The 72089-nt window shown below is 43.1% G+C and overlaps 2 protein-coding genes across 2 annotated transcripts in view; both read left to right on the top strand.

Moving 5' to 3' along the window:
- The window catches only part of spen (spen family transcriptional repressor), a 32264-nt gene extending 26557 nt beyond the window's left edge, over window positions 1-5707 (top strand). The window contains exons 11-15 of the mRNA XM_084069616.1: window positions 1-1485; window positions 1677-2033; window positions 2147-2341; window positions 2486-2644; window positions 3433-5707. The exon at window positions 1-1485 is cut by the window's left edge and continues 6355 nt beyond it. Coding sequence (XP_083925742.1) covers window positions 1-1485; window positions 1677-2033; window positions 2147-2341; window positions 2486-2644; window positions 3433-3564 — 2328 coding nt within the window. The 3' untranslated portion in view covers window positions 3565-5707. The remainder of the gene's footprint in view (window positions 1486-1676; window positions 2034-2146; window positions 2342-2485; window positions 2645-3432) is intronic.
- Window positions 5708-30607: 24900 nt separating this feature from the next.
- On the top strand, window positions 30608-60045 carry epha2b (eph receptor A2 b). The gene is made up of 17 exons (XM_084069547.1): window positions 30608-30824; window positions 31786-31868; window positions 33798-34455; window positions 47692-47847; window positions 48116-48469; window positions 49231-49364; window positions 50539-50692; window positions 50816-50915; window positions 51629-51684; window positions 51793-51918; window positions 52576-52761; window positions 52995-53056; window positions 53461-53670; window positions 54318-54467; window positions 55079-55272; window positions 55697-55852; window positions 57334-60045. Exons 1-17 carry the CDS (start codon window positions 30743-30745, stop codon window positions 57440-57442), a joined length of 2970 nt encoding a protein of 989 aa, XP_083925673.1. The 5' UTR covers window positions 30608-30742; the 3' UTR covers window positions 57443-60045.
- Window positions 60046-72089: the final 12044 nt, after the last annotated feature.

Genomic DNA, 72089 nt, shown 5'->3' on the forward strand with positions numbered 1-72089 from the left:
GTTCTCAGTTACTCAGGTCAGAAAACTGAAGGACCACAGAGGATGAGAGCCAAAATTAGTCAGATTCCCCAAGCAAGTGCTGGCGACATAGAGTTTCAGCAGTCTGTGTCCAAATCTCAGATTAAGCAAGAGCCAATCACTCCATCATCCCTACTGCCAACCACGAAAGGACCGCAAACACCCACAGCTTATGGGCACACAGGGGTACTCTTAACTGGCCAGTCCTACAACTCCCAGCCTGTTATTTCTAGTATTAAGCATGAGAGTCCTGTATCTGATAAAACTGAAGTTGTGTATCACACAGGATCCCAGGGTGGGGTGGTTAAGCTCTTCCAACAGCCAGTCAACAGCTCTCAAGTCTTGATGTACAACCAAGCTGTGATACAGCAGCAGCATGGAAAAAGAGGACATGGAGTTGAACCTGTACCAAGAAAGATGGACATAGGCAAGCCAGTTCAACAGTCAAATCTAAGTCCAGTCATGAGTCCACATCACCCCTCACTGGCTGGAGCCTGCATGAGCCCCAGTCACGGCATCCCAACTGAACGATCAGCTCCACACCTAAAGCAAGAACCCCAGTCGCCACGAAGAACTGTTCACTCCCCTTCACCCTTTGCCAAAACTTGTCCCCCAAGCAGTTCTCCCATTGGCACTTCCGTTGTTCTGGGTCCTGGCATACCTCAGTACCATTCTAATATGCATCACCCACACCCGGAGCAGTCGTCTGTCATAATGCAACCTCATAATGCCACTCAGTCAATGGCACATGAGGTCAGGATGAACACCCCATCAATGTCGGCAATTAACTACGGAAGACGATCCGATTCTCTGCCGCCTCCTCGCCCAGGGCCTCCGCAGCGCTCAAACACGCCTCAGCCTAATATAATAAGAGATATGGTGCTGCAGTCCCACCCAGGGCCCCAGTCAGTGACATCAAGTGGTGGAGGCAGCAGAACTGAAGAGGACCCGAGGCACTTTCATCAAGCACTGAGCCGGCCTGCAGCACCTCAACTCCAGCCAGACGTAATGATCATGCAGAGCGACCACCGGGGGCTCCACACAGGTTTGCGCTTGGACCAGTATAGAGACATCCACCAGCGCATCCTCATGCACCAACATCAGCTGGGAGAGCAGGCCTCAGAAGTACGTCAGTCTCGCACTCCAGAGGCTGGAACAACCCCCTCCAGCAACATCGCTGTGCCATCCAAGAATCCCTTACTAGGCAAGAGCATAGGACCAACAGGGAAAGAGATGCCTAAACCATTGGAGGGGAAGATGTCACACCCACCCCATTCCGAAAGTAGGATCATGGGAGTCCATCCGGCTGGTTCTGTCATGGTGTCTCCTCAAGGGGTGCAGCTGATGCACCCAGGAAACTCTGGCTCCTTCCCGGTATACCGGGACATGCAGGGTTTCCCTTCTCAGTTTACAGGACATACTTCAATGGGACTAAATCTGGCTCAGCGAGGCATCACACCATCACAGGTTAGGGAATAAACTCATATTTCACATTCAGCATTTTGATCCATATTTTTGTGGAATTCCTAAAGTTGTCATGTGCATCACATATTGGTGTTCCATCCACTTGCAGTAATGAATCCATCTTGTTTGACTGAGTATGTATATTTGTATTAATCCATCTTGTTTGACTGAGTATGTATATTTGTATTAATCAGGTCCCTACAGATGCTGAGCTGGCTCACCGAGGCAAATTATCTCAGTCACTCTCAGCCAGATCACTCGGGGGAGGAGACTCCAAGTCTGAGAGTACCCACCTTCGCCATTCTACCTCCATGGAACTTTCACACCTGTCCCGATTTCAGAGGGATGCAGTGTCACCATCATACCAATCCCCTATGTCATCTCCCATGGCTTTTTCCCATAAGCCAGATCTATCTGTCCAGAAGGGCCCACCAACCTTCCTGCAAACTCCTCCAGCAGCAGCACTCACTTCAACTTCATCGCAGATGAGACCTGATTCTAAGCTTGAGCATTCTGGACACCGTTCCATCGACATGGTGCAGCTTATGACGGTATGGAGTCTGAGCGAAGAACAGCATTTGAAAGAACCTTGCTCATGATATTTCTGTTCAAGTCTACAAGAAACAAAATGTAACTTCCTTCTTGTGATTTCTTTTTTTTACAGAAATACCCAATTGTATGGCAAGGTCTATTGGCACTAAAGAATGACCAGGCTGCTGTCCAACTGCACTTTGTTTCTGGCAACACCATATTGGCACAGCGCTCCCTGCCACCCCCTGATGGAGGTCCTCTGCTTCGCATCGCCCAGAGAATGAGATTAGAGGCCTCCCAGCTGGAAAGTGTGGCCCGCAGAATGACTGTAAGTGTTTTGATTTATGAAGTTAATTGAAAAAGTGATACTGGCTACAGATTTTACATCTCAAATGATGCAATTCCATATTTGTTATTAATGATATTATTTGTTATATTATTAAGACGTAATTGCGGTTGTCATCCATGACAGGTGGAGAATGACTACTGCTTGCTACTGGCCCTGCCCTGTGGTCGGGACCAGGAGGATGTCCACGGTCAGACACAAGCCCTTAATGCAGGCTTTATTACCTACCTGCAGGCTAAGCAGGCAGCTGGCATCATCAACGTCCCGAATCCTGGCTCCAACCAGGTATGTTTTGTATTAGTTCCCATAAGTTTGCACTCTGTCCGTCTGCCCAAGATCTTGTCTGGAACATATCTCCTATACCTGATGATGCCTAGGGTTATCAAACTTTATCTATGGTTGCATGTAGAGTAAGGTGAATACCAGTGCCCACACATCAAATAGAGTAGTACCGCCTGAATACCAGCGCCCACACATCAAATAGAGTAGTACTGCCTGAATACCGGCGACCTAGGTGCTCGGGTGGCGCAGTGGTAAAGTCCCTGCCCACCACTGCGGAGGTTGTGGGTACGAATCCACCGTGTGCATCCAGCTTTGTCGAGTGTCTATGCGAACACAATTGGCCCATGTTCAGGGGAGATAAGCCGGGCGGGGAGGGTGATATTGATCATTGCACATACTCCTACGGGCTCCTATGGGCACCTGTCAGTGGGGAGTGTTGCGTGGGAGGAGTAGGACGAAGGCTCTACGTCCTCCCGGTGGGGGCTCCTCACTGGCAGGTGAGTCAGTAGGATACAGCAGCAGTGACAACACAGAAATGTGTGGGGGGAGGAATCAGTTGGCATAACGATTAAATTGGGGAGAAAAAGGGGGTAAAACATTATTGGCTACTCAAAAATAGAAAAACAGCACCCACTCGTCAAACAGAGTAATCACCGCTTACTTACACTGGGTGTGATTTTTGAATATTACCTGGGTTGATGATACAGTACAGCCTTGTCTGTCTTAAATATATGAATATTGCCACACTGAAGAAGCTATTTCATCATGTCGTCTCATCTTTCAATCCACAGCCAGCCTATGTGGTGCAGATCTTTCCACCGTGTGAGTTCTCGGAGAACCATCTATCCCACCTGGCCCCGGATCTCCTCAACAGCATCTCCAGCATCTCGCCCCACCTCATGATTGTCATCGCCTCTGTGTAAATTACCTCCATTCTTTCCAGAACCAAGCCAACACCAGCCTTTTTGGACTCATCCAGTTTTGAAAAGCTGGAAATGCCTCATTTTTTTTAAATGGGTTTGACCTTTTTTTTTATTGATTTAAACATGCACTCACTTTTACTTCTTCACGTCACCGAGTCCTTAAGTCATCCATCCACCTCTAATTCCTGAACTCTGTGCCTTTATTGAGAGCACATGGAAGGGTGGACTGTGGAGATTTTTGATTATCATTTTTGATTGCTCATTTCATTTGTGCATCATCAGAGGTGTTGCAGATTGCATCCTGAATTTCAAAACTTTCAAAAGGGGATGAAGCACCTGATCAAAAACCTCTGAAGGGATATTTTTGCTTTCTTGCTTTCCTCGAAATAATGATTGTGATTTCTTTTACTTTCTTTTATTGAGAACCGATCTGATCAGTCATTGCACTATGTTAAGAGAAAAAAAAATCAATTGTGAACTTTGTACAGATTTTGAGTATTAAATGATTCATGTTATGATATTGATACTCCAGTTGACCAGCCATGTTTGCGCAAGATAAAAGAAAATCTTTGCCAGGAACAATGATTGAGAATCATGTCAGCCTGATGAATCATCACACCGCTTTGCTCCTTCGCCAACAGCCAATGTTCTTCTACTTCATTTCCAGAGTCAACTCTGTTCCTCAAGTGTTCCTTCCCCGAGGAACTCATGAGGGGATGTTTAAGAGTTGTACAGTTTACACTCAATGCCTCAACAGGGGACTATATAAAGAATACATAATTTGTTTATTTTTCTTTGACTCTTCTTTAAGCTAAGGGTAATGTGGACAATTGTGAAACTGTAAATATAAATATTTAAAGACTGAAGAAATGTATGGAGACCAAGTGGATTATTTTACAAGACAGATCATCCAACTTCGATGTTTTATTTAGTTCTCTCGTGTTTTTGTAATTTTGTCTGTTTATTTGGTTGTGTTTTTTAGGGTGGGGTGGGGATTTGGGGCAGGGGGAGGTGAGGAATGGAGAAAGGATCCCTATAAGTCCCAATGTTCACACACATTTGTTTCTTAATTGATTCTGTGCCAAAATGTCTTTTTGAAATGCTAAAATCAAACATAATCATGAACTAAACAAATGAGGAAAAAAGAAAATCAGAACCTATTTTCATACTTGACTTTGTATTGCCAATCAGATGGCAGAACTGGTTTCCCTTTTCTTTTTGTCTTTCTTTCTTTTGTATTGGTCACCAACTCAGCTCTGTTACCGCAGTACTATTATATTCAGAAATTCTATCCTCATTCATGTCTATGAAGCAGTTGTATTAGAAGCTGAAGTGCAGCTTCCTGTTTGCCATACTGGTCTACATAGTCTGTATGTGATGTTTGTCCTTCACTGCCCCCTGCTGTTTGTCAGAGCATTGTCCTCCCAGATGTTTGTCCTCCACTGCCCCCTGCTGTCTGTCTGAGCATACCCCTCCCAGATACTAACAACTGTAGCCTGAGGTTTGTTAGTCAATGGCCTCACAGCAGTTGAGCATGCTTTATTTTGAAACTTAAAGGGTGAAGAAAAAAAAATATTTAAAAAATCATAAGGCAAAGAATGTGACTTGAACTGTAAATCATGCTGTCAATGGATGTTAGTTGTCTGTTTCCTATCTCCCCTGAGCTAGTGTCTCCTTGAGCCAAGCTGTAAATAATCATGTCCTAAATCTGTGCTCTTGTGAACTTTTTTGTTTTTGTTTTGTTTTGTTTTTGTCTCTCTTCAGGGTCCTCATTTATGTTTTGTGTGACAAAACAAAGCAGTCTGAAAGAGACAGAAGCTAGGTGCGCAAAAACCGATGCTGAAAGTAAACCATGTCAGTTTTGTGGTGTAAATATTTCTATGACTGCAGGCTGAATACTCTCATGGTTATGTTGAAGGCACTTATAATTTTTGATAAACAAATGAGAAGAAAATATGAAAAAAAAAACTTAAAGGAAAAGAAAAATGATTAATCTTAAAACTTTGTCTTTTGATCAATCTTCATTTTGAGTGTACTTTGCTGTTCCTCCATGAGGACATTTTAAACTGTAAAATAAATGGTTGTTTAACATACTTCTACAGATCATTAAATGGTCCATAACTCTTTCTTTGTGGTTGTGTCACTTGCCTCTAGGAACATAAAAGAGAGTGATGCATTGACATTTATGTTTTGGAAATGTATATTATATACACCATATACTTGAGGTTGGGATTTTTTTATGGGTCATTACCCCTAGTCGGCTCATAATCCCTGTCTAACGTTGGCTATGTAATCTGATATTGGGGATATTATTGCTCTAGACCAGTGATTCTCAACCTGCGGGTCGGGACCCCCAGGTGGGTACCCACATGTTTTTTGGGGGGGTCCCCAGGTGACAGTGAAGTGACAATCTAAGGACTTTTAAGACCTTTTTAAACATAAAAAGAAAAAAGCCCATTACTGCATCAAAAGTAATCAACAAACTATACTAGGCCTATAAAAACTGGTCAAACATTGGCCAAATTGTCAAATAATGGCAATCGCGTTGTGAGGAGTTGTGAGCTTGTAGATCTGCTATTTTATTTTTAATATTTATCTGGGTCCGAGTCAAACTAAATGTAATGCCTCAACTCCTACAATTCCAAGTGCTTGTCAGGGTGGGGGTGGGATCCACCAGTTCAAATTTGATTATTTTTGGGGTCACTGCCTGAAAAGGTGGAGAACCACTGCTCTCTAGACTAACCTGTCAGTGTATAATCCTTAAATTGCACCTTAGAAATCTGGAATACTTCCAATAATATTGAAAGTGTTCCACATTCTATAATATTCTGTATATTATACAATGTTACCAAATAGGTTATGTTTTAATTGTTTGTTTAGTTTTTGATGATATGTCTGTTATCTGTATAGGAATTAGGAATTAAAACCTGGGTGGGGGTGTGATGAAGCAACACAGGTACAGAGCACAGAATCGAACCCTCCAAGTCACAGTGTTGTGTTTTGATTGATTGAAAACTTTATTAACAGTTTACAAATAGTACAGTGGTACGATTATACATGCATGATTATGGTCCTGTGTATTCAATTCATCAAGTGTGACTGAGCCACCATTGCACATCAACTAGTGACCTTTTACAGGAAGTAGGCCTAGTTACAGCAGGGGTGGACAGCGACTAAGTGCATTCACTTTAGTACTGTACTTGAGTACATTTTTTAGCATTTGTACTTTACTTGAGTATTTGTGTTTTTGGATTCTTATGATTTTCACTCCACTACATTCCAAAGACAAATATTGTTTGGAAAATGTCTAGATGTCAATACAGCAATGGAAAGAAAATGAACTTTGTAATCTGTACTTTGGATACTTATATTATTATTATTATTATTATTATTATTATATTATTTCATTATTATTATTATTATTATTATTATTATTACCCTTATCATTATTATTATATTATTATTACCCTTATTATTATTATTATTATTATTATTATTATTATTATTATTATATATTACATTATATTAAATTATATTTGTACATTCTTCAAAGCATGTACTTTTGAATACTTAAATATTTTTAAAAGCAAATACTCCTGTACTTTAACAGTACACATTTGACAGAACAATTTTAATTTGTTGTTGAGTTCTATTTCACCATAATATCTATACTTTGACTCAAGTACTGGGGGCCTGGGGCTGAGTTCTTTGTCCACTATTTACAGTCAGGAACCACTCTTAGGTGTTCTTTTTCTCCACCAGGAATCAACACCTGTAGTAATCTAATGCTGCAGTTGTCTCACCAGTCAATAGGTGTCAGCATACACCCATACAGAACGTCTGTCCAACAACACACCCTACAAGCAAACTTTTACTTGCTCATTAAAACACTTGGTATCATGTGCAGGGACAATGTTTCATGCAGCAGTCAAGTCCTGTTGAGACCTTTTAAACTCCTAACTAGAGTTGTTTGTTTTTGTTTAGTTGTTGTTTTGTTTCCAACCAAGGACAGGACTGGGTTGAACTCTGGTCTGCCTACCACTGTGGTACCTCAAAGTAGCAGAGGGGTGACCTTGTAAGCCTAAATATAGGCCTGTCTCCCTTGTTCAGGAAAGATTCACTTATGGCTATTTGGGTTGGATTCCTGTGCAGGAGACCAAGGTTGTAATGCTTGAAGGTGCTGTAAAAATATATATATATTTGGGTAAAAACAAGAATGTTTTGTTTAAAGGTTAAAGCTCTATATTCTGATAGTAATCATTGCAATTTAGAGTTTTTGTTTAGTAGAGGTCTCTCCAGCTCTCCAGCTCTTTAGTAATTTTCAGTTCAGGATACCAATTTAATACCACATTTATTCAAGTACTGTACTTAAGTATACAATTCTGAGGTACTTTTACTTTACTTATTTTTTTTTTCTTTTATACATCTCAGAGCCAAATATTGTCTCCACCACAATTATTTGACTACTAAATATTTACTATTTTTTGAGTGGTGCCAACCACTCCTACATTTGACTTTGTCCGTGTGTCCGTCCGTCCCTATGTCCGTCCGTCCCTATGTCCATCCGTCCGTCCGTTTGTCCGTCCGTATGATTGGTCAAGCTTCACGTGACACGTGACAATATGTTGTCACGTGTCACGTGACAACATATTGTTGCTGATTGCAACACAAGGATGCAACCAGTTACACTTTCAAAGGCACCACTCTCTTCACCATGCACGTGCACACATAGACATCAAAGGGGGCTTGAGCCCCTGCCCTTTTGTCTGTCGGTAAAAAGTGCCCTCGTCTCCTCTGACTGTAAACTGTAGAAACCCCTGCGCCCGTTGGCCTCGCACCTGCAGTAAAGCTTACTTAATTGAGCCCCGTGCCATGCAGTGCTCGCGCAGAATTATAGTTGATTTACAAGCTCACAATGCGTCGCAACGCCAGGCATTGTGAGCTTGTAGATCGGCTATTTTTTTGGTGCGCGATACCGCCCGGCAAACGAAGTCTATTATACACAATCGAAACCTAAATGAGTGCACAACTGAACGCAGTGAATGCACGCAGAACACGGACCAATTGTTTGAGACAGATTAGGTATGTATGGACAAAAAAATATATATATATAGCTGTTAATTTGAAATTACTTGTCAAGCAGGAGCCTATATATATCTCTCTCTACCTCCCTCTCTCTCTCTCTCTCTCTCTGTGTCAGCACAGCAGCATTGGTGGGAAAAGTACTCAATTTCTTTACTTAAGTAAAAGTACTCATTATACAGAAGAATAAGTGGCGTCGTTAGGCGGGGGCTTCGGTGGCTATAGCCACCAATGTTTTATCCAAAGCCACCAAAAAACATTATTAGAAAAAGTTTTTTTTTTATTTTTTTATTATATATCTATAACCCTAACCTAACCCTACCCCTAACCCTAAAACCGAAATAAAGTAACAAAAAACGGGTAAAAAAGTACCCGAATCCGACGAATATCCGCAAAATTTTGCGCGCGCTTCGCGCGCGCAGGGGGACACATGCACGCGCGCTGCGCGCGCGTGCATTTGTCCGTGCATGTGCCCTTTTGAAATTCCAGCCCCTGCCTCTCCAAATCTCTCTGCACGTCTCTGCTCTTCACACTGGGTGTGATTTTTATTATTACTACAGATTTAGATTATACCACTTACGCTCTATTTCATACTTTAGCTATTTGAAAATAGCTGATCTAAAAGCTCACAATGTGTCGGGGTTATGGCTGTGATGCTATGTGTTGTGAGCTTGTAGATCTGCTATTTTCGAAAAAGTTGGACAATAAAATAATAGTACTTTTACTTTGGTACTGTAAGTAGGCTATATTTTGATGCCAATACCTTTGTTCTTTTACTCAAGTAAAACATTTAATAGAGGACTTGTTTGTGTTAGAGAGTATTTCTAAGTTAAAAAAACACCACTTCTTAAGAGATCACCTTTGACTTATAGGCCTACACTCCGTCCATCGTACAATGGTGTCACTCGCCGAAAATAACAGATCTACAAGCACACAAAATCAGGCTTTACCTGCTGGCACTGTTTAGATGCAGGATCAAGAGATGGGTTCCCTCTGCCTAAAAAAGTTAATTAACATCACTAGCTTACTTTGGCAGTGATAAAATATGTATTCTTAAAAAAGTATCATGTGTTCCTTTCTCCATTTGAGAAAACAACATATCAGCCACAGCAACTTCTAAAATGAGAATGAGAGCCAAAAACAGACAAAGTTGCTGTTTCACTGTGAACCCTGAGGCAAACTGCTCCAAATCTTGGGGAATTTTAAGACTCTGGCCTGAACGTTCGGGTTTCCGGCTGCTCCCGTCAAATTCAAGAGCACACTGGCCTACGGATTCCTCAGAAGGATGCCTTTGGGGAGTTAGTGGCAATTGGAATTCCATTTGGGAATGTTTGGTGGTCGAGGCTGCAGGGTCTCTCATTATATTTGAGAGTGCTCTTTAGAGTGAAATGAATGTGCTTGATGGCGTACACATACTGTAGCCTACTCAGAGGGGACTCCAGCAGTATTGCATTTGTTTTTGTACCGCTCAAGGTCATCAGAAGATGATGCAGATATTAAAACAAAATGCCAGCCTCTTCCTTGAGGGGCTAATAAACTGTTGTATTGCCAGCTGTGGTCCCACAAGCCTGATGAAAAAGTTTTTGTGTAAGTCTACTTGTAAACATGAAACTGAGTGGGGCTGCAATATAAGTGTGCCACTGGATATCTAAAGGAGGATAAAGCCTTGCCTAAATCCTCACATGCTTTACTCCTCTCTCTTATTATTACAGCAGAAAAGAGGGAGTGTGACCACACTGAGGAGGTGAAGCATAAGCGATTTATAGTGCCTTGACAGGCCAAGACTAGGAATGTTAATTGACACTGTAGTCGCAGCGTGAGAAGAAGCAGATCGTGGTGGGACACAGCAGTGAAAGGGAAGACGATCGCAACTTAAGGAGAAACTCAAGATGGTTCCCCTCACAATGTTCCTCCTCCTATTCTAGACTGCCAGGGCTTCTAAGATTACAGGCTCTGCCTCTGAGCACTGAAGCAAAGCTGAGGACTTATGTCCTTGTGCTTAATTCAGACCTTGTCCATATATTCCTGCTCAGCTCTCCCTTGGATTCTTTGCCACCAAGTTGACATTCCGAAAACACAGATTTAGCAATGTAAAGAATGTAGAAAATTCCAAGGTTGGTTTTTGGGACATTGATAAGTGCTAGTCTTCGTGTTTTGGTCCCTTTGGCATCGATATTCCTACATTCCATGCTAATGTTGAACTATTTCTTCCTTGGACATATGACAAAGAAGAAATTGTTACTTTGATCACTTCACCACAGCTCTGAAAGTGTGATGGTGAAACATATCATCTTAAACTGTTTATCAACCTGCAGGATGTAACTGGACAGTCATTTTGGGCTTGATCATGCAGCCCTCCACAGAAATGAGCAGATTCAGCACACATAGCCCACTGTAGATGTGCCAATTTCGTGGTAAATCATGCATCGAGCAGGGTGCAGAAAATAGCAGATCTACAAGCTCACAACATATCGCAACTCAATGCATTGTGAGCTTGTAGATCTGCAATGTTTTGCAAAGATATTTATTGCAGAGCAAAAACAGGAGGGTCCCTACTAGTATAGAGCCCTGGGGTACTCAGGTCAACTAAGTATAGGGTTTAATAACCCATCACCATTGAATAAAAGGGACAGGGTCAGAGGTTCTATTGCTTCTCAGGGGACATCTCAGGGTTTCTTTTTTAAAGGTGTGAGGTAGGAGTGTCTGTCGGCTGATCTGCTGTGTTGTTAACCATTCTTTGGAGAATGTTTCCCATCCAGCTCTTGCTCTAGGCATGGCTAATCTTAACCACCGATTTCCAACCTGTTGTTTCTCCACAAAAACGATCTGATTACACAGCACTGAAACTACTCTAGTAAAAATTGTACAAATCAGAATCAACTGCGATATAAAAAAAAACGTTAGTATTTATTCTAATTATACGTTTATTTGGGAGGGACAGCACAGGATTGAGCAAGAATGCAAATTTCCATTCGTAGTCCCCATACAGAAAACAAGCAACATGACAAAAAGAGCACATATAAACATTACTAAAAGGGTACAAACAGAAGAGAAAAAAGCAACAGTAAAAAAAAAGGCCTAGTTTTTACCTAAAATACCAGAGACTCATAGATTATTCCAAATTGCGCTTCCTTGAACTTAAAGTGATGGTACCAGTGATGGTACCTATGTGTTTTTTTTTATCAAATACCTTCATGGCTCTGTTACGTAGCTGTTCTACGGGCTTGAGTGTCGTCACACCTGTGCAAGACCAATTTGTGAAACTCGATGTGAGAGAAGATCATACAGTGCAAGTACGTCCTGGCAGCTCCAACTGTTAGAAAAGGCCTAATTTGAAATTTTGCAAGTTAAAGTTGACAGTGTTGGAGACCTTCTTGATGTGTCTTTTAAAGGTTACATACATTTAGACCTAATTGTTGCTTTTGACCACATCATTCGTATTGATAGGTTGAAGCAGTGGACATGCCTCTCAAGAATAGGACTAAACTGATTTAAATCCTACTAACAGATCAAGACTTGAAAGGAATCTCAATCCAGAATTTCTCATCAGAAAAATGTAATGTTCCATGCGGCATGCCATAAAGCTAAATTCTGGGTACACTCTTCAGTATATATGTATATTCTACCACTAGGGGCCATCATCTGGAAGCACAACACAGATTTTCATTATATGGTCTCTACCCAACATTACATCTTAGTCCCATTGAGAATCTTACAATTGTTATGGAGAAAAAATGTACTTACAATTAATTACACTGTTAATTACAACATAATATTAGGCTACACCTCAAGCAAAACATTTGGATGTTATCATTGACTCTGTACCCATTTTCCTTCAACATAAGGAAGATAACAAAAAGAAAGAAGCATATGAAGAATATTGCAAAGTTCAGACCTTCTCTTTCTCCCCCTGAGACATGTGCATTGTTAGCAGGCTGGGCTGCTGTATAGCTCCCAGGTCTTCCCGAAAAGACTATAAAACAATTACAACGTACAGAATGCTGCTGTCAGGGTTTTAACTGGAGCCAAGACAATTAGCTCACATCCCTCCTGTTCTAAAGTCCTTGGCTGTACTGACTTGCTACCTATAATTTTAGAATAGATTTTAAGATCACTGTATTGCTTATACTGTAGATATTATACTGTATGTACTTGCTCCTGGTTATTTTATAGATATGCTGACAAAATATGTCCCTGAGGGACTTGTCAGATCCACAGACAAAGCTGCCTTTTGCACTCATGGACCTAAACCCTGGGATTGTCTCCCTCTCTATTTAATGACAGATACATCACTTGAAGCTTTTAAGACCTACTTACAGTAAAACACACTGTTATTGCCTTGCTTTAACGTAGAGGCAGTTACGAGCCTACTATTTAGGACTGGAAATTCTGATGGAGTATCATGTTTGTTGAAGAAAGTAGCACACAGAAGTCACAAAGGGTTGGGGACCCAGTAATTACGTTCAGGAATGTATACATTGTCTGGGAACACTAGAAACTTCTGGTAAATACAGTCTGGGAACTCTAAAAACACTAATGGGATTAGGCTACTGTGATGTGCACATGCAAATGTGGAACAGAGACTTGGTATGCAATACTCCCAATGAAGAAGAGTCAGAACGCAGACGTTAAAGTGGAAGAAGAGTGGAATTTATACATAAGATTATTTATACCTATTTTGGAAAGGGGGGAATCTGGTTTTTCCAACAAACATTCTGCAACAAACAGTGACATTTGTAGCGTTTGTGGTGCCCCCTATGGGTCTAAGTGAAATCACTTTTGGCTCTGTGTTGTTTACAGGCAGACATGATCCAAAGCTCATCGCTGATTGGTCCAGTGCTTTGTCAGATTAGCCCAAGGACAGACAGACAGACAGACAGACAGACAGACAGACCCGGCCTTCTGGCCTGCATGGGGGAACAGCCTGACTCGCTCCTTCAACTTTCTTAGAAACAGACCTCATGCATTGGGGCCAGTAGTGTTGCCCTGCGGGGGTGAAGATGGGGCAATCATCTTCCATGTGATAGATGGAAAGAAACAGATGCATCGCTGACCTCTCTCTCCTTTTGAGCTGTGAGAGTGAAGCCGGCTGTGCCGTACACGATGATGTCGGCTCAAACCTAACTTGTACTCCATAGTATGATGGTGTCACTGCCAAAAAGCACATATTTAGAAGCTATAATGTTTTGCTGTTGTTGTTGTTGCTGTTTTTGGTGTTTTGCTGTGGTTTATCCAGAGTGTTTCGGGAATATTATGTAACTGTAGGGCCTCGTGAACTGGCTGTGCCTTGACGAGTCCATTATGCCTGTCATGGGGGCCTTCCAGTCAGGCCTGGGCTTTGAGGGTTCTTCTGATATCTTCCGCTAGCTGAACCACTGCTGCTGGGGCGACGCCAATCAAGCTCTGGGTGATATGAATTGTCATGTTTTCTCCAAATTAACCTCTAACCCTTAATTACGGTTTCAGTTCTTTTTAGGGCCTGACCGATATATCGGTTAGGTCATAATCATTTGCGAGTCAAATGTGTACAGTGTGTGTGTGTGTGTGTGTGTGTGTGTGTGTGTGTGTGTGTGTGTGTGTGTGTGTGTGTGTGTGTGTGTGTGTGTGTGTGTGCGCACATAGTGTTTCCATGCGTGCTGAGGGGTCAGTAAACAGCCCATATTTGCTACACTGTGATAGCGTGAGCATAGCTCCCACCACAGCCAGTCAGTCACCCAATCCATCCGCTGTGGACAATGACTAGTTCCTCTAGGCTGCATTTTGGCGTTAATTGCAGCTGTTATGTGTTGGGAAAGTAAATCAAGTTCAGCATATGTTTTGTTGATGACTTTACTTTCTTTGTGAATTCCTGCATCACGAGATGAGCTTTACATTCCTGAATTGTTTTTCTGTTTTATCCATCAATATCGCCTCCTAGGTTAGCCTCGCGTAGCTAGACTATATCACTGCGTGGATATGAGTCTGGTGCCTCTATGAGGACGGGGTTTTTTTAGTCCTTATTTTGGGCATTCCGGTTGTCCAGATCCACAGATCCAACTATGCCTATATATGGGCATAGTTGGATCATGTGCATATATGGGACCGACCGACTTCAAACTCGGCGCGCACAGCGGCAAGGACTTCAGGGAGTGTGGTGCCCGCCGTCGAGTAGTTTGGATATCCAGCTGTCCAGAACCACCGATCCAACCAATATGCCCATATATGGTCATTCCAATATATGGACATATACTGATGACATCAGGGATCTTCATAAATGGGCATAAAAGGGACACAGGTGGACAGACAGAAACAGACAGAAACAGACATCTCCATATATGGGCACAAAAGGGACACAGACAGACGGGTACAACGGGTACTCTGACAAACAACACTATGACTCAGACATATTGTCACGGTCCGCTCCTCGGGCCGTGGACTTTGATGTTATTATTTAGACCGCCATTGCCCTTATATGGTCGTGGACACTTTAGGTCTGTTCTGTAGGCCTGTCACGGTCCGCTCCTCGGGCCGCACACTCTGACTTTATTATTTAGACCTTCCTGCCCTTATAAGGTCTTGGACTTATTAGGCCTTTGTTCTGTTCTGTATGTAGTCTTGTTATTCTGTTACTCTGTTGTTGTAGCCCTGCTGATGTGCTGTACCTTATTTTGTAGTATTGTTTCCTGTTGTGCCTAGTTACTGTTACCTGTCTTGTCTCACCTCCCTGTTGATTAGTCATGTTGTCCTCCTGTGTCCTCTTAGTCCCTCAGCCTATCCCAGTGTTGATTGTCTGTTGAGTTCACCTGTGTCTTTTTATGTCCCTGTCTATTTAAGCCCTGTGTTTGCAACCTGTCCTTGCTTATTTGTTATATTATGTTGCGTGTGTTACATCGTGAGTTCAGTCGCTTGCCTGTATTATTACTTTTTGAGTTAATAAACCCGTTAAACCGACTAGTTCTGCCTCTGTCTCTCCTGCACTTGGGTCCTACACTCCGTCCTGACTCAAACCGTGACACATATTGGTCGGATCGGCAGTGCAACATAGGTGTGAGGGCCACATAGTACTCTAGGTACTAGAGTACTATGTCCTCTTGTTTCTCAAAATGTCCAAAATGTTCCAACATTTGCAAAAAGAAAAAGTTTTCCAAAATAGCGAAACTTCACAATCCGTTGTGATATAATGCGTTTTGAGCTTGTAGGTCAACAAAAATTCTTAAAGTATAACATTTATTGGTTAATGTGAACTCATAGCGCTCTATGGTCATTGGGGAACAAAGGTGGGAATAAGGAAACTAGTGCAGCATTTCTTAATGAAAGAACCACTCACACAGGCAGCCGACTTTGTTTGCATGTGAAGTCGATAAGGTAATGCATGCCATTTGTTTACTGTGCTAACATTACAGTTAGCAAATGGGTAGGAAAATATCAGTGGAATGTTAGGGAGAAAAAAGAAAACATAGCCTGGATCCTGATTGTAAACATCTCAAACCAAAAATGTTTGAACGCCCACTGTAGCGAGACGCGTAAAACAAGACAGATAAGAACCTATAATAATACAACCATGAATAGACGAATACTTAACTGTACATAGTTTATCAAGTAATTCATTAAAGTGCAATACCTATTCATACAAGGCATGCTTGCTTGGCAGTCTCCCTGTGGTTCAGGATTCTAGGATCTCAGTCATATTTCCCATGATGAAATTTGTTGTACATTTTCAATACATGATACAAAACTCCATGCGTTTCAGGTTTTGTCGTGCCAGGCAATTCTTCCTGTAGGTTTGCAAAAACAAAACAAAAAGAACGTCACACCTAAAACAACAATGCACATGATATGACGCATAGCGGACATGCAATATGCATCCACGAAAAGTGAGAGCACTTCTCCAGGCCACATGACAAAGGTCAGTGTCGTGCGATGCACAGAATATAATAGCATGATGTGGTTGTTCTACTTTTACAACAGCAATAGATACAATAGATCAAGTGACTGAGGTCATAGTACACTTTAGGTGTGGACAGGGAGAGGCCTCACCCAGGTGACTCAATCACCATAAACATGTGGTACCTTCCTATGACATAATTTCCTCATCTCCCGGCATGCAAACCGATATCTTGATTATGAAGAACAATCTTATATGACGTTTCGCACCGTCTCTTCCAACATTTGTATCTTCTCGTCTTGACTCATTTGACATTGTAAAACCTCTGTAAAGCTTTTTCGGAAGCTAAGTGTAATATCGAAAATATATATTAATCTGTCTTTCCTTAGCTACTATCAAGTTCATGCTATGGCAGGCGGGCGATGTCTGTCTCGGTATGTCTGTGGAGGCCGCACAGATATGCCTGGACATGTCTGACGTCAGTGCAAATCGGCAAATGATATGCCTATATATGGACACAAATTAAGTAGAGAGGGAGCCTATTTCACCTACGCACTAGCTCAGGCAATGCTGGGTACCGGAACCTGAACACTGATCAACGTGTTGCTTCACAACACGTTGTTGTCAGGGCAATAACCCTAGCAACGCCAAGCAAGCTGATAACGCGATGCAAAGTGACGCAGCTTCTGCTTGTTATGTAACTAGACCTGTTGGGCACCGGCCTACTCGGGAACGATGCAAGTTGGGATTCATGCAAGTTGGAAATGCATTCCCCATCTTTTTATGCAATATCTGTTGTACCCGCTGTACCCGTCTGTCAGTCTGTGTCCCTTTTATGCCCACATGGAGAACTCGATTCTGTCTTCCTATGTCCCTTTTATGCAGTGTGTTGGGCCATTGGTCAGATCGGCGATTCTGGATCTCCATATAGCTATTGCCTATATGGGTATGATAATGGGCACCGCAATCCCTTTAGTCCTCTGCAATGCATGCGCTGAGTTTGAAGTCGATCGGTCTGACGCTTCTCCAGATACGCAAAGGAAAGATACGCACGCACACAAAGATTTAGCAAATTCATAGAAGGATATTGCTGTCAGACAGAAACCTCTTTTGTTGGGGTGGGGGGTGGGGGGGGGGTGTTCCTCTAGATAATGACATGTCCAAAATAGGGACGCCAGATTGAAAGTGGTTATGTCTGTCCGTGTGTTTTATAAATGTTTAACAAACAAGAGCTTATGACTAAATAATAACTAAGTTTGGACATACAAGGTTTCTGCAGCAAGGATATTATATAAGCCTTATTTTCATTCATAATGTACCTGGAGGTTGAGACATACTCTATTTATTTATTGTATTTTTCATTATACAGTATATATTTGTTTTAGCTCTAGTGTCTCTCCTTCACCAGAGTGGGTGGTCTCAGGTCAGAACCTGGCTCGGGGGGACGTGAAGTTGATTTGCGGTGGTTTTCCTTTTCAGGGAAATAAAAAGATAGTCTTGTGGTTTTTAAATCCTTCTTCTATTCTGGCTTTCAACCACTCTGCTTAGAAATCCTATCTGTCAGCACTCAGCAAGGATGAATGAATGAAGAGTGTGTGACAGAGAATGGGATTCTGCTCTAATTGGGCACATTGGGTGACAAATCCAGACTGAGGTCACTTGGGGTTGATGTCTATTTGAACAGAGGGTGTGCGTGTGACTTACATACAGTAGGGAAATGGATTTATAGCGTTTAAGTGGATGAGTCAATAGGGTTATTACGACAATCAGCCTGTGCTGACTGTTGATGCCCAACTGTGGGCATGACAGGATGTTTCGTCCAGCGTATGCTCAAAGAAAAAATGAAGCAGGGCTGGAATTTTCTCAGGGTGAGAAAGAAAGAAAGTGGACGTGAGGAATAGACAAAAGACAAAATAAGGTATTTTACCAGGGGAATCAAAATTTCCCAATGGGTACTAGTGTTCTTTTCCATTGTTCAACATAAGCATGTGTGTGTGTGTGTGTGTGTGTGTGTGTGTGTGTGTGTGTGTGTGTGTGTGTGTGTGTGTGTGTGTGTGTGTGTGTGTGTGTGTGTGTGTGTGTGTGTGTGTGTGTGTGTGTGTGTGTGTGTGTGTGCGTGTGTGTGTGTGTGTGTGTGTGTGTGTGTGTGTGCGTGCGTAATAATAAGCTTTTCAACACAGCTTTTCAACACACACACACACACGCGCGCGCGCCCGCGCGCGCGCGCGTGTGTGTGTGTGTGTGTGTGTTGAAAAGCTTATTGTTCAGGCTCTGCAATTGCTGGCGTTTAGACTTACATTGCTGAGCATACAGTGTGTACACAAGCTTAGATGCTGTTTACAGGAATATCACAAACTGCTTCCCTCAAACCTCGACCATGTTATGATTGATGGCTGAACTGTGGTTCGACCAGGGATTTAGGCAATTAACAAAGTCTAGTTTCACATACAGTAGAACTCAGATTTATGCCTTTGTCGAAGAAGCCTTATGAGTTAGCATAGGCTACTTGCTCCAAAACACAATGTCCCAAATGGCTATAAAGATTTAGTACCGCTTGCTTCATCTGATGCTCATTCTTGCACAAAACTAGACAGGTCCCCTCAGAAGCAACATGTGTGGTCTTAAAGGGACACTATCGTGATTTCCAACATTATAATACATCCAACATTTGTTGTTGGGCTAATGTAATCTGAGCAATCTTCTCTGTGTCTCTGAAACGCCGCAGAAGCTGGGCTGAAGAATAGAATAGAATAGGCTTAGAATAGCCTCACTGAAGAGTGATGTCATTGGAATAAAATATGTGAATGGGAAAACTACAACCCTTACTTTCTGGTTTAAAAATTGTAATCTTGACCTCAGATAAAATGCAGGCTGAAACAGAAAGAAAGAGGCGTTTCCTCTGTCAATGTGGAGTGTATCGTAATTATGGTTATTTTGATGGACTATAATAACTATCAACAATTAACTGAAATGCTCATCAAAAGCATTATACTACTGTGCCAAGGTTGAGATCATCAAGGACACTCACCACCTGTCAACCATTAAGCTGTTGAATAAGCCCTGAGCCCTGATGACCTGATGAAGATATAGCAACGTTGAAACATAAAGTTATTTTGCCTGCACCCTGTCAATAAATGAATAGGCTTCAACTGTCCGAGATTCCTCTAGTGCCCTCTTTCTGTTCGCCTTATAAGTCCTGCTCCTGAGATGCACCGGACCAGCCTGAACCTGGCTTGAGGCGCAGTGGAACCTCCCATTGCCCTGTCAGTCTTGTAGACACACACCGTCACACAGGTATTATAACTTTATATGACTATCATGATTACACACCACTGCTGCTGCACTGGCTCTATCACTTATGTTACACTTACTTATGTTTGATATCTGCTGCTAATGTCTCTCACCTACACAAGAGTCTGTTGTGATTCTATATCTGCTGCAATTAAATGTTTCTCTGCAGCTTGATTCTATTTCTATTTGGACCATGCACCTTATTTCCTATTGTATATTTGGCATTGTTCCGTATTGTTATTTGACTTTGTTTTCCTTGTGTCTTTCTCTATTCTTTACCCTTGTGACTATTTTCTTCAACTGCAAAACATTCAGAGCTTGTACAAAAAGCAATTTCACTGAGAATTTTACACCTGTAAACTTGAGATGTGACAATAAAGTTGAAGTTGATCAGTCATTTGCAGTGAATGACATGGGTATACAATTGTAAATTAAACCTTAAAATAGTTACACACAAAAATATAAATCATATATTCAGTCATATATCATATTCTCTCTCTCTCTCTCTCTCTCTCTCTCTCTCTCTCTCTGTCTCTCTCTCTCTCTCTCTCTCTCCTCCCATCATCTCACACCCACACGCACCCGTAAGCATAATCAGCCTAATCAACCTGCCTTGTCCAGGTGGAAAGAGAGCGGAGAAAGACAGGTTTCTTTCTGTGGAGTTCTGCATGTCTGAGTGTTGAAAGAGATCAAACAAGCAAGGACAGGCTCTTGCTGAAACAGGCCTGACAGACCAGCACTGATTTGAGCAGCTGTCATACGTATTGCTTTGTTCAACCACACCAGCACCGCCAGCAATGATCTCTATACCGATGACCTGTGACTCTCTAATATGGCAAGTAAGACATCTGTTTAATGGATACACTTGTGCTTGCAGGCACTAAAAGCGTGCACATATACACGGGTGCATGTGCATGGCTTCAGTGTGTAATAGACTGTCTGTTTGTCTCCCTTATTGCACTCACAAACAAACATGTGTGCGTGTTCGCACACACATGCCCACGGCCACGCATGCCCACGGCCACGCATGCCCACGGCCACGCACGCACGCACGCACGCACCACACATTCACTTTCACTTTCTTCACTCTCAGAGGTAGTGTATAGTGGTGCCATTCCAATGCTTAGCCTTAGACAGCCAACCTGCAGCTGTGACATCCATAGGAGCAAGTGTTGGAATGCTGTGTGTGTGTGTGTGTGTGTGTGTGTGTGTGTGTGTGTGTGTGTGTGTGTGTGTGTGTGTGTGTGTGTGTGTGTGTGTGTGTGTGTGTGTGTGTGTGTGTGTGTGCGTGTGTGCGTGTGCGTGCATGTGCGTGCATGTTTTGATCGGACTTTACCTTCTGGAAAAGTCATTTTAGGAGAGCTCGGGATGGCAAAGGGTTAAAGACTGGGTGAGGTTTTCCTCTTCTTCTGGCAGGGAGACAACAGTTCCATGGCTCCACCTGCATTCTTCTGTAAACAAGGAAGCAATGCCATCACACCATGGTGAGTTGCTATTACAGCTCTGCCCCCACACATACCACAGAACATCGCCTGATTTACAGCTAGAACTCCTCTTGGAGCAATAAATCCATTCTCATTATACCTGGGGTTATGTGTGGAGGAGGATACATGATTATGGGCTTATAGCTGAACTTCTCTACAACATTACAACATGCTATCGCTTAAGAATTTCTCTTCTTTTTCCCCCCAACCAATCTTTTATACGTAGGAGTGAACCAACTCTAATATCTAAACCTTGTAACCTTGTAAAACTGTTACTTTTCAGGAAATGGAAAAATGTACCTCTAGAGTTATTATTTAGGCACAAGCTCTAGTAGTTAATACTTTTCATTTGTTAAATCAAATCCACAGACATAAAGGTGAAATGTAGCCTAAGTGATATTTTGTTGTTAAAATAAGTGAAATAGCTCTATATTCCGCAATAATAATAATAATAAGTAATAACAGTTAGTCGCTAGTCGCAAGTCACGTCACCTCTGTAATTTAATTCATGAATCCCAGGACCATTATCCATTCTCTTTTGGACTTCAGGACATCTGACAGTAGCCTATCATGCCTACCTACACACTACAGTACTTAACAGGTCACACAATGGACCATTGATAAATGCACGACTCGCAGCTTTTGTAGCTTGGTAAAAGGTGCGAATGGGGCAGCCAATGTATGTATTGTTGTCGGAGGAGCAGATTTTTTTCTCGCCCCCGTCTTTCAACATGCTAGCCTGGGCAAGAGCTCCATTGACTGGGCCTAGGCCCGCCCAACAACGGACGCTATGCTTCTGATTGGAACACAGTAACTGAAGCTAATCTGTTCTCTCTCCTTCTTGGGTGAAATTGGTCCCGACCGAAGATTTATTTTCAGTTTACTGTAGAGCTTAACAGTCGGAGAGACCTCTATTTACTGAACAAAGATACAATGTAAGGATACCTTGAGGATTCTCACAGGGGCCCTCGTCCAAGGTCATTTCGACAATGCATGCTTCTCATGGTATCACAACACCACTAAGGCCTTAAAAACAAGGCTCCAGACATCCCAAAACAAACTGGTAAGGCTACTTCTTGGCCTCAAACATATAACCCATCTAACCCCTGCTCATTCCGCCTGGCTGACGGTGAGTGTGCAGACATGCAGACGTACGAGCACCCACGCACCTCAGCTGTCCCAACACTTTCATTGGTGTGACTGTTCTGCAGTACTTGGAGGTATAGGAACAAATGGTGTTTGGGGGGGGGGGGGTTCAGACATGCCTGACGTGCCTGCCTCAGCAAACCACAAACCACTACGGGGGCTTGAAGGGGCAGCAGACTCCAACACCCCACAGGACAGGTGCTATCGGTGGTGACATCACTGTTTAACAGGGCTATTGGAGGCCTCACTGCAAGGAAAACTCCACAGAGGCTCAGGGGCATTTACTGAAGCACAAGCACTACCTAAAAGCTCAGATATTCATAAATTGAGATGAAACATTTTAGTTGCAGAGCGCTGTGGAATAGAAACATGCATAAACAGTCTGAGGTTGATATGAGGTGAGGTTGATAAATAATAATTTGCACATTGTAGTTTGCACAGAAAGGAATGCAGTCATTTTATTGTTGATTACATTTAACTGAACATTTGAGTTGTGTCCTGTCCAGCTGAGCTGGCCACTCAGCTAACTAGTCCACCTATGGAGACAACATGTTTGGTGATATCTGGCAAGTGCAATTGGTGTAATATGAGTGCAATAGAGACTTAAGTGGAATGTGTGAGAGGTGCAATATGGGTAATGCTGAGTAATGATTGAAAGCTTAACATGTACCAAAGTGGGCTGTTCTGTTTGCCAGTGTAATTGGGCTGGACCAAGTCAGAAGGGCAGAGGGGGGTTATAATGTGTATTTGGAATTGTGAGGGATCTTGTGTAAAGTTGTAGTATGAGAATCATTAGTGGTGTAGTTCATGGAGTTTTAAGATATTTTATGAGTTAATGTTATATGTATTTCTGTATTTATATATTTCTGTATTTGTATATCTGTTTATCTACCCCTTGACATGGTGGAGTCTTAATTGCCTCAGCTGCTCCAGCTGAGTATAAAATGCTGCCAGTAACAAGCCTGTTTAGTTATAGGTAGAATGAAAGCCAGGCAACACCATGTCTGTCACCTGTATTGGAGCTCCTGTATTGTCTTGTTTGATGTCGGTGAATAAACACACCTTTTGGTTGCACTTTACAAACGCCTCTGTACTGCTTCCAGCCGCAAAAGGGCTCATTCTCACACCTGTCAAGGTTGCGTTTAATCCCGCCCCTTCCCCCGGAAGCCATGCCCCGGAGAAGGCTCCTAAAAACTCCTCATTGAAACCCCATGTTAAATGAAAAGTGCCCGAATCGCTCCCAAACTTTTTCTGCCCCCCCTAAGTGGCGGTCTACGAACAAATACTTCGGCCTCGGATTTTGGCTCCGCCCCCCGGAAGTGGGTGAAACAGGCACTTCAAACACTTTGTTGAATTGTTCAAAAACATTCAAAACACTTTTTTTGTGAATTTGTATTTTTCTAAGATGCTCCTTTTAACGCAGATTTTTTTGGTATTTCTTTTTTTTTTTTTTTTTTTACTTTAAAAAAAATATATATATATATTTTTTAAAAGCGTTCGCTTCCCGCGTTCGCGCGTCTTACTTGTAATAATAAACTTTATACAATTATTTTAAAAAGAGGGTTACAAAGTGCTTTACAATGTTGCCATAAGGAAGAAACAACTTTTGAGTAAAACAAAAAAAAAGACAACATTTGTTTTGTTGTTCATTGTCAGTGAGTTACACAGTAGAAAAGAATAGAATAGAAGTAGATCCAGACTCCAGATCCAGGCACACATAGAGTGCACACACACACGCACGCGCGCGCGCGCGCGCACACACACACACACACACACACACACACACACACACACACACACACACACACACACACCCACAAACGAACGCACCCTACACCCTCACATACATCTCTGTTTCCTCCCACTCTCCATCCCATCCGATATGACTTGGCCCGGTAGGGTCATTTGGAACTGAATCAACAGGTGGCTCAATGGATGTTCTCACTAACGCTGAGCCTCGGGGCTCCGGTCCTTCACTGCGGCCCCCACCAGGAATCCATCTCACTCATTCAGAGTGCTCTCCCTCTCGCTCTCTCCACCGTGCTTCCTTAAACGTCCACAATGGTATTTAAGCTGGTCGGTCACTTGATATGGAAGCAGGAGAGAGCCTTGAGGAGTAGGCCATTCTACTTGGGTGAGCAAACGGAACATCTGCGCCCAGCACCCCCCTCTTCTAGGTTGACCCATGTCTCCAATAAAAAAAAAACACGAAGGCGTCGTCTGCGAATATGAGCACGTTCCAGCTCAGGGCATTGGAATGTTGAGATAATGTTGTGATAACGAGCTGAATGAATAGCGAGGTGGATCCACTCTGCTTTTTCACCCTGCAGGGATGGATAGTCATTTACAAGGCCGATGCCCTTTATTGGCTAAGAGGGAGGCAGAGGAGGTTTCCTGAAATAATTGTGAGCTTGTGTCATGATTCTCATCCAAGGTTATAGGTGGTTTCTTGAATCAAAGATCTTTCCTGTTAAGTATGGGAGTTTAATCTAGAAGAGTTATGTTCAGTTCCTTTGAGCATATAAATAACGAATATCTCACAGATATGCAAAATAAAATAAAATAAATGAATTGACATTTACACACTGTAATTTCCTACTTGTAATGGAATCAAAGGGATATTTACAGCTACACACACACACACACACACACACACACACACACGCACACACGCACACACGCACACACACAAATCTGCATTTTCCAAGGATGGTGAGATCTATCATCACCAGACAGTGAAAACCAACAAGTAATGCTCATCAAACAAAACTGCAAAACTGATTTATGGGACTTACTCATGATAGCACTTGAGGACACATATGGTTGAGTGGCTGGAAAAGAGACATTATTTGTGATTTGTCAGCAAGTGTCTTTCTTAGTTCCGTTTCTTTGCTATGTTTGCATACAGTAGTTGTTGCTGATGAGTCAAAAACCTATAATACTGATAGTATCACATGCTCCAGTTTCATGCACGGTAATTATACATAATGTGGTGCAGATTCCAGTTCCTTCTTTCATTTCCCCGGCTGCTGAAGAATTGTCAAATTATTTGTGGCTTGTGTTTCCAATTTCCCTTTTATTCACAATCGCTTCACAGTTGTTGCTAATGATAGAAATATATTTAACATTTGACAGGAAGAAATACTGATTCTCTTGCCATTCTGCGTGGACATTTATGTCTTTTGTATCATAGCATCTCTTCCTGAACTAATTCTCAGTAAACTCATCTCATCTTTCTTTCTTTCTTTCTTTTTCCTTTATTTATTCAGGGAAACCCACTGAGAGCAAGCTCTCTTTTTCAAGGACGCCCTGATAACAAACATTTGAATCACATTACAATGTCACATCTCACAAAAATGAGTAGCCTAGTAAGCTAATGATGCATGTAACACGCCTGCGTCTACCCTGATTGGTGTTTCAAACCATAGACTGTAAGAAATATTGATGAAGGGAGCTGTCAAGTGAGTGACCCACTGGTTTGTACAGACCCGTTTTGAAGATACAATTCAAATCCACCATCTTGGAATTTCCGTTCCCGAAAAGCAACCGCAAACGAATGTTATCCTTTCCTGATCGTGTGTGTTCATGACAGTAAAATTAGGTATGGGCGTATCGGTTGGATCGGAAGCTCTGGACAACTGGATGTCCATATATGCCTATACAGTATACAGTATGGACATATCGGTCAGAGCGGTGGTTCTGGACAACAGTATATCCGAACAACTCGGTGGCGGGCACCGCACTCCCTCGAGTCCTTGCCGAGTTTGAAATATGTCGGTCCTGTATATGCACATGACCATATATGGGCATAGTGGTCGGATCTGTGGCTCTGGACAACCGGATCTCCATATATGCCTATATATGGGCGTATCCAGTTTGTTCATGGTTATGTCTGAGTCATAATGACGTTCGTGGTCCGCCCGCCCACCCGCTCTCCCATTAGCCAATTTTAAAATAGGATGAGGACTTAGTCCAGACTTACATTTTACTTTTATTTATTGATTTATTTGTATGCATTTTTAGACCCACTAGTGAGATTGTGTGGCTCTAACAAGGATGGCAATGTCAGTCGGTTCAAACCACTTTGGTATTTTTGGATGTAAGGAATATTACAGTCACTAGGGGCCACTATAGTGGGATTTTAAAACTCTTAGTTTTGTTCCTTTGAATTCACAAGTGCCTACGTGAAGAACGTGAAGAAGTGAAGAACTAAATAGACAGAGGAGGTAGTAGCTGCAGTAGCTATCATTTTAGTGTAGGCTATAGAGGGATGAGGAAGTAACTGACAAAGGACACACAATGCAAAGAAAGACTTGACAGTGAAAAGAATCCCGCCATGAATCTTAACAACTTCAGCAATTACTTTAAGCATCAGCTGCCACTGAACATTTCCTCTCAGTATTGGCCACTCAAGTGGCTTGAAACACAAATGACCGCACAGCCAAATCCAAACCAACCACACATGGATGGTTTACATTACAGCTCAACACATAGGCCTACATCACAGTTGCCTCCTAGCTCCCTGACCCCCCACCTACACACACGCACACACACACACACACACACACACACACACACACACACACACACACACACACACACACACACACACACACACACACACACACACACACACACACACACACACACACACACACACACACACACCAGGGCCCCACGACCACCAGCATTTGCTTATTGCTACACACAAACGCATATGCACATATCATATATACAACTTACACATGTCTCCATTGTATGTTGGTTGCTCATGCACATGCTTGTTGCACAGTTTACATGTTGACTGACGAGAGTGCTATGGTTGGTGTGAAGGCTATTTAAACAATGTACTGTATGTATATCCTTTTTACTGTCAAAGTACAGTTGGCCTCAAACGCACTTATATATTCTTTGCTACCTGGCAGGTGATTTGCTATTTACCTGACAACAACTGGGTGTGTAAGATATGGCTTACAGATATAGCAGTAAATCTGTCAAGGCACATGGAAGAACTTCCCCATGCCAGAACCACATTGCTGTGTAGATCAACAGGATCAGGTGTTGGGGATAATTTGAAGGGGATGGAAGCACCGGGCTTTATGGGTAATCAGACTAACAGATGAGCCTATATCCTGTTCTCACATATGGCCCAGGCCACACTTGTCGCTATGTGCATGCACGCACGCTGTGTGTGTGTGTGTGTGTGTGTGTGTGTGTGTGTGTGTGTGTGTGTGTGTGTGTGTGTGTGTGTGTGTGTGTGTGTGTGTGTGCGCGCGCGCTCGCTGACTGTGCTCCCATGTGTACTCGAGTGAGTGAAAGAGCGAGGGCCTTGTTGAGTTTGCATGTACATGTGCGTGTCAGTCTTTCTATGTACATGTGCAAGGCATGTGACAGTGTGTGTGCGCGTGTTAGGCGTGCGTGGGCATGCCTCTGCGCACACAAGTGCATGTGTGTTCGCATGCATTCATGCATGCACATGGGGTAGGATTTGAAACAATGGGCCTGCTGTTTGCCTCTCTCCACCGCTGCTGTAGTTGCCTTTACACCTGTGCTTGGCAGCCCTCCCAACCGAGCCCCCCCCCCTATACACACAGCCCCCCCATCCGCCCAGGTCTCAGTTTACATCCTGCATTAGCTTTTAGTACTGCACTACAAAGAACAATGCATATTCAACAAGGTTTTCCAGCTCAGATAATACACATACGACGACCCCGCAGGCATCCCTCATTTTAGAATCACAAAAAAAAAGAGTCCCATATTAAAGTTGCAATCCTTAAGTATTATTTCCTAGCTTGGATTCAAATCCAGGTCTCCCGCACGGGAGACCAAACACCTACCGCTCATCCAAGAAGGAATTTCCCAGGGAATTGGGCAGGGAAGATCTGAGGGGTTTCTGAGCTGGCAAGCAGAGCTAAGTCAACCAGTAAAGGAGCATGATTTACTCCAAAATCTAAAATGTTCAATGGAAGAATAGAGAGATCACCCCCCTACCATTGCATATGTACTAGTTATATTGTATTAATATAAATAAGAAAAAGAGGTTGCGCATCAACAATGGGTTTTCTCAGTGGAGTGCTAGACCCAAAGTCAGTATGTATTGTATTAATATACTCTACCATACAGATTGGTTCAAATAAAATCATATTCATTTGAATAAGTTCCGGACTGCAACTTTAAATTTGAGGAGGTAGCCCAAGATGGGCTCCCGTTGGGTGACGTCTCTTTCTGTCTCCCTCTATTATTGTCTTGAAACGCCTCCTTTCTTTCTTTTATCCTTTGTTTCTCTTGTTCCCGGCCTTTCCTTCTCTCCTTGTTCTCCCTCCCTCTGCCCTCTTTCTCACTCTTTTCAGTATTTTCCTGTCTCGTCAAACACTGGGTCCGTAAATGGGTGTCCCTGCGGTCCTCCTTGGACGTGGGGAGAGCCAGAGGCGCAAGAAGAGGGTGCAGGGTCTTGCGCATGAAGTGAGAGCACGGCTGGGGGGATTTAGGGGTTCAAAAGCCTGCTGAGACCCAAGGCATTTTCCCTGGTGTGAGGGGCTTTGTGAAACTAAAGCCTCAAGGCTATGAGAAGGCGTAGGGAGGGAGGGGGGATTGAGAGATTGAGGGAGGGAGGGCCGGGCAGGGAAGTGGGTGGAGGGGTTGGGACGAGGCATCTGACAGGAACAGGACAATCCCATTTTTCCCGCGGTGTCGGCATCACAGGTGTGTGAGCCTGTGTGTGTGTGTGTGTGTGTGTGTGTGCATATTTGTGTGTGTTGGTGAGGGTGAGGCCCATGCCAAATCAATGACACACTGTATTGTAATCGCCTATTGTGGCGACAAGGCTGGCGCTCAAAGGTAAACACTTACTCAGAAAAAAAAAACTCTTATAGTAAAGGACCAGGTACCGTACAACCCTCTGGCTGCAGCATTCAACTATTTACAAAGAATGGGGGGATTTATTTAGAGAGCAAGACATAAAATAAAGCTCCATTTATCGTTCTCACAGGCATTGCTCAAGGTTTTGCCATAGTTACAGAATTACAGTGGGCAACAAACAATGAGAGTAAGTCAGATAAAGCTTGACACCAGAATTCCACTGAGCACTAGTTGCTAGGTAAGGGACTTTTCGCAATTCCCCATATTCGTTCTAACTGAAGCATAGCTACCCTTCTCCCTCTCTCTCACACTCCCTAATGCCCCCTGAGAATAAAGACAAGATTAAACTTTTTTTTTTCTTTCACTGATAATTTGACCGCTTTTATCTAATGTCTTGGCGGGGAGCAACATTTTTGGAATGCTTTCTATAATTTCTGACAGGATATTTAGTAGGCCAGCTGTACTTTTTAATTCTGCTATTCAGAGCTGCTATTATGCTTATATGAATACATTTCTCTCTGCCTGTCATGTTGATTGTAACTCTGTATGTGGGGACTCTACAACAAAGGGGCATAATTTGAGGGGGGCTCCTGCCCCTGTTCCCCCCTCCTCAGCCCCATTCAAAACGGCAAACAATTCCAAATCAATATCTCCATGCAAGCAAGTCTAGTCTTTTTCTTGGCTGGCCTAGGCCTACTTCATAACTAGGTAAGTAACAGTAACAGTGGTTCTCAAGTGGGGTCTGGGGACCCCCAGGGGTTTGTGAGGGGGTTCAGGTTCCCAGCAAATCAGTTAATATAGCATCAAAATCGGTTTGACCATTTTAACCCTATACATTTGCTATTTGAAAATAGCCAAAGCTCACAATCTGCTTTTTTAAAATGTTATTTGCACAAAATGTGGAATATTTAAAAATGTTTTAACAACATAAATCTTGTAGGCTACAGTAGGCCTATGGGTGTCCCTGGCACAAAATATTTTCAGATGTGGGTCCGCGGCCAAATAGGCTACAATTTGGGGGTCCTCCCCAATTACATTTGAGAACCTGGGCTATAAAGCCTAAACCTAATTTAGTCCAGTTCGACTGTGTCGCGATCCGACGCGTTGTTGCACTTGTGAGCAAGATCTGTTTGGCAACTTTTTTGGCAAGCGTGGATCGACGCCCCTGCGCGATGGAGTATAAAATTAAAGTTAATCTGTAACCACCACCGTATGTGCCACACCCCCCACCCTGGCCCGGCCCGGCCTGCATGGCCTCCACACACACACATTCCACCGGGCGGAGTCCGTGACGTCCCCCATCATTTGTGAATGAGCTTCCGATTCAGACGCACTCACTCACCGACCGTTCAGTTCAACGTCTCGACTCATGCAGCAGGGCCAGCGTCCCTGTCCCAGCACAGCCCAGTGCACCATCTAAAGTTAAAGGGGGAGAAAAAGAAAGTTGGACAATATGGATTTCTGTGGAGTCGGACGATTATTATTTTCATATGTATTTATTAACGGTATATTTATTACGTTGCAATCAACAGAAGGTGAGTGATCTTCACTTTTCCTCCAAAGTTGTGTTAACTTTTCCCAGTTTCCAAGTTAATGTGTGTGTGTGTGTGTGTGTGTGTGTGTGTGTGTGTGTGTTGCTCCTATCACGCGTGCCATGTGAGGATAACTAGAGGAAGTATTGTGTTAGCTACCTGGAATGTTCTGTCTACTTAGTTTCACTATTACATTTGTATTTCTTGTTTGTATACTTATGTATACATATTTACGTAACACTTTAGATTATTTGTCGAATAGGAATAATCAAATCCCGATTTGTACCTACCCGATCACAGAGCCCATGTATGCCCATATTCTCGGGTGTTTTATTGCTGATTTGATATTTTACATTACCCTAATCATAAGGTGTGTCAGTGAAATGTCACCTTAGTAACTTTAACACGGGCACGTGAACAGACTGAACACTCGTCTCGTTGAAAAACACGAGGAACTTTGGAGAAGTCAGGGAATGTTGTTGAAATGTAGGCTAGTTTGTGTTAATTAATGACCTCAGACCTATATTACTAACGTTGGAGAGAAGTCAAACCCTATCATATTGATTGTATAGACACTTAATTGTATATAAATCCACTAACCCGTCAGTCGGCCACTTAGCGTCCTTCATCCACCTCGTGGAATAACCTATTCCATTTTCACTTGTATAGTTAAGCAGGTGATACAACACGAATAGCTCCATTTTATATTCTGTTTGATAACATGTGCTATCTAGATCGCATATCGGACATGGGTTTCTTGATTAAAAAGAAGTAAAGGTTTTTCCACTTCAGTTTCCTTCGAGGAAAAGTGCGATGCATTGTAGCCTGCTTATCAAGTATATTTCAAACATTAAAACTGTCTTATAGCATAAAGGTTATATCGGGCTAGCACATCGATATTTGTCTTTCCGCACGGACGTTTTTATGTGTTATTGATAGAAATATACGTGCTTTTTATCTGCAGAGGTGTTGTTGGATATGAAGGCAGCAGGGAGTGAACTGGGCTGGTTAACATGGCCCTCCCTCGAACAGGGAGAGAAACAAGGGGTAAGTAGCCTACTGTATTAAATCCCAGTGGTTCTCAACCTTTTCAGACCGTGACCCCCCAATATAATCATATTTGAACTGGGGACCCCCCCCACCACCCTGACAAGCACTTTGAACTGTAGGAGTTGAGGCATTACATTTTGTTTGACTCAGTTCCACAGATAACTATTGTGAAAATAGCAGATTTACAAGCTCTTATGAGCTTGCCGATCGGCTATTTTACATTTATTTGCCTATTTCTTATATTATTTGACAATTTTGCCATTTTTAGGTATTAAACGTTATTCAATTGTCACCTCACTGTCATCTGGGGACCCCCCAAAATCATGTGGGGACTCCCCTGGGGGGTCCCGACCCACAGGGTGAGAACCACTGTATTATATCCCACCAGGAGCCACATTTATACTTGGGGAATTTGCCTAGAAATACTTGCATGCATCACAGACATCACAAAAAGCATGATCAACTGTTCTCCTCCACTGCATTCGTGTCTCAAATATGCGCCCATGTGACCGTTGTGTGGTTTAGCTGTTCATCCTCCCCTCATCATTGTCAGATTGTCAGGTATCTTTGGAAGTTTGGTACTGAAAGCCTAATGACTGGTTGAGCATGACTGTGGGAAGGGGTCGGGGAATAATTGATCAGGGGGGTTGTGTTGACTGCAGAGCATGTTTGGGCTGCACCAAGGCACAGACACAGAGAATGGCTGCTCTGCTGTATACAGAGAATACTTGTGGCTTCTTGTGGTTGCAAGGCTTCAGCTCCAGAATTGTATGTTAGAGTGCAATTAACTTTTAAAGTTTGCAGCATGTGGTGCCTCTTAGGGGGGAGGGGTTGTAGATACAGCCAATCAGTCCAACCTATCTTTTCCTTACCAGGGGAAAAATGTCTATCTTTAGAGCTGCATCATTACATCCAATTGCTATGGTCATTTTGTGAAAGTATGCACACTTGGTTCAAATTCATGGTTCCATATTGTAGGCTAAATGGCCATTCAGTCTCACGCAAATTTGTTTTATGTGTATTGGCTCATTGGAGCATGCTGCTGAATTAAAAGGCACGTTTGGGCATGCTTGCAATTTTGACACAGACAACACCGAGTCCTGACTTTCTGGAAGATAATGTGTGACTCACCTTCACTGCTGCATAATCTGATGTAAGCTTTATCTTTTGTGCACAATAGTTTTAGTCTGAATCATTGTTGGGGAGTTTTCTAGTTTTATTACACAGTTAGCCATGTTATAACCCTTTATGATGATTATCATTTTAGCTCATTTTTGCTCATTTTAAATACCCCTTATATAAAAAAAAGTTCAGTAGCAGTTTTATAGAGGCGTTGGTTCTCCTGTTACACATCAAGTTTATATGCTGTGCCACACACTCAGCCAACAAAGCACATTCCTTTAATTAATAGCATAGTGGCAACATGCAGAGAGAAAACCGCAGGCCCTGCCCCTGTGGGGCCAAATGCTTTTCTGCAACCAATGTTACGTGAAAGCATGCTGGTAGAATTTTGTATCAAAAATGTCTGTGGCAGCATTTAGTTTATGTACAGCAACATTGTTCAGACAAGATGCCAGCAATGCCGATGACATGTGAAACCGTGAAAGAACACAGAATTAGATTCACTCGGCATCTCTTCAATGTCAGACATATTTTGTCATACAAAGGCATTTCTCCTACCCCTTATTATCAAGAATATACTGTGTAATGGAAGCTCGGAAATTATGTTTCAAAAAGCTTTCTTGGGAAATAAGGCCTTTAACCCCATACACAATGTTTTCAGTTTCAGGTTCAAATTACATGTTTCTAGCATGGACCCCTATACCTATAGTTCCGGTTCAGCCCATTACACTTAGGGGTTCCCCAAGGATCAGTGTGTGTGTCTCTAACCGTTTCCTCTTGTATGTGCGTTTGATTTGTTTTCAGTGGGAGGTGGTCCAGAAGACCATGAACGGCTCCCAGTTCTACTCATACTCTGTTTGCAATGTTGGGGAACGTGAGCAGGACAACTGGCTCCGCACCACCTTCATACAGCGGCGCCCAACGGCCTCCCGCGTCTTTGTGGAGCTCCAGTTCATCGTACGTGACTGCAATTCATTTGATGGTGCCTCGCTCACCTGCAAGGAAACCTTCAACCTCTTTGCCTCAGAGTCGGATGCTGACGTCGGCACTACCTTTCGCAAGGGCCAGTTTAGGAAAGTCGCCACCATCGCACCTGACGAGATCACCAGCAAGAGCGAGTTGCACATCAACACAGAGACTCGTGTGGTGGAGAGCCTGTCAAGGAAAGGCTTCTACTTGGCCTTCCAAGATATCGGTGCCTGCATGGCTCTTCTCTCCGTCAGGGTGTACTACAAAATCTGCCCAGCCACAGTAAAGAGCCTTGCGGCTTTCCCCGAGACAGTGGCAGGGGGCGAGAAATCCGAGAATCAAGCGCTTAGGGAGGTGAATGGGGTGTGCATCGATAACGCTGTCAGCGAGGAGCTGCCACGCATCTACTGCACCGTGGACGGCGAGTGGGTGGTACCTGTCGGGCAGTGCCAATGCAAGGCCGGCTACGAAGCATCCGAGGACACCTGCAAAGGTAAGGTCGTTCTTTTGACGATTATCTGTCCTCAGGCATTTTGGCTTTCTGTCGGAAGCTTGGATGTAGTTTCCATGAGGTGTTTATTTTATTATTTTAAAGCAGCTTTTTGACATTACAATTTACAAATGGGCATTTAGCAGAAGTTAGTCACTGTTTATACTTTGTATGATAACCACAGGTTGAACGAAAATGCATACCGGTATCCCATATTGTGGGAAGCGTTTGGTATTTATCATGGGCGTTATGTATCATCATTGTGTGCTGGAATTCTCCCTTTGGCTAATTCAACTCCTCAGTCATGGAAGGAATGCTCGCTTGTGCATGTCACGACATCAGCCCTGACCTTGAAACCGCCAGCTATCGGATCTGGGAACATGCTTCATGGCTGCAACTATGACTGACAAAATGCACATGTTGGATTTTCAGTTTCAACTTGAAATAATTTAACTAAAACAATAAATATATATATATCTCTCCCCATTTCCTGTCAATCTACTGTATACTACCAATAAAGGCAGAATATATAAGCCCCCAATATATCTTAAAAAAAAACAATAAATAAATAAGCTAAGCAAGGGTGCATGGTGGATCAACCAGTTAGTGCTCTTTGGAGCCGCAAGGAGTAGGACGGGAGTTTGAATCTGACTGCCCTCTTGTCTTGCACGTGTCTCCTCTCTCTGCCCTTGGTTTCCTGTCTCTCTACACTCTCCCATGAAATATATCATTAACCACTTAAACCCTATATACTTCATTGACTGGGCCCCCTGCTCTATTCTTGGCCCCCTCCTTTTTCCCCATGGCACCTAATATCTTCGCTGAAAATAGCAGATCTACAAGCTTACACATTGTCACATTGTGATGCGTTGCGAGCTTGTAGATCTGCTATTTTCACTGAATGTTTGGCTATTAACGCTGAATGTTTGTCTATTATGACATCATTGACATGCCCAGAAAAAGTAAACAAAACAGTTTATTTTAGAATATGTTTTGGCAGACTGACACCGAGGTTTCACAACAGTGAATGGACCTATTGATAAGTACCGCAGTCTGTTGCACCAGGTAGATTTCAGTTCAATCATTCATTATCATCCTTTGTCTTATCTCCACTCAGATATGATCTGTTGCCATAATTCAAGCACTTGACTTTGTAGTTGCGACACAACCCGTTTTATGTCCCAGGCAGACGAGGCCCTTTATTGTCGTCGGAAAGGGCTGTCAGAATTGACGAAATTGATCAAAGACCGGCCGAGGTCTCCGCGACTGTGATGGATTAGCATCTTCAAGGCAGATGAGAATGAGGGGAGGAGGCCCCCGGAAGAGGCCTCCGAGGCCGGGCGACTTTGTTCACCGCACGCATCAGAGAACCTGGTGGCCCTCCTCTTGTGACCGGGCATGTTCACTACACGTTCTCTCTCTCTCATATATGCTGACTTATTGAGCCTCTACTTTTGGTAGAGGCGGTGCTTTGGTATTTGGGTGTATGGTGTGACTCCAGTGCATTTGTAGGTGAGCTCACTGCGTGCCAGGGCCTGTCGGGATCTGCTGCTCCATGACAGAGTGCCTTGAGCTTCTCGCTTGCCTGAAGTCAACACAGTTTTGAGCACACACACACACGCACACACACACACGCACGCGCACACGCACACGCACACACACACGCACACGCACACACACACACACACACACACACACACACACACACACACACACACACACATACACACACAACACACACACACACACACACACATTGCAGACTGTCACACACGACTGCAAGCAATAATCCTCACGATAATACATGCGTGCATCTGCACAGAGATGCATGCGTGCGCACACACACACACACACTGTAGATGCAAATCCCCCTTTGCAACCCCTTCATAATAGATTGCCTGTTTCTCTCTCGTCGTTAACAGACAGCCACAATCCTGAGATTTAATGTAATGTACAAGTGGAACCAAACGGACCCATAGCTCTGAAAGTGTGCAAATGGAACCACATGGACTCTTCCTTCACGGGTCCATTTGGTTCCATTTGTGAACTTCCAGAGTTAAGTGAACTCTTTGGATTGTACAGTGTATGTGTGATGAGCTCGTCTGTCATTTGCACCGTTTCAGCTAAGGGAGAGAGTGCCCAGGTAAGCTGATTAAAGGGGGAGAGGAGGCGCAGGAATGAAGGATAGGGAAATACCTATGCCGCGCGGCCTAGCGAACTGTTTGTGTTTGAGTGAGGGGTGTGATTAAAAAAGAGAAAGAGGTGAGGAATGGAATGCAAAGGCAGGAGAACAATGACGTTCTCTGTTCAGCCGCTGTCAGGCTGTAGGCACTGGCCTCATCCTCATCCAGACCCTTGTACCAACACTACCGCCCCCAGTGCCCCACACACACATCACCACCACCACCTCCACCTCCACCCCTTTTCCCCTTCGGTTGGTACATTCCTGTTGGGTTTGCCGAGGAGGAACCTCCCCGGATTACTCCAGACCTGTGGAATTCCCAGGAGGAGAGCAGCCCCGGGTCAAGCCCTTTCAGGGGAAGGGGAAAAAAGAAAAGAAACGCCTCCCTCACCTAGATGGAGTGGATGGGGAGGTCGCAGAGTGAACCCAGAGGTTCAGATGAAGACAGAGATAGAGCACAGGTTTACAATGTAAGCCAGGCAGAGACGAATGAACGGCCCCTAATGGTTCTGAGTGGAAACTCCACTCAGGCACGTTCACTCTCATCGTTATCGTTGCTGCCTGGTGAAATGCAGCGGAAAAGCAATCTCAGCATTAATCTTCTCACGTTGAATATTTTGGTGGCCATTTGCGTGTTTGTCATGTGGAGCAGGGCCATTTTAAAACCTGTTAAAGCTGCAATCCATAACTTTTATGTCCCACCTGGGACCCCTATTTCACCACATGAGAGACCAAAATTGTACCACTTATCGAAGAGGCAGTCCCCGATTGACATGGGGAGATATTGCGCTCATGAGCTTGAGGCAGTGCTAGTTCTCAATGGAAGAGTAGAGAGTCCACCACCAACCACTGTAGAGGCGCTTCTTGTATTGTATTATATGTAACATATTCTACCATACAGATTGGATAAAATAACATTTTATTCTTTCAAATAAGTTCAGGATTGCAGCTTTAAAATCCTGTTGTCCAATGTCAGAATTATCTAAACAAACACAACCATGATGAACCACTCTGTTCCTTCAACAACAACAAAAAAACATACTTTTTGCAGATGTGTTTAGTCTGTTTACCCACAGCACCAGCACTGTGTGCTTCCAGTTGGGACTCGCTGTGACACGGTCCTCCCCAGAAGCCTGTCACACCCTTCCTTACTCATAATCCACAGTGGCACAATGGAACGGCATACCTTATGTTACCTCACAATGGCTTCTCCATATAGGTATTGTGTACTGTACTGTACGTGTGTCTGGGCACACACCTCGCCAGCCACTGTAGAGCAGTGTGCAAATATGGCTTAAGCCCACTTCATGGTTTCCAAATGGCCTTGTTTACAAATGGAGCCCAGAAGCAAAATGTGTGCACTTGCCAAGAGTGGTTTCAGGGGGGGGGGTGGGAGGGGGGGTGCGTGTGCGTGCGTGCGTGCGTTGGGAAGTAGCGTCTTGGTGGAACCGTCGAATGAGTTCCGCTGAAGTTATATACTCGAACTGGGGACAGTTTCTCTGTTTTTCACTCTGTTTCTGTCTGGCTCCATGCATCTTCCTGTTTCTGTCTGTCTCTCTCCCCCTCTATTTCTGTTTGTCTCTATCCCTCTGTGTCTGTCTCCATGCCTCTGTTTCTGTCTGTTTCTCTCTCTGTTTCTGTCTGTCTCTCTCCCTCTGTTTCTGCCTCTCGCTCTGTATCTGTCTGTCTCTATCCCTCTCGTTTCTGTCTGTCTCTATCCCACTGTTTCTTTCTGTCTGTCTCTCTCTGTTTCTGTCTCTCTCTCCCTCTGTTTCTGTCTGTCTCTATCCCTCTGTTTCTGTCTGTCTCTATCCCTCTGTTTCTGTCTCTCTCGCTATCCCTCTGTTTCTGTCTGTCTCTATCCCTCTGTTTCTGTCTCTCTCTCTCTCTCTGTGTATTTGTGTGTCTCTATCATTTCCAAGCTGATGTAACATAAACAGTTGGTGACTAAGTTGTAGTTGTGTGACTGCGCATTGTGGTGAGTGACTCGTATGGGTAGTAATTGACTTGGGTGTGTGTGTGCTTTTTAAGTAAAGTAACTACTGGTTCTGCATGCATTTTTGCCTTCGTGCAGTCACAGTTTGCCGGTTCCACTTTTCTCTGCCTCAAGTCTTCCCTCTCTCCTCTGTGTGCTCTGTCCTCCTGAGTTATCACTCTCCTTTCTCGTTTGATTATTTTCAGTCCGATTCCACATTCCCATTGTCTTCCAGTGTTCATGTGGTTGTAACGAACAGGCCTCCGCTATTGCACAAGCTCTCGTCGTTGCAACAAACTGAAAAACATTTTTTTTGCGCTTTGTTGATACTTGATGGATAATGGAGTATTATTATTACTGGCTCCCGCCCGGGTCTCGAAGGTGACACCGATCAAGTTTAAACATCCCGTTTCACACGGCCCTGATGGGGCTATTTAGATTTTGTACTGTTATGCAATCTGCTGTCCACCAGTAAATAAATAAGTTTACTTGCAGCACGACTGACTCCTAAAGATAAATAGAGGCTAAATTTGAACTGTACCCCCCAATCTGTGAATCATAGTTTTTAGCAAGGGAGGCACAGACGTGCATGTTCGCATATTGGCCAAGACACATAAACATGTAGTGAAGATAAAATGTAAACTTTATCTGCCTTTTCCCCCCTCCTTTTTCTTTTTTTCCCTTTTTTGTTGCTGTTCTGAATGTGTCTTGTGGGAGCTGTGTTTTATGATAAGATTTCGGACTGCGTACGTGCTAGAAAGAGAAGATTCCTCGTGGACTGTATAGCTTGAGGAAGTGAGGAAACAGAGGAAACAAATGAACAAGTGCTGTTTAATGGTCCTTTGGTTTTAACCGTGTAATGGGGAGATATATTTGTCCCTGGAGCCAGCTTGTTGATCATCCAGAACCTCTTTTCAAGGCCAAGGTCTTGTGGGATTCCCCATGATGGGGAGTATACGGAGACGTGAACGTAGGATCCCACTTACAGATCTCACGGATTTGACACAGTTGACTTAAAGTGTAGAAAAGAAAAGAGCCTCATTCATGGCGAGTCCTCTCACATAATGAAACCGTCTCCTTCCCTGTGTTCAAATGTTATGCTCTGTCGAATTCCCCTCGGCCTTCGTTCCCAGCAGTCGGTCAGGGAAAAAAAGAAGGAAGGTTACTCCACAGCATAATCTTTGACAGTGTAGAGACGTATGGCAGTATCGCGCAGCGAAAATAGCCAATCTACAAGCTCATCAGCTATTTTCAAAAAGACATTGAAAAATGTAGAAAAGTTTGGCCTAGAGCTTTGACAGTGTTGTCCCTCATTTAAATGCACAGGCTGTATATAACCCTGTCTTTTCCCTCTCCTGCTCTTGGGCGGAACGGGAGGGTTTGGAGAAAGACACCGTGATTACTTTGAATTAGCAGGACTCTCAGATCTCATGCCAAGTTAATGTCGGCCTCTCGGGCTGAACATCAGGGAGTTGGTTAGATAATGGGTGGGGGGCGACTGAAGATGCTTTCAAGCAGTCATGCAGTGTCTTGCCGGGCCACGTTTGCAGCGAGCAGAGGCCCACTGATTACCCTAAAATCACAAAGAAGATGACAAGGAAATGTAGTCGGGTTTCTTTAATGTGGATCAGAAGATAGTTACTGTTGCGGTTTAATAACGCTTGCTCACCGTGACGACTGACACTAGATTTCTCTTTGAATGTATATCAGGCACTCAGCATGAAACATTTGATATCAGATACGTGTCTCTTGGATACTCTGTTTTCTTTTTTTACCCGTATTATTAAAATTCATGCTTTTGTTTTTATTGATTGGGTTGCAGTGGAAAGTGATGACAAAGATGTTGGTGGTTGTTGTGCGGCAACAAAAGATGGGTTGAAATGTTTCTTTGATGTCTTTGTTACCCCGCGCGTGGTAACGTGGTTAAGATGCCCATTGGATTCATTACCTAAAGCGTAAAGACTTTGTTTGGAGTTCAACCACATGAATCTTAGCGTCCCTATTCTGGGCATGTCATAATAGGCGCACATTCAGCGAAAATAGGCAAACGTTTTGGGAAAATAGCAAATCTACAAGCTCACATGTCGACGTTGTATCATGAAGTACAATATATACCAAAGTTTAATATTTAAGATATATTTTACCTTATATAGCCTATCAACGAATCGACACAAAACATTTTGAATAGATTCGTCATAATCAACTGAACCACTTAACCCTGTATTATATACTTCATCGTACAATGGTGGCGTACAAAAATTCTACGGGTTTGTATTCTGCTTGTATTCTATTTTTTTTTTTTATATAATCGTTCATTAATCGTAATCGAGGCAAATGTTAAAAATAATCATGATATGGATTTTAAGTCAAGGGTTTTAGTCGTTAATGTTGTAAGAAGTCTAATGTATGTTGTTTGCCTTCCCTTGTCTTGTCATAATGGTGGCCATTTTTCTGATGAATACACAGGATTGGGTGACAAGGCTAACTGATCATTAATGTTCGGTTTGCTCTGTCACAAAGTTACACACTAGTTTGGTAAAACTCACAATTGTGTTTGTCACATTGAATATGTGAATAACCAGCTGCACTATAATTTTCTGCTCACTGCTCACTTTTGTGAATTAATTTTGAACTGCTTTTAAGACTGTGTGTGTGTGTGTGTGTGTGTGTGTGTGTGTGTGTGTGTGTGTGTGTGTGTGTGTGTGTGTGTGTGTGTGTGTGTGTGTGTGTGTGTGTGTGTGTGTGTGTGTGTGTGTGTGTGTGTGTGTGTGTGTGTGTGTGTGTGTGTGCTGGGAAGGGGGGATATATTTCCCCTCTGTGACATTCCTGGGCCTGGAAGCCAACGGGAGGGGGGGGGGATTGGGGGTCCATCGTGTCCACCACGATGTGGAGAGTATTGTATTGTATTGTGCTGGCGGAGTGTGAGGTCAGCACTTTCCTTCCCCACGTCAGTCAGTCACCACCGCCATCCCGAGCTCCACCACCAGCAACAGGACGGGACCGGAGCGGAAACCGGAGGTCACCTAATCCCACAGTGACTCCCCGACCCGTCGGCTCAGGGCTTTTCATTGTCGGCCCGGCGCTCGGCAGCCTCATTGAAACTGCTTTGATTTCTTTTTGTCCTGCTCGAGAAGAAATGTTGTTTATTGGTGCATTTGGTCACGTTTTGCATGTGTTTGTTGGTTGAGGTGTTGGGGGGGGAGGGGGGTTAGGCAAACCAGGAAGCTGACAGAAGTCATCAGAATCCAAGTGGTTGAGGAACTGGGTTGTTGTCTTTGTCACCTGGCTGTCCTGATTGGACCTGCCAGCACCATGCCAGTCAGACCAAAGACAGATGTGGCTTGGTAACCATGACTGAGGTCAAAGTGCACAGAGGAGTCTCATTGGAACCCGTTCCAGACGCCTGTTTCATGTCAGGCAATTTATTAACTGCTTTCAATCTGGCGTTCCTATTTTGGGCATGTCATGGGTGAAAATTGTCAAAAGAAAATGTGAACAACAACAACAACAAAAAACAACACACTCACTCCTTTGTCTCCTCAGCGTGAGCACGAGGAGACAGAGGGGTGTGAAAGAGAAAAGGGGATTAGGTGCATTTATTGTGTTTGTTAACAGCCCCGAGATGAAAGCACTGGGTGCAATTGTGAAACAGATGTAATGCCCTTACAGCTGCTCCATCGGTCAGCTAATCCTTTTGACTAATGTGCCCCCCCTCCATCGGCCCTTACACCTTTTAACTACCTCGACCGTCCTCCCCTCCTCTCTCATACCTCGGTGACCCCTGGGCTCGCGTTACATGCTACACCTCCCCCATGAGAGACCTTCATTGTTCCACCAATCCCCCCTCCCCTCCACCGCTACCTAACATGCTAATGACACGTTGTCATCCAGCATACAAACAAAGTGACATGACGTATTGCTCCTCGGACCTCGGCTCAGGAATGAAAATAGGGGGGTGTGGGGACAGGTTAGGCCAAGTTTTAGACCCATTCATTATGCATGTGCATGTCGTAGCTGAAAATAGCAGCTCTACTTGACGAAATTAGCAGATCTACAAAGCGCATGATGCGGCGCGCTGTGAGCTTGTAGATCTGCTATTTTCAGTGTGGGACACTGGCGCACAACTAAGTATAACTCAGACATTAGACCCCATTCATTATGCATGTGTATTTAGAAATCGCTCTTGACATGGCAACAACTAATTTCCCTGCACATTATAGAGGAGAGACTCTTCTGGGAGTTGTCCTCGATACAGATCAAGACGGATGGCATTTTTTTTCTTTTCCTTGCGTATTTATTTTACTTGGGGTTTTATTTTTCCACCGGCGACCGTACTTCTGAATTTAACCTCCACCCCCGTGAAACATGCCACCGGCCTGGCCTGGCTGCAGTCGCTCTCTCCTCTCCTCTCCGCCTCCCCCACCTTCTCTCCTTCCTTCACTCCCTTGCTGCTTGCGTCTGTTTGTTTTAGTTGGCCATCGACTCCCTGTAAGCCGTGGACAGTTTAACTCACAACTGCCCCGAGACAGACCTGACCTTTTGGCTCTTAAAAGCCAAGAGCCTGAGTTCACTGTGTTTTCTGTGCCCCCCCGTCGCCCCCCCAACCCCTTCTCGTCATGCCCACCTCCCCTGCCTTCACCATGTACTCCCCCTACTCCCAAACCACCACTTAGTTGTGGAGCCCTGGTGGCAGATTTCTGTTGTGGAGCCAGCCACCATATTACCCATTCATCCATCCATCCGACCATGCATTCATCAATGTCTCACATCTCATCCATCTTAACTGGCCGCTGACAAACCAGGGGGCCCCACTGCACGGCTCCCACTCCAAAGCCTCTCTTGGGGGGGGGGGGGGGGGGGGGGTAGCGGGTGCCCAAAATGTAGCAGGTCCCCTGCGCTCGCTCACAATAAACAAACGGCAAGTCTCTCAGGGCACATGGTAGGGGGGGTGGCTCTCAGATGACAAACAGTGCCTCGATCTCTGGGGACTCTGCAGCGAGAGGGAACAGAAAGGGGATATTTTCTTTTTTAAGTTTGACGCAGGAGACGTTGAGAGACGTTTGTTTATGAGAGACGGATAAGGTTCTCCTAAAGAGCCCCCGTGCTCTTTGCCCTCCGCCTCGCTTTTGCCCGGTCACCAGACGTTTCAGAACACTGTTTGGTTCTTCTCGTACATTGGTTCCCTTCTATTTCAAGATCCCCCATAACTCTGAGAGTGTACATATGAAACATACCTGGTCTATTTGGAACCCCCTCAAGGAACCCTGAGGACCACACTTTGAGAAACACTGTTCTGGTATTCTGTCTTGGTGGGGGGGGGGGGGGGGGTTCCCGCAGTATCTTGTGTCTCTCGATCACTCTCTCCTGTACCTCGCAATGCTTTGATTGGCTGCTGTAGGAAGGAAGCGCCGCGTCAGCCTCACACTTCCTGCTTCCTGTTGTGTCCAGCAACAATCCAGAGACAAAGCCCCCAACACACACACACACACACACACACACACACACACACACACACACACACACACACACACACACACACACACACACACACACACACACACACACACACACACACACACACACACACACTCACGGATTCTGTGGAACCAGGAACATTCCTTTTTTACCGGAAATTCCCTCTGCCCTGGCATTGTCGAGGAATCCCCTCAGTACCCACTACCCACAGCCACTGCTCACTTTTGCTTGATTAAGTTCAATTTGCTGTCAGTCTGACTCATTATGTGCAAGGAAACACATAACTCACCCCCCTGTTTTTAAGAAAGGAGAGTAAAATGGGCTGAGACAGAGACAGTACACTCTGGTGTCCAGCCTCCTGTTGGGTGGTGTCCACCCTGGAATGTATTCTTGATTATAGAGACGGCTCACAGTGTAAGAAAGCCATCGTCCCCACAGCCGTGCCCGTGACCACGGCGCGTTGCAGCCTACCGTGTTGCCGGCCGGCCATGTAACACACACACACACACGACCGCGCACACTCACATGCACACGCACACGCACACGCACACGCACACGCACACACACACACACACACACACACACACACACACACACACACACACACACACACACACACACACACACACACACACACACATGCACACATACGCACACACAGAGCCTGAGGCTAGACTTCCCTTATTCAGTTGCCATGTGGCATCTAGGCTATTCCGATTCGTAACAAGTGTGTGTGCATGCGTTTCTTTTTTCTTATTTCTCCTTTCTTCCTTGCTTGGCAGTTGAATGGCACTGCATTCTCCTTGTCTGCTGGGCGGCAGTGAATAGCGATGTTAATGGGTTAGCTGGGAGTTTTTTTTTCTCTTCTTTTTTGCGAGGGAAGGGAGGGGACAGAGGAATTCGGGGATTACGATGAGGAGGAGAGGTAGGGGAGTTGGGGATGTGAATCAGGGTTCAGGGCGGCAGCTGTTACCCCTACTCAATGGCACAATTCCGCCTCTCTCTCTCTCTTTTTCTCTCTCTCTCTCTCCCTCTCTCTCTCTTCTCTCTCTCCTCCGTTTTCCTCAAGTCCCCCAGCAGGACTGATTAACCCTCTCTCCGTGTTCCTGTCTCTTTCTTTATTTGACCTTCTGTTTCTCCATCCCTCCATTTTCCGCCTCAGCCATCCTCTGCGTAAAGTCTGTGTTAATGAGTTGCTGTAGCTATTGGTCAAACAGCTGCCCATGAAGAAAGAGAGGAGGAGAGGTCGTCTTGAAAGGGCGAATGAGCAACATGTGAGGCCGTCGGATAAAAGGTCACACTCCGCTCTGGTGCGCTGTCATCAACTTCAGATAATCCTCACCTATCCCTTAACAACAGTCGGCTCCACTGAGATGCGGAGATGGTTGATGTGAAACTTGGAGTCAATTGAGTAAATCCCCTGGATATGCTGGCCGGGGAGCTGTTGGCTCTCCGAAATGCGTGTCGTCACTTGTGGCTTCTAAGTGAACTTCGCTCAAACCCGACCACAATGAAAGCCGGGTGCAGATCAATGGAATACTGCCCTGAGAATATGATCTAGCCCTCGTCCTTGGGTTTCTTCTTGTAACTTGCCTCTCATGGATGCCAACAGTGAAACTGCCTGCCTGTCTGTCACTTACTTGACACGTTTCACCTCTTCACTCAGGTCACTGCGGCTAAACTTCAAACTCTCTCTAGCCATCTGTCACCTCTCGCTCTTTCCCCTTTGAATGCTTTCTGTTTCTAAATTGACTTTCTGTAGGTCCTGGTCGTGGACCCCCATTTCAAACGATTCTGTACGGATATAAAATATGTGGTTTAAAATGTACTTGAAATTGTCAATTTAACAACTTTATATAGAACATCAAAAATACTTCCAAGTTTAAACTTATGTCTCAAACAGTTGGATACAAAATAAAATACCCCAGCCTGCCATAATCACATGTAGATTTTCAAGTTAATATAAACCACATGTGTCATTCATTGACTAAAGCGTTTAATTGTGGATTTGCTGGTTTAGTGGTGATATTGAAACATATTTTTTTTTGTTTTGTATTGAAAGTGAGTTAAGTATAGTTAAATTAAACTACTCCATTTGGCTGGGGACCCCCCGAAAGGACCCTCGGGGGCACCCAGACCCTACTTTGAAAACTGAAAACTTGAAAAAGCCGCTGTCATGGCTGTCGCAATTTTCACTTGGTTCTCGGTATCTCTTGCTCTCTTACACTCGGTTATGTAAATATAAATGCCTCATCATCGCACGCACGCACGCACGCTCGCTCGCACATACACGCACACAAACACACACCCTTGCAACATTGTATTCTTTGTTCTTTCAATCTAGTTGACTGTAATTAGAATAGTCAACATCATTCAAATGGACTTGGATGGAATGGAAAGCAAAGCCATTAATCTTATATGTGTGTGTGTGTGTGTGTGTGTGTGTGTGTGTGCGTGTGCGTGTGCGTGTGTTCTGAAATTGAGGAATGAGGGGTGGGATACAAGAACAGGTGACAGGGAGATTACATAATCCATCTTCTGATATCAAATTTACCCACCCATACGTCTGTGTGTTTGCGTGTGTGCGCACATGCTTGTGTTTGTGTGCGTGTGTGTGTGTGTGTGTGTGTGCGCGCTGGTGGGTGGGTAGGTGGGTGTGTCAGTGTGTGAGCGTGTGAGTGAGTGAGTGAGAGATCAAGTGCATTGTGCTTTGCATACATGTGGGTGTATTTTGTGCATACATATGCACGTGGCTATGTAGTCTGTACATGCTTGTGCGTGTGTGTGTGTGTACATGTGAAAGGGGATAGCTGTATGTGTGTGGACATGACTGTACCAGTTAAAGGGAGGTCGGTCTTCTCATTTTCTCTCTCCTTTTTGGCACGCTCGCCGAGAGATTTCACACCGTATTAAGTTCATATTTCAACACCGCCACGCACAGCTGGATGCTGTACCTGCTTCCCTTTATTCGGAGCTGGACGTGTGAAATTAGTTGTCATCTTATCTAAGCGATATGGTTTCAGCAGCCCAGCACGGGGGTCTTTGAGGCAGAAAATATTTTAAAAAGAGGCCACTGAAGTGAGACGGAGTGGACACAGGGACCATGGGCAAGCTCGCTCATTTCTCACGTTGCTAATTTCTGATGTTGTCTTTTGTGTCCCAGCATCGATGACTGACTTACTGTCCTGGAATGTGGAATGACTTGTTGTGTTTGTTGAGAGAGAGAGAGAGAGAGAGACAGAGACAGAGAGAGTAAGAGAGAGAGTGGGGGATGGTTTCAAAACTAGATTGAACACTGAACAGATCCTTAGATTGATGCACAGTAAATGTGTGTGTCAGTTTAACTCAGTGACCTGTACAGGTCAATTTGTTCACTGTATTAATCACTAGAGTCAACACTGCGTAGAGTCCTGCCCCTGTTTTCCCTCCCGCGTCTCAGCTCTGACCTTTGACCCTGACCCAAAATGGTAGCTTGCCTTGTCGCAGGCAAGGTGAAAAGTTCACGTTACACATTATTAAGATGGACACAAACACGCTCGAGCTGCGTGAGAACGGATCATGTGCCTCATTATAAATTCCATTGTTGTTCTCTTGATGTGTTGTACAGAATGCCAGCCTGGCTTCTTCAAGGCCTCGGCGTCCAGTGAGACGTGTGTGTCGTGTCCCGCCAACACCCAGCTACTGGGCTCCGGGGCGCTGCTCTGCCCCTGCATGGACGGCTTCTATCGCGCCCCTGACGACCCACCCACCGGGCACTGCTCAGGTGAGGGAACATTAACCACTTAAACCCTCTTGTGTTAGAGAACCGGACTTGAGTTACTACACAACTGTACTCTGACCGCTTTCTTCTGTCTACACCAGATCTCTTTGCCAAAAATAGCTGATCTACGCGTTGCGTCACGTTGTGAGCTTGTAGATGTAGATAGGCTATTTTTGGCAAATGTCCCCCCAGAATAGGCATGCTGGGGTTCAAGCGGTTGAAGCATAAATCAGGAATAAAACTCCCTCCCTCCCCTGTGTGCCTTCCACAGGCCCTCCCTCCGCCCCTCTGGACCTGACGGCCACCACTGGCTTGTCCGGCAAGCTCCTCCTCTCCTGGAGCCCACCCGAGGACACGGGGGGCCGCAGCGACATCACCTACAGCGTCGAGTGCCGCCGGTGCGAGGGCTCAGCGTGCCAGCCGTGCGGCGAGAAGATCCGCTATGAGCCGGGCAGCGCGGGCCTGACCGATACCAAGGTTTCGGTGGGCGAGCTGGATGCCCACCTCAACTACACCTTCACCGTGGAGGCTCACAGCGGGGTGTCGCAGTTTGCCAGCCAGGAAACGGCACGGGTGGACAGGCCACCGTCCACCAGTGCCCTGACGGCCACTTTGCAACACACAGGTGAGCAAGGCAGTGAAATCACACTGTTAAAATGTGATCACCCTAGGGTGATTTTGTAGTTTGTTTTCCTGTACAGGTTAAAAACATGGCAGGCAGACCTTACAGTACACTGTAATGTAAGCAACTCAGCTGCAGCTAAAACAGTTAATATGTGTGATAGATTTAGGTGTGCCAATGTGCTTGACAATGCTGTTGACTACTGTCAGTGCTTGCACATTGGCACACCTTAATCTAACACACCCATTATAAATTTTATTAGCTGCAGCTGCATTGCTTACATAATTTTCTACAGGGCATATAATAAGTGCAGTGCCACATAATAATTTGATATTTGACATTTACCCATATTACTTTATGATTTAAAAAAAAAATCAGTTTAAATGTCAACTACAAAGTGAATTTGAATCACTTATAACGGAAACGGATATTCTCTCAAGTTTTCAACATGACATATCTCAGAGGGAAAAAAATATGTTTACAGTTCTGCTAAATGTCTGTACTGTAATGTCTTTTTTGCAGTTACAGGGAATGTTAGAATAGGGAAAGAGAGAATAGAGAAGACATGAACACAGAGTCAAATAACAGGAAGGAACAGTCAAACCAAATATTCAAAGTCGGTATTGGAACAAGATGGTCTTGGTCGATTTCAGATTTTGCCACTGAAAGATACAGCTTTACTTCTCAGTTGGAGTTATTTGTTTTGTTTGTAAAGTATGCTTAAGAATGGACTTACATCATTGCCTCCCCTTTCCCTCCCTCAGACCCCCCCAAGGTGACCTCCATGCGTCTAGATGAGCGGACCCCCACAAGCCTGTCCCTGTCCTGGGCCGTGTCACCCCGTCCACGGACGACCCAGCCCCGGCCCACGCGCTACGAACTCACCTACCGCAAGAAGGTACCAAACTCCTAATGCTCTCCTGTTCACAGACATCCACAGTAACTTGAAATAATATTTCTCTTAAGCCCTATTTAAAAAATATCAAAGATAGCACCTCTACAAGTTACAAGCTAATGAGCTGTATTTTTCTTTCTTCTTCTTTAAAATGTGCAGAAATGTTTTACATTTTTACTTTCACAGATGGCTTGCCCAAAACAGGGGTGCCAGGTTGAAAGTGTTTAACAAGTTGCAGTTTTTCACTCAAGTGCATAAGCAAGCACACCCAGACAAAAACGCTTTGGAAAATTATCATATGAAGGGGGCCAAGTCCTTTCAGATGTGCCTGAATGTGGCTATTTTCCTAGAGATGTTTTACAGGACATGCATATCATAATGGTTTATATGCCTTTACTTACTGTTTAAACCCAAGCTTGTAATGTTTAACTTATAATTTCCATGCAATACATAGACAAAATCCTACTGGATTTCTTGTAAAAAACTTGCTGCATGAGAAAACAAGGGAGCATGTAGTGAAATTTGAGACATATGTGTATGAAGCTACAGGGGACCATAATAAACAAAACGTTTACAAAGGCACATTGATGAATACATTTATCACAGATAGATCTATCGTGTCAAAGATTACACCACAGTGCAAACAATTTAATAATAATATACTCAGCGCATAAGCAAACATAATAAACTTTGTGACAGTATATTATATACTGTAAACACCATCCTGTTTAATCACTTGATCCCTAGCGTCCCTATTCTGGGGGCAAACATAGGCAAAAATAGATTTCCAAGCTCACACGGATCAGATTTTGCTGACGCTATTTAGTATACGCACAGAGCATAAACAGGCGGGGCCCTAGTGTAGAGCCATGGGGAACTCCAGTCAACTAAGTATAGGGTTTAAGAGAATGAAATCCCTATAGGAAAAAATACAGAATATACACACACAAAGGATACATATGTACAAAGCTCCATAGTACCCTTGAAAGGGATATACAGAACTTATCAGAGCTTGAAATGTCACTTGAAATCATGTGACTAGAGCATCAGGTATGGACCATCATATACGTCAAGTGATAACAGGACGAGAAAAGGAAAATATAATCCAACGTATTATAAACGTCTTCATCCTTGCGAAGCTCTGTTTCTCACTGTTCCTCCATCGTCTGTTCCACAGGACGACAACCTGGACGTGACCACATACACGGTGCTGATCCTGGAGAAGAGCTCGGTGCAGATCAGTGAGCTGGCCCCGGGCACTGCGTACCTGTTCAAGGTAGCACTTCCCAGCGGCTCGAGCATGGAGGACGAGTTTGAGACCCTACCAGAAGGTATTGGGGGGGATGAGGAATTTAAACAGCTTTGACCCTGTTGCTAAAAGACCTGAAACCATGTCCTTCTGTGTGTTTTTGTACGTAAATGTTTATAACAACGAAATCCCTCATGTGTTCCAGCGCCTCTGGCTCAGAGCAACACCGCGGTCATCTTCGGGGCAGCGGTTGGCGGAGGGGCGATGCTGTTTATCGTGGTCGTGGTCCTGCTCATACGCAAGCGGTGAGCGGCGCTCCCCCTCACTCGGTCTTTCTCCTCTTAAACAGTTTGAACACTTCGCTCCTTCAGCAGCTTCCTTTCTCATTCTTCCCCTCTTCCTTTGTGGGGCCTCCAAATGGCCCCTGTATTCACTCTCTCTTCACCTCTTGCTTTTCTCTCTTCCTTTAGCCAACTCTCACTCTCTCTTTATCTGGATCTGTGTCCCAGCACTTGCTGGGGAAGAATTGGTGTTGAATGGGTCTTGTCATTGCTCAATGGGCATATTGGAGGGAGTGTTGGGGCCTTTGAAAGGAAATGGGACCAGAGTGGCACATTGTTGGTGATAAGAGGCGCTTGGCTCTTTCTGTACCAGACCGTAGCCACTTTGTAAAGGTGACCCTGACCTATACTGTAGCAGTGTGTAGCTAGCTGTCTGTCCACCTTGCTGCCTGCCTGCCTGCCTGCCTGTCTGTCTGTTTTTCTGTCTTTAAATCGGTTTGGCAAACAGAGTCTGCCGACAGCTTTTATCAAAGCACCGCGTCTATCTGAATGGGGGTGGCGCACCGATGTCTGGTTTCTTTGAAAGTACAAAGTCTCAAAGCTTCTTGAAAAATCATGACAATGGCTGCTATCTGCAATTAGGATTGAATCAAGGCAAATGAAGCAAAGGATGTTGGGACAGAAGTACCGCTGCTGAAATTAGATAATAATTTGCCGATGATTTATTTTTTGTTTAGGAAAAGAAACTCGCATACCAGACAAGGACCAGAGGACACCTACTTTTCCAGCTCAGGTATAGACAGAAGAAAAACACTCCCTCTTATAATCTTTTTTCTTTTCTATTTGTCCAGCTTATATTCACCTTCTTTCATTAAAATCTGTCTATACTTGTGTCTCCCAGAGCAATTGAAGCCTCTGAAGACCTATGTGGATCCACACACTTATGAGGACCCCAACATTGCTGTCCTTAAGTTTGCCAGTGAGATCCACCCCAGCCACATAACCAAACAGAAAGTCATTGGAGCTGGTGAGTGAGAACGCTGTTGAAACAATGTGCTTTGGGGCTTTACTCCAAGATGTTGAAAGATTTTTCCAATCCCTAAAGTCACTGTTTATATTGCGTCTTTTTCTTCATACATCTTAGCAGTTTGACTGACAGTGGTTACTTGAGCGAGATTAACATCTTTGCGGCTGAGTTCTCATTCGACATGTTTGAACATATTTCCGTGTGGCAACCCTTTTTTGGCTGCAATGTCCATATGTTTTGGCTGACACAAAACAGGCAAATCAATGCGCTTCATTAACAAACGAGAGAAACTGTTGCAGAATTTCCCTGAGAATGTCAGAACACCTGGCTTCTTGCTAAATTAGAAAGTTTATTGAAGTGACCACCTTTACCCTTTGAACCAACACCCCTAGATCTGCACAAGACCCCACCCCCCCTTCCCATGACCATTGCCCCCCTCCCCCACGTGACAGCTGATTCCCATGCCCCCACACCACAGGCCCTCCAGCAATCATGCAACACTGGCTCTCAACACCCAGCCAGCACACACCTCTGTGAGAGCGCCTGAGGCAAAACAGCCGATGAGACTTCCCTGTTTACTTTCTCTCTGTTACACTGAGCAGGAAACTGGAGGAGACCTATTAAAGAAATGCTGTGTTTTTTTCTTGTGTCCTGCAGGGGAGTTCGGCGAGGTGTACCGTGGAATTCTGAAGGCGCCGAGCAGGAAGGAAGCTGCCGTGGCCATCAAGACCCTGAAACCTGGCTACTCCGAGAAGCAGAGGCAGGACTTCCTCAGCGAGGCCTCCATCATGGGACAGTTCTCCCACCAGAATATCATTCGTCTGGAGGGGGTTGTCACCAAATGTAAGGACCCTCCACCCACCCAGACAAACCATGGGTGTGAAATTAACGCTGAGAGTGTAAAAAAAAAGTACCCGTCAGCATTTATTTTACACTCTCATAATAAAACTGACACTCAGGATCTTGCAGTGTACCTTCTACCTAGCTATTATCGTCTCTTGTTTCTGTTGTATAAATGTACGCGATGCCAGCAGAGATGAGCAGTGGGTAAACTTTTTTTTTTCTTGTGCTTTCAGTCAAACACGCCATGATTGTGACAGAATACATGGAGAATGGAGCACTGGATAAGTACCTCAGGGTAAGATTTGTTGTCATGAAAATTATGATATTTTCGCAGTGACTGCAAGCTGTACTTCTCGGACATACTACATACATCTACATATTTTACTACTTTAATCCTGGCTTCTCTGTTTTGGCCTTGTCATTATAGGTGAACATTTTCCAAAATGTCAATTCCATTTTGAAATGCTATTTTTGTGAAAAACTTTATACGTCACTCACGACAGTATCAAATAGGGCAGTGGTTACCAGCTGTATTGTCAATACATTTTTCCAGTGTTCCATACTTCATCCCAAGCTTAAATAATTCCATTTCCCGGCAGCCTGTGTTTCACGGAACACTCATTAAAGACATTGTGCAACGACCGTATGTAAACAAGGAATTTGCAAAAACATCTGTTTTGTGGTCTTTCATCCAATCAGGACCACGATGGTGAGATTTCTTCCTTCCAGCTGGTGGGCATGATGCGCGGCATTGCCGCAGGCATGAAGTACCTCTCGGACATGAGCTATGTTCACCGTGACCTGGCTGCCCGCAACATCCTGGTCAACAACAACTGTGAGTGCAAGGTCTCCGACTTCGGCCTGTCCCGTGTCCTGGAGGATGACCCCGAGGGGACATACACTACTAGTGTGAGTTGAGGTCATACTTCTTATGATGGAGGATATTCTTTTTTTCTTTTTCTGTTACAACTAATAGTTTTTTTGCTAGCATGCTGACTCTACGTATGTTTGCCTACACTGTTAAATCCTGACTGCAATCTAGAACTTATTTTAATGAATAAAACATGACGTTAACCAATCTGTATAGTAGAGTATGTTAATACATTATAACTAGCACATCTGCAGTGGTTGGAGGTAGTCTCTTATTGAGAAATGTAGAAAATGGTGTTGGGTTGGAAACCTAGTGGTTGACAAATAATACTGCCCGAAGCTCATAAGCTCAATATCTCCCCTGGCCAAGTGGGGACTGCCTCTTTGCCTCTTGAGTAGTAGAAATATAACACTCTTGTCTGAGAGTGGTAGAAATGTAACACTCTTGTTGTCTGAGTGTGTAAAGATTTAACTAAATGGACCCAGACCCATAAGCATCCCTTTGGTCACATTTGTACACTCTCAGATTTAAGTAAACACTGAGGATTTGACTGTGGAAGATCAAGTAAACAGGGATTTATTTTGTGGTAGACACTTGTTAAAGTTGAAATGTGAGAGTAAAGAAACTGCACAGAACATCAGAGTTTATCCAAATACTCATTGAGATTTATCCATACTTTCAACAGGGTGGTAAGATCCCTATCCGCTGGACTGCTCCAGAGGCCATCGCATACAGGAAGTTCACTTCAGCCAGCGACGTGTGGAGCTTTGGCATAGTCATGTGGGAGGTCATGGCCTTCGGAGAGAGGCCTTACTGGGACATGAGTAACCATGAGGTAAGCTTCAGCGCCAACAGTAACTTTGCTATCGTAAGCTAATGTTAGCCAACGTGTTAACAAACCACGAAACCAGCTACAAGAAACCTTTTGTGACCTTTGCTAATGTTTACATTTACAAGTTTAATATCCTGTACATTCTGGGAATTCAATATAATATTCAGTGTAACATTATATGCAGTTTATCTAAATACTCTCACAATATTCACTGCTACAGTCAGTTCCAATATATTCTCACATTCTGCCTTTATTCTGTAAATACTCCTCCATGCCTGCCCACCGGGGTGCTCAGACAGGCCCTTATGTAAATATTCCTCACTATAATCAGATTTCTTATTCTTTATAAATATTTTACTGTATCAGATTTATTATTTCTGATTTTGCGATAGTTGGGTCAACCAAGAGAGCAACCTACCAAGTTGAAGCTCTTGTACTGTATGTGTGACAGTACTTAGCCAAGAAAACCTGATTCCAATAATGCTATTCTGAAAATGAAAACGCCCTTTGAAAGGCATTTTGCACTTTTAAACACAATGCTCACATTAATATTGAGCAAACCGATGCATTAGTAGAACTAATCTCAGAGTCTGCCTCATGTCCTGTGATTGCAGGTGATGAAGGCCATCAACGAGGCTTTCAGGCTGCCAGCGCCCATGGACTGTCCCTCAGCTGTCTACCAGCTGATGCTGCAGTGCTGGCTCCAGGACCGCTCCAAGAGGCCTCGCTTCCCTGACATTGTCAGCCTGCTAGACAAGCTGCTGCGCAGTCCTGACTCCCTGAAGGCCATCGCAGACTTTGACCCCCGGTAAGATTTGTTTACACGCCAGAGTTTAATTACACCGCAAGGAGGACACAACTGACAGGCTCGATGCGTACGGTAGAGTCGAGTGCGGGCCTAGCTAATGAGAAAAATCTGCCGCGCTGTCTGTAGCTCTGGTTGGGTTTCTGGTGAAGAATTATGTGGTATCGATGCGTTGTCTAAATGTTGTGTGAATGCATGCACAATATTTGTCTTTGTGTGTGAACGTGTATACGCGTTAATGCGTATTGTGAGAAGCAGCAGAGGACAAAGGTTGTCATGTTCATATCTTAATCGGCTCTCTCACCCTAACTGCACCAACTGGTTTTTATCACTGGGTTTCCTGCGCAGTAATTACAGCCCTCTCGCCGGCTTTGTTGTGGGAAAGCCTGTTGATGATTATCGCTCTGATCTGCTTGCTCTCCTCCAGCGTATCCATCCGTTTGCCCAGCACCAGCGGTTCGGATGGCTCCCCCTTCAGGTCGGTCTCGGAGTGGCTGGAGTCCATCAAAATGAACCAGTACAGCGAAAACTTCACCTGTGCTGGGGTCGTCACCATGGACCAGGTTCTGCAGATGAAGAACGAGTAAGTGGCATTGCATTCAGTGTTGCGCAACGTTACATAATTGGATCGTTTATTTGCTCGCTGTCTTACTGGCAGAGACGGGAAAGAAATGGTCTACTGTTGCCAAACTGCCGTTATCCTATAGCACCAGCGTATTGCATGAGAACGTTGTGACTTCTCTGAAACCTGTGTCTAGAGTACGTATTGTTTTTGTTTTTCCAAAATGTCACTCTTTAACAGCCAGCTGAATAGTTTACGCACAATATAAACTTCGGCCTCAGCTACAACTTGAGAGACGGGTGAGACGGAAAAAATAATGGGAGGGAAAGAGAGAGAGAGAGCGGCCTCATTTGTGGTAACGTGGCGGTGGCGGCTTGTGGTCTCTCCATTCCCTATTCTTCCTCCCTCCCTTTCTCCATTCTTTCTCTCATCCCTCCCTTCCCTTCACCCACACACTAGCAGCCCTGGGCAGCACTTTTGCTATTGCCATAAACCACTAGTTTTGCCTGTTTGGGGCAATGGCCTTTGTGGCTGCATGCTCCGACATTAAAGGAGTGGAGAGAATAGCCCGTGGAGCGAGAGGAACCGGAGGAGATCAAGCAACCGAAATAGATGAACGAGACTTTAAGCCCCAAAGTCTGCCCTTTTCCCATTTCTTTCCACTTAGGAAAGACTGAAGAGGTGTACCCGAATTGGTCAGCATTCTGCCCAGCTTATCACCGCGCAGTTTGAAACAATTATCATGCCGATTAGATCTCCTCGGATCTGTGGGAGCACCAAGGGGGTCATTTACTTACATGGTCGGAAATTTGGGCAGGAATTGGTTAGTGAAGCACATAATATGAAGTTGTTTTTGGACAGTTACAAGGTCCAAGAGTTTTTCCTAGCCACAAAAAAAAAAGAATGTCCCCCTATGAGGATTTTACGTAACAAGGTTGGTGTTGGTAGCGATTGGCAGAGATAGGCATACTCTTAAAGCAATCCCCCTTTGAAGTGTTTGTCATATTCTGTGGTGAGATTTCACAGCCGTTTCCATCTCATCTGGTTGCACTCTTGGAAAACCAGCAGCTATTTACGACCCACCCTTCTGTTCACCAGACAAGTGATTCAGGGCAGACAGGGAGAATCCTCGTTAAGTAATTATGGCTCTAATTAAGGCTTTGACTATGGGCTGACTATGGCACGTTGGAGGCATTTTAAAGGTTTGCATCGCATAGGTGAAACCGCCATTACCACCCTTTGATGGTAAAGAGAAATGAAAAACCCAGGGAGATTACTAACTTGAATACACTCTCAACTAAGCCAAGTGACTCAGTGATGGACTCACACATGAATGGAGGTTGGGTATTATGCCGGTAATTCGTCACAATGGTTCAGTTGGTGATCACTTCAAGGAATGAGAGAGAGGAAGGAAGGATGTGCTTGAAAAAATGTGTTGGAACGAGGCCAATGTATGAACCCATCTGCGGCTCCTCTTACACTGTCTCATCTCTCTTTCACAGGGATATCAAGAACATTGGCGTTAGGCTGCCCGGCCATTTGAAAAGGATCGCCTACAGTATCTTGGGGTTGAAAGACCAGACCAGCACGCTGAGTGTGTTCGCAGTGTGATCCCGAAACAAAAACAAAGGGAATTCGAATCGGGCACTGAAGTAAGCAGCCCCTAAAAGACTGAACGTTGAACTCTTAGCTGAGCTGGAGTCGAGCTGCAGGGACGGCATTGGATTGGCTCAAGCAAACAAAACTCTCCAACCCCAGGGGCCAGCCGAAACAGACTGACTTACTGTACATTTTTGTTCCTTCGAGTTTTGTTACGATTGTTTTTTGTTTTGTTTTAGTTTTTTCCATTATTCAAATTGGAATGGAGCGAATATACAGCAATAGATGTATCAAGTAGTAGACAGTGTATATTTTTTGATATATATTTTTTATTATTCATGCCTTCTGTACAGATACAATTCATGCTCAAGCATCTATTTAGATGTTTTACTTTATTTTTTTTTCCTTTTGCATTCCTACTTCGTGGAAAAACAAGAATGGAGCCAGATGTTAAAGTGGCTTGAGCTTTGGTCCTTGCAAGATTACACCCTTGAGGTTGTAGCATCCAGAATGCAAGAAATGATAAGGAAAGCACAGTAAGTCAGATTGTACAGGAGGGGTGGGCTGTCGCCTCGCCTAGGACTGAGGCTGGTGCTGATGTTGTGATGTCATCTCCTTTTGAATGGCACTTTGACCGGAGTGGACTGAGATGAGCTTGAGCTGGCCTGTGGTTAACCACTTTAACCCTTGCGTCCCAATTTTGGGCATGTCATAATAGGCGGGGGAAAACTTTTTTGTGAAAAATTTCACAGGTTTTATTTGAAACAGCAGATCTACAAGCTTATGCGACGAATTGTGAGCTTGAAAATTGCTATTTTTTAAATAATATAGAAACTTTTCATGGTGAAGTGGTTAAAGGCAGACATCATGGTGTAATAACCTTGTTGGCTACTGCATTGCCTGCTACTAGCTGTGTTCAGATATTAAGCTATTGTCATATAATTGATGTTATATGAAAAAAATGAAATGAACTAAAATAGCAAGCGAAGACATGCAGTATATGAGGTACTCTTCACGTACAGTTTCTGCACACAACCCTTGTTTTTTAATTTGGGTAATTTCCCAAAGCGTTGGGATCAAGAACGCCACTTATAATGTAGCACTTGGACCAAGAGTCATTTGGTCTGGAGTCGTGTCAGATGGAGAGCACAATGGGGACTTCAATTTTTTTCCATAGGAGGAAGCAGAGATGAATGAGGTGGCATTTTTTTTAAAAAGTGTTCCAGAGATTCAGACATGGATTTCGTTTTGAACACATCTACAGGCCAGTTGTGACAAGTCAGTAATGAAGTGTGAGAGTGAATTTGGACTAAAAGGGCATCATGACATTCATGATGAAACTATTATGGTTACAATGATTTCATACCCAGTTATATTTTAGTATGGTTTGCTATTTCAATGTTTAATTCTTTTCCCCCCTTACTAGCAGAGCATAGATGAATATTCTATTCTTTAAATTGGTCTACATTGTACCGGTATCTGCTTTCACAGTTAAGATTGGTGTAAACCTCTGTTTTCTTCCATGCATTACTTTTTAACTACATGCATTACTTTTTAAGCACCCATTTCAGGGGTGGCAGTGGGGAGTTCTGTTTCTGCACTGTAAAATCAGGGGCACTAACTTAAAGTTAAATCACCCTTACGGGTCCATTTGTACACTTTCAGAGTTAAATTACAGTAGCACTCTCGATTTCACTGTTTTATCGAAACAGGTCTCTGGTATAGTGGGCAGTTTTACAGTAGACATAGATTCCCCAGTGCTCTTAATTGATGACTGCAAATCGTCACTGTCCGGTGGAAACCTTGTATGTCTAAAACTTTTCAGGAAATGATTTAGTCACAAGCTCTTTTTAATAATAATAATAATAATAATAATAATAATTGTAATACTTATAAACCCACAGACACACTCAACCACTTTCATTTTCATTAAAAAAAATGAAAATAGCAAATATTGCAGATCTGCAAGCTCAGAGGTTAGGTTAGAGGTTATTGATCTACCAGGAGATCCACCAATGAGCTTGTAGATATATATATATATAGATATATTTTTGCTACTTTTGTGTGACACTGTAGTATGAATTAGGGCATTCATTTATAAAAATATATATATGGAGATACAAGGTTTCTGCCTGACAGCAACGAAATAATTTTGTTACTGTTGTATACCTTCCTTTACTTGAATTTGTGCTGTAATTTGCTTTTGTTCATATCAGTGATTTATTTTTATTGAGTAGTTAGACCCAACTCTGGAAAAGGGATTTGTTTGTGTGTGTTATTACTCTGGGTTATTGGCTGCAATTGCTGTTTACCGTATACCTTTTGTATGATTTGACTATTTACCACAATACCAAACTTCTTTTTTTGTGAAACCTCCCATCACTATGCTTAATTAATCCCAATCATGTCAAAATCCTACTGTTTGCTGTCTTTCTGATAATGTTTGGCTGTTCCTTCGTCAAAAAGCCAATTCCTTCCCTTTGGTCTATTGTTTTATACTGTATTTAATAGTCTATTTATTTTTTACTTTTATTTATTTGTCAAGATACACACTGAGCTTGGAATTCATGATTGAAGGTTCTCTCAGTCATCAATAAAAAAATCCTCCAACATTACCCTTTTGTCCAACAATTAAGATTTCCCACAGTACGTTTGATCACAGTAGTGGAGCAATAAAGCCTGAAAATTGACTTTGGTCTGGCTTGGTTTATGATTGACACACCAGGACAGAGGAATGTGTTGTTATTTTGGCTGGAAGTGGTCTTTTTTAAACACATGACGGGATGTTTAGACTCAAACCTGGATTTCCTTTTATTGCCATTGTTTATTAGGTTTATTCCTATTTTCCATCCTACTTGGAGCAACAAACAAACAAACTGGAGGGGAGCTTGGTTACCTGCAGTGAAGTGAGTTTAAAGCAGTTTAGTAGCTGGGCGTGTGTATGCTTGTGCGCACACACATATGTTAGTATTAATGTACTTGTGAGGACAAGATTTTAGGATGACAAAATTATGAAAGCCATTTTTTATCCATTATTTATATTTAACCCTAACCCTAAAGCCAAAAATAGGCAATCTACAAGGTCTCAACGCGTCACACTGTGACGTGTTGTGAGCTTTTAGATCACCTATTTTCGGTGCATGACACCTGCACGCAACTACTTGTAAATTGTGCATAACTCCAACCCCTAAACCTAAACTCCAAATGCCTAAATCTAACCCGAACATGAATCGTTTCCTAATTGTAAACCGAACTCTAAATATTTGTTTTACCATAAAACAACCATTTCTATTGCGAGGACAAGGAAAATGGTCCGTCTATTTCGCATATACTGCAATACTTGCTGGGACATTTGGCCTTCACAAGTACACGCACGCACACATGCTGCACGTGCGCACACACACACACACACACACACACACACACACACATACTGACACACGCACGCAAGTATGTGCACACACACAGATTTCACTGTCAACAACTATTGACAGCGTTTGACATGAGAATATATATTCCCCAATCAAATCCCCCCCAGATGTTTATTAAACAGGGATCACATTTCTGATTTCTGTTTCTTGGTTTCTTGTGTCTTGGGAAATGACACAACATTTAACAGCAGTTCCTCTCCCATGAACTTCAGTAGTGAAGAGGTGGGTGGGGTCAATGTTAAATGTTGCATTTCACATTAAGAGAAATGTTTGTGTGTTGCGTTTCCCCTCTGATTCTTTCATCTATTTGGAAGTGACGCTCGCATATATGACCCTCTATAGACAGCAGTGTCATTATTCTAGGGTTGCAACTACTGTATCAATTATTTTCTGAGCAATAATTCTAGCAATTGCTTTTTAGATCAATCTTATAATTGAAAAGCACATTGTTTTTTATATAATTTAAAAAATGTATATCAACGTTAACCACTTATGTGTTACTTAGACAACAGTGCTGTGCAAAAAATGTTAAAATAGCAGATCTACAAGCTCACATTTATTTTAACCATTTTAAAAATCTTTTACCTATATTGCCCAAAAGAGTGATCAATTATTAATCAATTTTATTTTATTGTCAATTTTTTTCTTAAATACTAATGTTATGCACGCTTACATCCAAATCTACAGTCGGCAAGCAATGAACTCCAGCATGCATAGACCTGCCAGCGCCTGTGGTTTACCTTGACCAAGCCCTTTGCCTAATCTCTTCTACTTGACCTTGCATTGGCAGGCAAGTGACCCTGGCGCCTTCCATTATAAAAAATTATCAGCTTTACTTGATTGATGCCTGTAACAATCCTTTAATGCATTCTATAGATAAGAGCAACACACACCAGCTAGGAATGTCAATATTTAGACACTGAATTAATCTGCAGTTCAACAAAGAACTACTGTAGACTACCAAGGAATTACAACAGTTAGACATACCATGAGAATTTGAGATTTGCTAGTAGGCCTAAGTACTTATACTTGACTTATTGCTTGTCATGTGTTCAAATGGCCTTGTTCAAGCAAATTAGATGACTAGAAATAGTCCTGGCTTTGTGTGGGGACTGTAAACCAAGAAAATCTTCCACCATTGCCTCCAGCCCTTCCATTCATCCAGTATCTCCTTGTGGGTGTGGTGGACTCGGTTATTCTTTTTCTCTTCCGTTCATGAGAGCAAACAACGAGAACATGGGTCCGCCGCACTGTTTATTTGCAGAATGCGTGTCCAATTTTGGATTCACACAAATTCATGTCTGAATGTGTGTGTGAATCAGCTGAAATGTACTATATCACTGTCATCGACTGTTGTTTTTTATTTTATTGCCCTTGGTGCGGAGTGGATGGATATGTGGAAGCTTGTTTATGTCTGTCATTGGGGGACTGTAAATGAGAGGGATGCATGTGGAGGGGGCTGATTTATGCTCCGTCGTATGATGGTGTCGCGTGCCAAGAACAGCAGATCTACAAACTCGCAACGCATCGCAAATCGCAAATTGCGACCTTGTAGATCTGCTATTTTCTGCGCGTGACACCACCGTACGGCTAAATAGCATAAGGGGAGGGGGGATGTAGTAGAGAATGGGAGAGGCAGAGAAAGGCAATGAAAGAAAATTTGAGATGGGAGCCATCCCAGGGCTTAACTGCAGGCCACAATAGCATGTGTGGTGATTGTGTTGAAGGCTGTGCGTCCTGAGCCAGTTAAAGCCTCTACCCATGTGGATTCTTGAACGTGGGGACCGTGGCTTTCGCTTTCATAGCTTGTCCCTCTTCTTGTGGCCCCTTAGATGTCTCTGTTCTTATAGTAAATGTCCATTTAAAACAAGTGGGGGAAAGGAAGCATTTGAAAACGGTACTGGTCATACATGACCTCTCCCTTCCACTGCTATTTTTCTTTTTCAATTTTTCTTTTTTTTTGTTCCCTGTAGGCTATTGCACTGAGTTTCATGTGCGGATTTGAAAACCGGCAACGCTGAGGAATTTACATCCACGCTAATTTTAGCGATGGGTTCCTGACCAGAAAACACATCCTCCAATTTCTGTCTATATTGGTCTTCCTGCAGCTCTCCACTGCTCTTTCTCTCAATAACACTCCAGGGTTTTTGCAGATTATTCTGTTCCAACTTCCAACGTTTCCTCACAGACCCTCAATTTTACAATTTTCACAGAAGAAAAAAATAAATAAAGAATAAATACATTTCCTGATCTAGTACTTCATTGCAGAGAACACAAGTAGGTTGATTAGATCCAGTGGTGGACAAAATATATAAAGTAAATACTCAAAAATGAGTAAGTACATTTCCTTTTTAATATCAATGCTTTGATGTACTGTATTGAAATTTAGAACATTTCAAAAACAAATAATTCAAAAATAGTGAAAATAGCAAAGTTGGTTATCAAGAAGGTAGGATGAGAAAAATGCCATTTTAGGTCTCAGGACAAATATAATTGACACAACAAGTGCAGGTTTTACTATTTTGTGCATAGCTTATTTGAAATTGCATGGGGAGACAGCAAATGTTCTCCAATTCTGGAATGACATACACATCATATTGTGTTTCCATCATATCCCGCCTAAATCTGCAGAACTTTTGACATTGTGGTTACTCAGAATTCTCATGTTGAGCATTGCGTAGGCAGCAAAGACAGTGACAGGTTAACACTTGACCACATGTGTGCAGTTTGATTGACATCAAACACAGTCCTGTGATGACAGTCGTCCCTGCTTTCTTCATAACCACTGAAAAAAAGCCAGATTTTACAAAGTCATCTGTCCTGCAGTGGTTTGACTTTTTGAAAACTAGAGCCAATCAAAATATGGGACATCTCAATATGTGAGACGTGGGACAAGGGATAAAAATGCTGTGCAGTCCCACATAGGCTACAATGGGACACTTAGTGACCCTAAGCACACGCTTATACTACAAGTTTTAAAGCTGTGACACGGAAATTATTTTTAATGAATTAAAATTAAAAATGTAGACGTTGTAAGACACCCATTGTTTGAGTAGTACTGCCCGAAGGGAATATCTGCTTATACCTCCCTGTAACCATGAATTCATGTTTTGTAAAGTTGGTAAATTTTACGGCTCTTCGTGCCCTTGATGTCCCAAGAATGTATTTTGCCAATACATTCTAATTGACAGAAGCCTTGAAAGAACAAATTGTGGCTTAAGAGTGAAATTGTAGCTTAAGTTCATGCCACGTAAGTGGTACAAACCCTAGGCCTATAGTTAAAAGGCTTGGGGAACTGCTGATGATCAGATGACTGCTCTTCCTTCTGAGCCACTTAGTTATGTACAAATAGGTCTATGGGAGTCTCATTTGTTGTCCGTCTGTCCATCCGTCTGTGAACAGCTAATCTACGGCAACGTTGGCCCGATCGTCGATCGACATGAAACTGTGCACACACACTCCCTGGATGCCAGAGCAGAACCCATGCCCCAAATTCTTCACATCGGCCTGTTATAGCGCCACCTGGAGGCAGATTTTTGCAAAACATTTCTTTTACGCAAATCGGTACGCAGTATCTATATAGTCATGTGATCAAGACGGATCTGTCTGATTTTTCACATTCCATCCTGATTAGCTAAGATTGGCTAAGATTGGCCTCCAAAGTTTGCAGGAGTGGTCCGTTTTGAACAAAATGCCTTAAATCATGAACGCAATGATTCCTCTCACCTCTATAATGACTAAATTCCGAACATCGCTGGCCCACAATAACCTATCTGGCCTGTCTGAAACCTGTGCTCCGAGGAGCACTTTTTCTAGTTTAATATAGTGCAATGTTTTTGAATATTTACATCACCAACATTTTCAATTTTGGAGACACAATTCTGAAAAGGTATTTGAATAAACATGTATTCTGACCGTTTGACAGTGATAATTTATGAACTTTGAACACATGTTTATGAAATGGAAAAAAAAAAGGTTTTTCTTTATAAAGACACATTTCCATATTATATCACAATCATTTATGGGACGCAAGGAATTGATCAGTATTTAATTAGATGAGATTAAAGAGGTGACTCAAATCACATAGACTCTCAAAATTTGAATTATGAGTTTCATGAAATCCTTATCCAATGGTTTAAACACAATGGTAATGTATCAAGGTTTTAATTAAGAGACCGTGGTCACTACCTGCTCCTCAGGTGCCTAATTCCCCTCTGCCAACCTCCTCTCCCCTCTTCCTGTGGCCTAGAAGAGTCTGATTGCCCTTAAGTGCCATCATTTGTGAGGACCAGCTGAGCCTGGTTGGGTGACAAGCTCCGGAGACTATTTAGAGTAGACTGTGTCCTTATGTCTGTTCAGTGCTTTGAAAATAAATGCATGGAGGTGCTTCTATGTCCTTCTGTCCAAGCATGCTCAAGACATTTGGTGTTGATTGTTCCTGCGGTTGCCCTGGACAAACAGACAAACAGACGTTTTAGACGTCTAGCCTCCTGCAGAACCATGCCATGAAAAATGTGTTTGAGTAGTGGGTGAAATTTCTAACCTACCTGCCAAATATGGAAACTGTACTGTAGCTGTTACCGTTTCGAACACCCAGTTACTTTTAAAATGGAAGAATCTTAACAACGTTTCTGCTTTGGTTTGGACCTTGCATAATAAGGCAGGGCTCATGTAATCATGATTTTAAATTGTCCCCAGATTAGTAGAGAATTTTAAGTGTGTTGAAGATCATACCAAGAAGTCAGGGCACTAAAAGAATACAATTCAGACAGTCATTTGAACGTGTTAGGGTCCAAAATTCCAATCCAGCGTTATTGCGATATAAAACAGAGAAATATATCTCTCTGCCAGATTACACCAACCCACCTTATCATAAAGGATACAGTGGTGAGTAGCCTAATTAGATAGCTGTCACCAGCAGGCACGTGCACCAGCCCTTTTACCCGTCAGTAAAAAAAAGTGCCCTCTCCAGACTGAAAAAAAAACAAAACATTTCAACTGCCCCTAGCGGCCTAACGGTAAGGCTGACGGAAATGGCAGTGGATGTGTTGCTGTAGATGCTGTTGTATCTAGTTTGTCGCCGTACAACCTTCCTAGCTCGTGTTATTAAAAAAAACTGCGAAAGTGGCCGTTTTCAAGATGTTTTGGCCATATATCTCTGGAAGGAAGGTCCAATCTGCTCAGTTCAAAGCTTGTTGGGTGAGTGACTTTGAGGACATTAAGCACGTAATGATACCTTTTTGGATTAAAAGTATGGTAATTGTTTGTAAACACGTCCCTGGTCACCAGTAATAAAACTGAGGACAAACTGGGGGTTTAGCAATGGAAGAGTGGAAGGAGCAGCATTTCTATAAATTATAAGATTTACCATCGCCAGAAGAATCACACGCACTGACAGACTCTCTGAAGCCTCAGGCCGTGCCCTGTGGGCCTTCTCAGATATTTAGATTATAAATCTAAATATACACTTCTCTATCCTAATCAATACTTGTCCCGTACATCAGAAACAGTTTTGACCACAAATTACATAGTATCCCAAAATCCAACACCGATAGGAAAAGTGTTTGAACAGTCCTTTTCCTACTAATCATGGTTCTGTTCCTGTAAAATAAGCCACATTTTTGTCACAGCTTGCTGACAAGATTGTATATGGCATAGAAATGTAAATTTCTCATCAAGCCAGATGCAAAGATATTTATATTCAGTGACTCTCAGCGTTTTCATTCCATATCCATTTGCAGTGTATACTGTATATATGCAGACTTTTGTAATCAATATTTCTAGCTCTGAACAGAATTCAATTACTTGCATTAAGTACCCAGATTAATTAGAGCTTCCTGCAGTTCATGACTAAAGAAAAGTTGCAGGTTCTCAATGGCTAGTTGTACAGAATCAGCAATACAAAACACAATAGTGTTTTAACAATAACCATTTAAGCCCTATATACTTTACTGTAGAAGAAAAGTGATGTGATGCATTGTGAGCTTGTAGATCTGTTATTTTCAGTATTTACAAAAAAAAAAAGAAGAAGAAACATTTTGCCTGATATTCCCAAAATAGGGACACATGTTGAAAGTGGCAATGATGAATAAACAATAAGACAATGTTTGGAACAAATTGGCCTACCAATCACTGCTAGAATTTGACATTTCCTAAAACGTGCTGCTGATACTGTATGTGGGTCTGTTTGAAGTCAGCAAAAGGCGACACGAGAGAGCAGGGTAGAAACACAAGCTGCTGTTGACATAAGCCTTGCCGTCCTGCAGACTCTTTGTATATTTTGAAACGTCGGCCTAATTCACTCCATACTCCTTCTAATGACATTGCTGATGTCACCGAGCACAAACAAATCCTAACAAATCCTCCACAGAAAAAAGAAAATTGAGTAAAACTCTGTACTGTCGGCTCCAGAAGCTCTTTGCTTTCTGCTTAAGTGTTCAAGAAGGGTTTGTGGACGGCGCCACACAGAGGGGTTTACATTTCTCTTGTGCATTGAAGAGACAAAGTATACTTAGGGAGCTTTGTCCCCGTCTGAAATTTAGAAGTCGAAGCCCCAGAAGTCTGGACTTGTGGAAGTAAAAACCCAGTCTCCAAGTTTACATAGCTATTTTACCAAATACATTTTAATTATCGTTTTTTAGGTTTGTACACAGCCTAATTCTCCTAGTGAGGGGGGTTTTGTTCTGCAAAAGCTTTTAGCCTTTGACTGTGTGCAACCTGGGTGGCATGGACCTGGCCTGTATGGACATAATGTGGCGCCCAGATTCAGTTTGAATCTTGTAAAGGCATTTAAAGATCAGGCACTTCTGGATGCCCTGTGCAAATCCCCAGGACTTAACAAAGCATTTTAATAGAAACAAACATACAGAAAAACACTGCAGGACCCGTGTGTGATTATTCTATTTCTCTTGGCCCCTAAATCTCACTCAGCATGACACGTCTTCGATCGTCTTTAAGGCCCTCTTTTTCCTGCAGAACCATTCTTCATCTCTGGTCCCCACGACCACCTCCCCCCTTAATTTCCGCCTGTCTGCATATGTTTTGGAGGCCATTAATCGTCCCCTGCACAACATGCACCCCAGCAGATAATTACAGTCATTAAACCAATTAGGCAGTGCATGGAGAGGAGGGTAAGTCGGGCCCCGGGGCGTCTTCAGTCCTGTTCTTCAGCACTAGGACGGGGGCTGACGGCTGAGGTGGTCCGCCAAAACTCTGGCAGTGTTTTAAGAAACACAGAAAAGAGGAGAAAAAAAAAGAAAAAATAGTGAGAGGGGTGGGAGAATTACTTCAGCCCAGTTCTGGATTAATGCAGTTTCCTGTCAGTGCTGGCTTTGGAAGGGCCTTGCCAAGTTCGCTTCAGGCTAAGTAACCATAGCCATTACCCACCAAAATCTTCCTCCATTCGCAAATGCTTTTTTCGGAGGACACTGTGTCCATTTTGGTTTGTGTCAACCCAAATGTGCACTGCTCACAGCCCAGAGGCGCTACTCCACGCCCTGAAGGATATAATAAAGAAATGTGAAAAATACATTAGAGGTGGCAGGCCAGGACAGGGAGAAGGGTGACTCGGCAGACAGCGGTTTTCAAGATTTTCTGTCCATCATGCTATTCTTGAGTTAATATTATGATTTGTGCTGGGCCCAGTGTGAGTCCTGGCACCATCAGGCAATAATACATGGTTATTAGTTATAGAGACAAATGGGAACGAGACTCCAGTAACCATCCACATGTCGGGCGAAGCCACAAAAACTCCCTCACACTCCCCTGGAAAGTCGTGCAGGGTTGGCCATATTGGACGACAGACTGTCCTCCGTTGTTTCACCGAAGTATTTCCCAGCATTCATGGTGTTGCACTTGGCCTGTATGTTTGTGAATTCTTTAAGGAGAACAGAGTTTGCTGCTCACGAAGAACAGATGGAGCTATTCACAGGTTTTCCCAGGTGGCCTTTGGATTGCATGTTCCATGGCAATGCAGAACATGTAGGGACTCCAGAGCCTATACAAACAAAGAATAAATACGTATTAAATACGTCCAATCATGCCTGCTTGAAGGCGGAAATAGACTTGTGAACATTAGCATGTGCACATTATGCCAAATGGAGCTCAATTCCCTGTTCCAAGCATCGCTACCGCTACCCCTCATAAAGTGATTTCTTTCTTGGTTTTCAGTTTATGTATTGTTGGAATAAAAAGGCGGATCAATCTTGACCAAAAATGAGGCAAGATGAAGAAGAAGAGTACATTGGCTCTCCCATATAGACTTTACACTTTTTACATGTGTTAACACTTTCACGCTGAACCATTTAAGCTCTATTTTACAATATCCGATCTACAAAACCACAATGTGTTGCATCTTGTCTTGTTTTTTTTAAATTAGAGTTTTTGAAAAACTTTTTTAAATCTTGAAAAGCCCAAAATATGGATGCCAGAGTTAATGTGGTTTAAATAACACTGCAGATTTGACTGTAGAGATTTGTGCAACTGAAAGTGAAAAGAAAGCCCACCTAGAAAGTCATGTGGTTGACTGCTGTGAAGTCCCATATGGTCCCATGAAAAAGTGATTGCAGCTGTTTTCCTTCATGACTCAAAGAACTTTGAAATAAAACGCACTCTGCCCCCTGTGGCCGCACACAAGAAAAATGCCAGCACATCTTAAATGTTCCAAATTTGATGAGCATCCAGCTCCCATTCTGACTCCAAGGACCACAACAAATATTTTTGCTAATGTTTGTGGCTCCATAATCAGGAACTATGATGTATGATGTATATATTGTGGACTTTTGAATTTTCCTTTTGAAGGCCTATTCCAATTGCTGGGCAAAAACCACACTCGCAACTAATCAAATCATATGTTTGATTCGGTTCAAAATGTGGAATTGTTTGTGTCTTTCCCCTGTGATGAAAAATGTAAACAGCCTGGAGTTGCAGTCGGGACGAAAGGAACATTGTATAAGTCAATAACTGAATCTGGAGAAATAACATAACAATAGGCTGTCGTTTATGTAGACACTGGTTAAGAGAATTACTATTATCTTCTGCTTGCCATGACAAAATCGGGGTGGAGACAGGTTGTTGGATTGTAGAGGAGATGTGAATTGCTGAGGAGTATACATACTCCTCTGGGGACAGCATTGCAGGAGAAAGGCACTGAATGAGGCATGCGGGCAGGGGTGGATTACAGAACAGGCTTAAGGGCCCAGGTCCAGGGGCCCAAATGTTATGTACCACTTGACTGTATGCTCCTTTAAATATGTTTCAGTGAAGACATTACCTGAGATTCCTTTCATGAACATAAAACATATAGATTTTTAACAGTTTATAGGCACCTATTGCAAAAATCAGGGGATATCCTATTATATTGTTAAGCCAATTATCGTCACATTTCAAGAAACATAATCTGTGTGGGGCTACAAAATGTACTTTCCCATTAGACTATAATGAGTAGATACATGCATGCAAATAGTACATCACATCACACCCATCACACCATATAACCCTGGCAGGTGTTGTTGTATTATTGTTGTTGTTTTTTTTATCAAAAGCAAAATGTTAAGGGGGAATAAACCAACCATATAGTAAAATGTTTTTAATGTAGGCATATATCTGGATAGTTTTGTTTCTCCATCTGTTCGTGGTTTGTGGTTCATTCGTGGTTCATTTAGATGCACTTCCTTAATTTGCTCAAAATTGATTGATTTTCTCAAAAATGTTGTCACATTAGTTAGATAGTTTTGTTTCTCCATCTGTTCGCAGTTTCATTTGCTCAAAGTGGATCAAAGAATCGTTTCTAAAATGATGTTATATATAGATAGTTTTGTTTGTCCATGTGTTTGCAGTTTAATTTAGATGTACTTTTTGCTCAAAATGGATCAAAGAATTGATTTCTCAAAGAGATATTTGCCTTGGGGTGAACAGAAATATGAACAGTGCTTTTTGAATTCCCTGAGAGTGTTCTGTGGTCAGAGGTGGTGATATACTCTTCTCTGAGAAAACTGGTAAATGCAATCTGTTACTGAAATACTGAGAAAGAATCTGAGGTTACATACCTGAGATGGGCCTCATTCACCAACCATTCTTAAGAAGACATTTCTTCTTAGGACCCACTTACACAGTTTTCATGAAGACTCTGACATTCACCAATGTTTTCTTAGCTGTGATTTGCATTTGAGTGCTGATATGTTTGCGCATAATAAATGTTTATTCAGTTTTCTTCAATTCTACAATAATAATAAAGGATTTAAATTACATTCATATTTTTATCATATCTTTAGAGCAGCGGTTCTCAAAGTGTGGTCTGGGGACCCCTAGGGGTCCTTGAGGGAGTTCCAGGGGGTCCACAGCAAAACGAGGAACAGTGTAACCCTATTTTATACTTTGTTTGAAAATAGCTGATCTACAAGCTCACCAACGTGTCCCATTACTGCCCATTTTGAGCTTGTAGATCAGCTATTTTCGAATCATTTTGATAAATCTTCTCTTATGCGGGCCCCCGGCAGAAACTATTTTCAGATGGGGGTCTGCAGCCATACACGTCAATTTGGGGTCCTTGAAAATGTTTGAGAACCAGTAGAGTTTTACAATCCAACCCGAACAGACCCGGTTGAGTTGAAGCCAAGGGTTAGCCCAATACATTGCTGTATTGAAATGTAAACATTTGCCAAATTATAATACTGTCCAGAAATGTTCAATAATAGTGACATTGATAAGCTCACAGCACATTGTATCTCGACACGTTGTGACATTTTCTATTTTCACTATATTTGAAATAGGGATTCAAGGATTAATTCACATACTTCACATACTTTTCCCCTTCCTATGGGAGTCAAAAGTACAATATTTGTCTTTGAAATGTAGTGGAGTGACAAGTATCACAAGTATCCAAAACTACAAATACTCAAGTAAAGTACAGATACTCAAAAGTGTACTTAAGTACAGTACTCAAGTAAATGTACTTATAGTTATACTGTCCACCACTGTTTTTTGTTTTGTTTTTTTTACCTAGTTCCTCCTTCATCCTCCCTCTCTCTAGACCCAGTACTTCCTGTTTATTTTCACTGTCTGCTTTAAAGAAAAGCAGAAATACTAAATGAAATATTTAAATATTTATATTTATTGTACAGGGACTATATACAAATACAAAACTAAAAAGATACTATTTAACAGATTTAACCTCTATTCTATATAATAGCTTCTTAAAACCCTATTCAAATGACAGCATGGAATGGTGA

The sequence above is a fragment of the Gymnoscopelus microlampas genome (genome assembly GCF_963454915.1).
Source record: "Gymnoscopelus microlampas genome assembly, chromosome: 10".
NCBI classification, from domain to species: domain Eukaryota; kingdom Metazoa; phylum Chordata; class Actinopteri; order Myctophiformes; family Myctophidae; genus Gymnoscopelus; species Gymnoscopelus microlampas.

Bases quoted from the DNA above. Each gene is read 5' to 3' on its own strand.
- epha2b (XM_084069547.1), top strand. From the start codon at position 30,743: ATGGATTTCTGTGGAGTCGGACGATTATTATTTTCATATGTATTTATT. The intron at 52,762-52,994 runs GTAAGGACCCTC...TTGTGCTTTCAG, and splicing joins GGAGGGGGTTGTCACCAAAT to TCAAACACGCCATGATTGTG. The intron at 55,273-55,696 runs GTAAGATTTGTT...GCTCTCCTCCAG, and splicing joins ATCGCAGACTTTGACCCCCG to CGTATCCATCCGTTTGCCCA.